This window comes from Oratosquilla oratoria, chromosome 9 (genome assembly GCF_046742065.1).
Source record: "Oratosquilla oratoria isolate Oo_2021 chromosome 9, ASM4674206v1, whole genome shotgun sequence".
NCBI classification, from domain to species: Eukaryota; Metazoa; Arthropoda; class Malacostraca; order Stomatopoda; family Squillidae; genus Oratosquilla; species Oratosquilla oratoria.
In genome coordinates, this window is record NC_134785.1 from 71,124,783 (window position 1) to 71,196,871 (window position 72,089).

The 72,089-nt window shown below is 39.4% G+C and overlaps 2 protein-coding genes across 11 annotated transcripts in view; one reads left to right on the plus strand and one right to left on the minus strand.

The window, feature by feature from the left end:
* Positions 1 to 18,569, plus strand: part of LOC143028107 (uncharacterized) — a 68,596-nt gene extending 50,027 nt beyond the window's left edge. The window contains exons 12-13 of the mRNA XM_076189745.1: positions 1,988 to 2,246; positions 11,830 to 18,569. Of these exons, the coding sequence (XP_076045860.1) occupies positions 1,988 to 2,246; positions 11,830 to 12,333 (763 nt within the window). The 3' untranslated portion in view covers positions 12,334 to 18,569. The remainder of the gene's footprint in view (positions 1 to 1,987; positions 2,247 to 11,829) is intronic.
* Positions 18,570 to 22,312: 3,743 nt separating this feature from the next.
* LOC143028557 (LITAF domain-containing protein) lies at positions 22,313 to 57,863 on the minus strand. 10 transcript variants are annotated; one of them, XM_076190838.1, is made up of 6 exons: positions 57,719 to 57,863; positions 53,116 to 53,237; positions 39,247 to 39,336; positions 35,956 to 36,014; positions 28,929 to 29,082; positions 22,313 to 26,212 (listed from the first exon to the last, which is right to left on the minus strand). In XM_076190838.1, the coding sequence occupies exons 2-6, from the start codon at positions 53,184 to 53,186 to the stop codon at positions 26,104 to 26,106; spliced, it is 483 nt and encodes a 160-aa protein (XP_076046953.1). In that variant the 5' UTR covers positions 53,187 to 53,237; positions 57,719 to 57,863; the 3' UTR covers positions 22,313 to 26,103. The 10 variants fall into 10 exon arrangements, with proteins under 10 accessions (XP_076046953.1, XP_076046952.1, XP_076046958.1 ...); XM_076190837.1 differs by having other exon boundaries at positions 39,247 to 39,339; XM_076190843.1 differs by lacking the exon at positions 39,247 to 39,336.
* Between the last annotated feature and the right edge of the window lie 14,226 nt (positions 57,864 to 72,089).

The window sequence follows — 72,089 nt, forward strand, 5'->3', positions numbered from 1 at the left end:
AACAAAACTTGAAAGAATACAAAGAGAATTACAAAATTGGCACCAACACTCAAAACTTTCATATGAAGAGAGACTAGCAAAACTTGAGCTACAGACATTAGAGCAAAGAAGAGAGAGAGGAGATTTGATAACTATTTACAGAATCATGAAAGGAATAGAAACTATTGATAGAGAGGATATAATAAAATGGGATGATAGAAATACAAGAGGCCACGGAAAGAAAATCAAGAAAGGCAGCTATAGAAAAGATCTGAAAAAGAACAGCTTTCCGCACAGAGTAATAGACATTTGGAACAAGTTAGATGAGAAAGTAGTGTGTGCAAAAACAATACATGAATTCAAAAACAGTTTAGATAAAATGAGATATGAAGACGGGACACCACGAGCATAGCTCCCCTTCCCGTAAAATACAACTAGGTAAATACACACATACATGTGAACGTGTACACATATAAGCACACGCGACGATATCTCCCCTTCCCGTAAAATACAAGTATATAAATACACACACACCTCAATGCACAGAAGAGTCGGTGGCGCGATTAGTAAAGACTCAGACTTGAAATTCTGAGGTATCGGCAGTACCTGGTTCGAATCCTACCCAGTGTTGGATTTTTTTTAGTATCGCTGCGCTTCGAGTCGTTACTCCAACTCTCGTGGGCGGGGAGTTGGAGATGTGTGTGCGTGTAAGTTCATAGATCGGACATACGAGCTCTGAGCTCTCTTCCGGGAGGGAAATAGCTGTCGATCACGAGTCCAACACGTGATCCAAAAGACCAAGATGAATCACACACACACACACATGTGAACATGTACACATATAAGCACACACGACGATATCTCCCCTTCCCGTAAAATACAAGTATATAAATACACACACACGCACACACACACATATGTGAACGTGTACACATAAAAGCACACAGGACGATATCTCCCCTTCCCGTAAAATACAAGTATATAAATACACACACACACACACACACACACACACACACACGTGAACGTGTACACATATACTGTAAGTACACACGACGATATTTCCCCTTCCCGTAAAATACAAGTATGTAAACACACACATACACACACACACGCACACACACATACACACACACATGTGAACATGTACACATATAAGCACACACGACAATATTTCCCCTTCCCGTAAAATACAAGTATATAGATACACACACACTTACACACACACACACACACACACAACTGATAATAGCAATGAGCTAGAGAGAGAGATAACGGGGGGGGGAATATAATAGTTCCAGTCTTCCTTAGCGTTTCACAGTTTTCTTCAGTGTTTCACAAAGAGAAAACGGAAGCAGCCAGATGACGTCAGAAGCCGCGCAGAACGGCTCAAACGGTTAGACCTGGTGTATATAGATCTTGCTGTCATCGTCACCCCATAAGATTGGTACGTCTTGCTTTGATGCCAGCCAGAAAAGACCCACATCCTGATGTCTGTGATTTGTAGTCAGTTCAGGTGTGATTAGGCAACGACTGGGCGAGCAACCAAATGCTCATATATGTGTATATATATATATATATATATATATATATATATATATATATATATATATTGTATGTATTTTTTTTTTGGGGGGGGGGAGGGTTGCCACTATCAACGTCAAACTGTTTCATGCAGTTCAAGGAACCCATTAAAAGGAGAAATCGGAACACGTTCAGCCAGTCTTGATAATATATGCCATGACCAGCTGGTATCTATCTCAGCTGAAACGCTCTAGTCCGACGGTATAGGGCTATAGGCAGTATGAGTCGTTGGCCGACCATGGAACTGCATGAATACCTTCCTATTGTTGTGTACCTTTTCCTGCATGATCATATCCATTCTGTACACATTGTTTTAGTATTGTTTTCGCAATAAGGTATTTTCACTCTTTAAGAATGAATTAAAGTTGTGTTTACATTTTAGAATGAATTAAAGTTGTGTTTACATTTTACTCCCCTACAACAGCCGTTGTCGAATGTCTTTGCCTTCTATCCACTCCACGGCCGCGGACCGGCGAGAGCGTCAGACGCCATCGCCACAGATGGCCCCACCCGAAGTTCCCCTGTCCTCACCCCGCGCCTCCCATAGTGTATCCAACACCTCCTCAAACCTTAACCGAACGTCCTTTGAATTCCCCAACCCCCCACGGCATTCTTTGCCTCCATCTTCGTCGTCCAACCCTCCACTTGCTTCAAACCTAGCGGGGAGAATCACTGAGACCAAGGTAAGCGAATTTCGATTCACTTTGAAGATGCGAATATGACATTGAGGTACTATCACTATGTAGTTGTGTTTGAATTGCTGTCAGATAAATTCCGCATGTTTCAGTCTTGTGTTTTGGTGCACGTTGAGCAGTGTTGTACTTTGGGAACAGTAATTTGTGATTCAGTAGAGTTGTTGCCCATTTCGTAATATTTTATATCCGGTTTCACATCCGGCAAAGGTAAATACATTTACCAAGTATATTTACTAGCAGAAATGAAAGTTAAAATCGAATGGGTGGAACACAAAATGTTGTGTGATTGTGAAGGAAAGCAAATATATCATTCATTAGCAATCCGCGCAGTTCCTAAAAATAGAAACAAACATTGCCATGACGTCACTTGTTATTGTGCGGTGAAATCACTTGCGGACAAACGTCTCGGTACACTATTCATTTTCTTGGGAAAAATATCCACAATTATAGTCCATTTTGACGTGATCCGAATTAATTAACTTTTCAAAACGCCAATCACTAGATATGTGATGAGGATAGACTAAAACTGTCAGCGATGTGTTAGAGCGTTTGGGAGGATTTCGCCGAGAATGTGGAAAAGACATCAATGTATCATATGTTTTTTGGTGGAAATTAATAAGAAAAAACATGCTATAAGCAAAAACACTACCGAGTGGAGCTGCGATGAGCTTCCAGACTCCATGTTTGTGTCGTCTGTCCAGGCTCGTCTATATCAGTTTGACAATGGCGATGGCTACCTTGTGCACACCTAAGTGATATATCAACATAATATATATATATAATTAAAATACATCAATCTTGGCGGAAATTAAACAAAAAATTGCTAAAAGCGAGCAATATTTCCGGTGCCGCGTGTCGTCTCTGTCAGTGTACTTGTCAATGCAGTCTGATGTCAGTTTGAACTTTGACGATGGCGATAGCTATGTTGTGTACCTGATGTTCTCCCACACCGCCAGTACCTCGCACACCACATTATTTTAAATAGTGCTCCTGAGCTGAGCTTAATGCTTTTCTTGAAGCAATGAAACTCGTCTACCAAAACCAGCCGTCAACATCGCTTGACGACGACGCCCCTTATGACCTGTACCGCATCACTAAAAGCAGGTTAGAACAGAACAATTTATCATACTTTAATTCCTTCGCCTTCCGCATCAATCAAATCAAATATGGCGCCTGCAAGCACACGTCAGTAGTTTATCGCTTTTAGCAAGATTTTGTTATTGATTTCCGCCAAGAATATTTCTTTGTCGCGGCTCGTGCCGCTTAAATTCTTCTTATCGGCTTAAGAAACCTGCACAGCGAAGCTATAGCGATAATCCCATACCACACTCCTGGTCATATGGCCATTTCCCGAAGGTTGAGTGTGGTTTGAATTTTCCGCCAAAATCATCGGAAATTTAAAATTCCCGGCTCTGTGCAGGCATGCGCATTGTCGACCCCACCTCCCCCTCCCTATCCCCTCCCTTCTTACCCGGCTAGCTCGAGCCGGACGTCGCGTCACTTCAATGAGAAATGAAGGCTTCGCCTGTGGGAGGAGGGAGGGACCCTAAATCTGTGCAGGTTTCTTAAGCCGATAAGAAGAATTTAAGCGGCACGAGCCGCGACAAAGAAATATTATCGGCTGAAAGAAACCTGCACAGCGAAGCTATGCATGAGACGAGGACAGGTGGGAGGAGAGGTGAAGCCTGAATCAAACCGTTATTACGTGTGTCTTTCCTATGGGAGACTTATTCATTTTATCACTCAGTAGAGGGGAGACAGAAACGTCAAGTACCCACGCCGAAGAATGTGACATGCACAACATTGCACTGTTCACACAATGCGTAAATTATACGAAATTTGTATCCTGTTCAACGGTTCCTGGCCCCTCCCCACTCCTCGGTCGCCCTTTGCCCCCTCCACTTTTTTGAGATGAGAGGGGTGGAGCCGTTTCCATGGCGACACATGGGACAGGGGCGACCGAGTGGTAGAGACACCGTGTCCCCAAGGGAGTCGTCGATGTCCAGTCCCTAGGTCCCGCACCCGCTCCACAGAGTGGGTGCGGAGAAACTCCAGCGACCGGCGTAGGGCCCCCGACCGAAGCCAGGGACGCAACAACCTGTGGAGTGCTGAGGGTATCGGCCCGGGCAGGTCACGCGGGAGAAGCAGTATGCTCCTGTCGACCTCCCGTACCAGCCGTCGGCGCCCCAAGCGGCTCAGTGGAAGGGCCGGGGTCGCGAAGTTGAGGCCCCCCCCGCCACCGAAGGAGGGAGGACGTGTGAGAGAAGCACGCTCTTTTGGCGCAGGGGAGCACCCGAAGGACGCTGACTGTGTCCCACTCAATCCCGAGCCAATAAAGTCTCTGTGTGGGAGCAAGGGCAGACCCGTCCCAGTCCACCCCGAACTCCACGTCCGCCAACACACTCAGAGCCACTGAGATGTCGGCCGATGCACCCTCCCCGGTGGGCAAATGCATCAACTAGCCGTCTAGGAACATGAGTGTGGAGACGCTTGCTTCCGTCCAACGTACGCCTACCACTCTCACTAGTTTCGTGAAGATCCTCGGGGTAAGCGAGAAACCGAAAGGGAGTATGCGAGGCCAAGTTCGTTTCCGAGCGACCTCGTCCGTGGGCGTTAGTCAAGAGACTTCGTCCTGGGTGAAGACGTTCCCTGAGCGTCTCCCACGAAGACGGGCCTGGACCCTCGGTATGTATCCAACTCACCCCAAGTCTTCCCGCGGGAAGTTCTCGAAGCCCGTGGCGAGCGTCTTCATCCAATAGTGTGCTATGGCAATTTGTGACGTCTCATCACCCACAAGCGGACTTCTATATGTTTAATACCTAGTGACATCATGTGATTATACTGTGACGTCACCGGATTGATCATGGCGCCATAGGATCGTCTCGTGACGTCACAGGGACACAAATTGACTACATGGTGACGTCAATTTATCACAATGACGTCATCTTATCATACCGTGACATCACTGAGTCACAGTGAGCGTTGAAATAAATTTTGACATGGTAAAATTCTGGACCATCATGACTGTAGATTAAATTAAGTTGAATAGGAAAAGTCATGTTCATTTCGACCTAAGTCACAGTGAGCGTCGAAATTAATTTTAACATGGTAAAATTCTCGACCATCATGACTGTAGATTAAATTAAGTTGAATAGGAAAAGTCATGTTCATGTTGACCTGAGTCACAGTGGGCGTTGAATTAGTTTAACATGGTAAAATTCTTGACCATCATGACTACAGATTAGCTTAAGTTGAATAGGAAAAGTCATGGTCATTTCGACCTAAGTCACAGTGAGCGTCGAAATTAATTTTAACATGGTAAAATTCTCGACCATCATGACTGTAGATTAAATTAAGTTGAATAGGAAAAGTCATGTTCATGTCGACCTGAGTCACAGTGGGCGTTGAATTAGTTTAACATGGTAAAATTCTTGACCATCATGACTACAGATTAGCTTAAGTTGAATAGGAAAAGTCATGGTCATTTCGACCTAAGTCACAGTGAGCGTCGAAATCAATTTTAACATGGTAAAATTCTCGACCATCATGACTGTAGATTAGCTCAAGTTGAATAGGAAAAGTCATGTCCATTTCCACCTGAGTCACGGTGAGCGTCGAAATTAATTTTAACATGGTAAAATTCTCGACCATCATGACTGTAGATTAGCTCAAGTTGAATAGGAAAAGTCATGGTCATTTCGACCTGAGTCACAGTGAGCGTTGAAATTAATTTCAACATGGTAAAGTTCTTGACCATCATGACTATAGATTAGCTTAAGTTGAATAGGAGAAGTCATGTCCATTTCGACCTGTTTTTTTTTTTTTTTTCCAAGGTCAAGGCATTTTATTTATGTAATACGTAGCACATTGCGCCAACTTAAACTGTACTATTTAAAACTGATTTTCCTCTTCTCATTACACTAAATGATTGTAGTTTCTTTGAACTAATTTATACTCATTTTAACTAACACTAGACTCCCTAAGTCTAAAGTTCTTTTGTGTTTTACTTGGGGGTGGAACATCAGGTAAGTCATCTTTAAACTCAAGCCAAGTGAAGTTGATAAGAGGTTGGCTGTGGCTCATGAGAAGGGCTGGGTGTTTTTTTTTTTTTTTTTTTTTTTTTTTTTTTTAAGAAACCTGGAAGGAGGGTGGTGCCGTGAGGCGTTAGAAGACCATTGAAGCTCGGAGGTATGGGGCTGCCGAGGCCTGATGATCCTCGGGGAGCCACCCTCCGTATCATAAGACACGTCCCCTTGTCCTCCAAGAGGCTCGGGTTCTTACCACGGACGACTTGAGGACGTATGGGGAACGGAGTACGAGTGGAAAAGGTCAAAGTCTACGCCTAGGGCCTGACAAAGAAAGTTATAAGGCGTTAAAGGACCATTATTGGTCGAAGGTATGGGGCTGCCGAGGCCTGATGACCCTCGGGGCGTCACCCTCCGTATCATAGGACACGTCCCCTTGTCCTCCGAGAGGCCCGGATTCTTACCACGTACGACTCGAAGACGTATGGGGAACGGATTACGAGTGGAAAAGGTCAAAGTCTACGCCTAGGGCCTCACAAAGGGAGCCATTAAGGCGTTAGAGGACCATTATTGGTCGGATGTATGGGGCTGCCGAGAGGCCTGATGACCCTCGGGGGCACCCCCTCCGTACCATAGGACACGTCCCCCTGTCTTCCGAGAGGCCCGGGTTCTTACCGCGGACGACCCGAAGACGTATGGGGAACGGATTACGATCGTATAAGGTCAAAGTCTACGCCTAGGGCCTGACGAAGCAAGCTATGAGGCTGTTAGAGGACCATTGATGACCGGAGGTTTGGGGCTGCCGAGAGGCCTGATGACCCTGGGGGGCGCCACACTCCGTACCATAAGACACGTCCCCCTGTCTTCAAAGAGGCCCGGGTTCTTACCACGGACGGCCTGGAGACGGGGACGTATTGCGATCGTATATGGTCAAAGTCTACGCCTAGGGCCTGATACAAACCGTGAGGCAATAGAGGACCGATGATGGTCAGAGGTATGGCGCTGCCGAGAGGCCTGATGACCCTGGGGGGCGCCACACTCCGTACCATAAGACACGTCCCCCCCGTCTTCAAAGAGGCCCGGGTTCTTACCACGGACGGCCTGGAAACGGGGACGTATTGCGATCGTATATGGTCAAAGTCTACGCCTAGGGCCTGAAACAAACCGTGAGGCAATAGAGGACCGATGATGGTCGGAGGTATGGCGCTGCCGAGAGGCCTGATGACCCTGGGGGGCGCCACCCTCCGTACCATAAGACACGTCCCCCTGTCTTCCGAGAGGCCCGGGTTCTTACCACGGACGGCCTGAAGACGGGGACGGATTGCGATCGTATATGGTCAAAGTCTACGCCTAGGGCCTGATACAAACCGTGAGGCAATAGAGGACCGATGATGGTCAGAGGTATGGCGCTGCCGAGAGGCCTGATGACCCTGGGGGGCGCCACCCTCCGTACCATAAGACACGTCCCCTGTCCTCCGAGAGGACCCGGGTTGTTTACCAGGGACGGCTCGAAGACGGGGACGGATTGTGCTCGTATAAAATCAAAGTCGAAGAATGAGACAAACCAGCAGCCAAGCGGAAAGCGATAAAACTAACAGACGATTAACCAGCAGGAAACGGGACCGCCTGCTCCCATGTGGGCAGCGAGTTAACCACTCGGTCCCGTTTCCGCGATCTAAGTGACGCGACGTCCGGCTCGAGCTAGCCGGGTAAGAAGGGAGGGGATAGGGAGGGGGAGGTGGGGTCGACAATGCGCATGCCTGCACAGAGCCGGGAATTTTAAATTTCCGATGATTTTGGCGGAAAATTCAAACCACACTCAACCTTCGGGAAATGGCCATATGACCAGGAGTGTGGTATGGGATTATCGCTATAGCTTCGCTGTGCAGGTTTCTTTCAGCCGATAAAAACGTATTTTACGTTAATGTATTATAAATGACATTTTTTTTTTCTAATGCTATATCGTTTAGGTGTGCACTTCCTTAAATTTACCAATCCAAATATTGTTTATTCATTCATTGTCAACTAAAGAGCTTCATAGGCTAGCCGGGTCCACACCAGTGTTGCCGTTCGTAGAATTTTTTATGCGGAATGAAGCTTAATGACGACATCTGGCAACTGCCTGTAGCATTTTTTTTCCTCATTCGCCACTTGGCAAAAGATCGACATAATAACTACCTATATAGTGTGTAAATGTTATTAATACGGATGTTATAAGAAGCAATTAACAAATTGTATTCATTTGATTGATGAATGGCTTACTACAAATATATTTAGCAGACATAATAGGGTAATTTCAAATTCCTCTTTCCGTAGAATAAAATTCCTCATAGAAAATTCAGCTTTTTACGTTGGATACATCTTTTCTTACTTTGTTTACACATATTTCTGAACATAACTGTGCAGTGCACTGGCAAATTATTGTTGAAAATATGCCAACCGAGGCAAAATGCATTCGAACTATGTTACTATGAAGCAGAACTAGTCAGTTTTGTGGTTGCCTTCCTACTCGTAATAGCCGCACTTCAAGGATCACTCCGAGATGAGCCCTGCCTATTTGCTAGTGTGTTCAACTGATTTAATTTTCTCTAATACTACTGCGTGCATAACACGCACGAAATAATAGTCCTCTAAACAGTCAAAGTATCACAAGTAAGTAATCTTTCATGAGTGTACCGAATCTGACAAAGTTACCCCTTTATTATAGTAAATTCATCTGAATGGGGGGCACTCCAAAGAAAATGGAATGCATATCTTGAACTTATGTATTTTAAAGTTCATGGTCTACTTCAGATTATATATCATGGCTGATAAACGGAAGCTGAGAGATGCATGGCTGGAGATGGAGGAATTCAAGCCATGGTTGGCAAAGGTAGATGGAGATCCAACAAAAGCTTATTGTCTTACGTGTCAGAAAACCATTGCAAGTAATTTGACGACGGTAAGAAGACACATATGTTCCGTTTAACAACTCTTAACCTTACGTATTTGCTACATTTTAGGCATACATGTTTGAGGCACGTTACTCGTTGACGCACGATCTTTTACTCTCCCCAAGACATTATATGGTTAATTAGTATTATTTATATCCGTTTTCTTTCTCACCTAATGGTTAGAAAATGGTAGCTGCAGTGAAACTACAGACTGCTACAGACTTTCCTATGTTTGTACACGTTTAATTAAAGGCTAACTGGTAACCGTTCATCCACACAAGCGAGGAATCAGCGGCACCCCAGGTCCACACTGCCTCATGCAGATCTGCATGTAGTGTTGCAAGCCGAGGTGAATGTCCACACTGACACTGATGTCCTCACTGAAATGACATGAAACAAGAATGCCAGTCACACAGATGCAAATCTTATCTATATCATTGGATAGCTCCTGTCATTCTGAGTATTTTGAACCCATAAATAAATATTGTGAATTAATAGTAACGTCAGTAGCGATTTATTTTATTTTGTATTTTTAATTATTTATTTGTTTATTTTTTAGTTTATTTTATAAATATATTATATATATATATATATATATTTATATATATATATATATATTTATATATATATATATATATTTATATATATATATACTTTATATTATATATATATATATATATATATGTATATATATATACTGTATATTATATATATATATATATATATATATATTTATATATATATATATATATATTTGTTTATTTTATTTTATTTTATTTTGTGGGAGGCGGGATCTTCGATGTAGAATAAACACACCTAAACTAAAAACTCTTGCACAAGTGTTGCCAAATGCTGGGAGCAGGGAAAGCATAAAAATATCTGCAGGTGCCCACAATATTTCCATACTGACCCATTATTATTAAGGAAAAATCAGTCAATATAATGTTGTTTGCCAGTCTCCCAGATTCTTATGTACATCATTGGATAGCATCTGTTATTTTAAGCATTTTGAATCCCATAAATAACACAAATTAATAGTAACATCAGAAACCATCTTTAAAATCTTAGGATGTTTTTGACGGGAGCTGCAGTGGAAAATCACGTGTACCTAACTCACTTTTAATGTCATGAATTTAATGTCATTGAATTTGTCCATAATTTGGTAGATTACTCAACTGCCGATAGATATCATGCTGTGACGTCAACTATTAAATGCTATTTAATTATTTTTATTCTTAATAGTAAGTAAAGACTATTTGTCACTCAAGAATAGTGATGGTATAACTCTGAAACAATAGTTTTAGCCCATATAGATGAGGCTGGTGATTGATAGGTGAGCTATTCCAGAATGACACCTCATAATAAAGATACGGGGCAACAGCTGTACAGACGTACAAATTATGGACTTTCAGGCATTGCTGTGTATATTGTGTTTAGTTCATTGTTCAAAATAACTATCTTAACCCTGACCTGACACAGGGGTCAAGATTCATTTGAACAGGTTGCACTTCATCAAAATTCTCCATTGTTTCCATGTGCATTGCTACAAAAGTTTGCAGTGTGAAAATCCAAAAGGAAATGAAAAGAAATCTGACAATTGTGCAGTTGTCATGTAATACTGTGTACCAACTAAATGCATGATTTGTGTAAAGGCACCAGAAACCAATAATGTTGGCACTACGAAACTAATGTCGGAAAGAATCCTTTCCCTGTTGGAGGTCTTGAGTGAAAGGGGAATGTCTGTTGAGCAGGGAATGGAGAGGGCAAGAGGTAGGTGTGGGTAGAGAGTGGTTATAAATGGATGCTGCAATGGTATGGGCCCAAAGGGATTTCGTCTTGTCTACTCTGTATTTTCATGAGTGGATGAGGGGTATGGTCACATGGCAGCTGTATCCCCCATCCACACAATAAAGCAGCGGAGGCAAACCAGCTTCGAATGTGAGGCCCTGTTGGAGAGGTGGTGCATCTCACTGTATTGCCTCTGACCCTAGCAGTGGATGGATGAGTTCCCTTCATCTGCAAGGAACTAAGGTTAAAGAGAAAACAAACGGGTGAAGTGTTGATGCATGCTTTAGCTACCCACCTCCCATATAAGGGAGAAAGGTCCTTTTGGTGCATGCATGTATTTGATTTCAGTCAAGAATGATGTGTAGTACTTTTTTTGTATGAAAAATGATTGTTTCACTGTTGTGCTGATTTTTGTGTTCCAGTTTATTAGATATGAAAATTAAGTTTGTGTGAAAATGGAATGGCTTTTGAAATTCACCACATGTGATACAATATGTGCTGCAAATTTATATAATTGTAAGTAACCATATACATATCGTATGTATATATATATATATATATATATATATATATATATATATATATATATATATATAAAATACAGATCTTCCACATTACAATGCATAAGCATACAATATTACCCTTATTCTGCTATATATATGACCAGTTTCATTTTCACAATCAAATGGGTCCTGTTTTTTTCATTTAGGTTTATAAGCTTGCTATATGATCAATGGCTACACCATTGGGTTTTCAGGAGCATAACCCAATTGTGTAGTGAGGAAAACCTGTAAGCATATTGGTCTTAACTATTTTCCCCCTCAGGATATAATTCTTGATGCCCAGTCCATCGAGCTCTGTGAGGCCATTCATACAACACAGCCAGGGACAAAGACTCCAACAACAACCAACTTCAGTAAAACGGGCAGCACGGAGGTCCTCAATCTACCTGAGAGAGAGGGCAACTCGAAAACAGACAAAGTGCTGACGGATTCTGGGCATAGCTGTTTGAGCACCAACACTTCCCAGGAGGAGGCGACCTCACTGTCTTTGGTGCTCCAGAATGGTCACATGGTCACTGGGAACCCGAAGAGGGAAGGTTTCTTTTCCTCAGATTCTGCAGAGAAACTTCTGCAAATTAAAGGTAAAACTGAAGGCAATTTAACCGTCAAGGTATCGGATGACCATGACGAACACAACATGGGTGTGGACGTGAACCCCATGAGTCTTGCCACAACTCAGGGACCCATGGAAGTGAAGGCCCATGTACTTGAGTGGGAAGGTGGAGGCAGAGGAAGAGCAGAAACTGAAAATGAGACAATGCTATGAAACTAGATGGTTAACCTAGTAGCAGAAAAATATCATGTTATTTTTTATTTGGGATCTCATCATATATGCACTGTTCATCTGTTCACTGCAGTAAGGATAAAACTTGTCCAAGTATAGTCATGTCCATTGATGAAATAGTGTAACACTTGTCCTCAGAGATTTACTTTTACATACATAGTCAACTTAGTGAGAAGAAAAGCAAGACAGAAGAAAGATAAGATTGTCCTTCAGCAAAAATACGAAAGAATTATTCAGTATATAGTTAGCACTGAAGCCGCTGGTCGGTATCCTGAGTGATAAATGATGAATCGAAAAACAGAACCCAAAACTGACCGTGCTCAACACAATTGTGTGAACTGTGAAGCCACAAGCACCATTTCCAGATTTCATACAGTTACACATGAGGTAAAAGTGTCCATAAACAGGGTCCAGCAGAATGTGTCTAATAGGTCTGGTCTAGTTTTCCAAAAGTGTTTACAGAATTCTTGTTTGATAAGGGGGTTTATACAGTTATGAACAAGGTTATGGCAAAATAGCTCTGTCAAAGAGAATGTGTATTTTCATCATCATCTCCACCTCCACTACCTCCTCTACTATCTATCCACATGACTTTACCACTTAACATTCAATTTCCATGTGGAACATGAAGTGCACTACAGCTTGTATAGTAAAGAGAGCCTTTCACCATTTTGAAAGCCATTCTACCTAAGAAAATTGCTTTTCAAAAACAAGCACAGGCTCATGTCCACCAAGTGATGTGCTTAGCATGCCAGTCTTCTTGGCAACCCAACATATCAGTCACTTCTCAGACTCCCATCTATAAAGTATGGAAAAGAATCTGGAAAATGACAAATATTGTTTATACTTTTCTCCCATCCTCAGAAACCAACCCATCTCTACTCTACAAGTGGTACACACACTAGCAAAAACATCATCATCAACCTCTAACTGTACAAATAGCAAATGATTACTGTCTCAAGATAACATGAATCCACCACTTGACTTTACACCCCTCATGCCTCTAGACTCAATTTTGTTCACAGGAGCAGAATTTCACTCTTCATTCTCCAACTGTACATCTGAATTTCTTCCTGCTTCAAATCTGTTCTTTTTGCTGGCTACCACCCCATGTTGGCATTCCCAGCAATGAATGAGCCAACAAGGCAGCTTGGGATGCAGCATCAACCTCTTGATGTTCCACCCTTCTACATGCATCAGATTTCTACTCCATTCTCAGGTCTGTGCTGAAAAAACATTTGGCAAAAGTGGTGGGAAGAATACCCAATAAACCATGACATTCCCATCAACATGACTGACAATTTGAGACAGGCTGAGAACTGGTTCCCTTATCCTTCAGCTCTTTTCCTAATAAACTTCACTTGACCTATATATCTTGTTCTCATCTCGCAACCATATTATTCTCTTATCAATACACACATTAATGTATTACGTATCTATATGCACTGTGAGCTTATATGGATAAATACACAGATTGGTTATATCATCCGAGCAATGGCAGATCCAGGGGGGCTAAATCCATCCCAAATTTGTTCTTTCATTACCTCATTGTAGAGGTCAAGAAACCTGCCACACATACACCAGTACATGGCAGAAAGCAGTATTACAGTGGCAGAAGTATATTCAGTACATCATTGAGGGTAAATCTTTAAAATGTAAGATTAATTAATACGTTTGCCCAATATTCTGAAAAAAAAAACTAAAGTGAGAACATATACCTCAGTTTATATTCAAAATCATCATATTTGTGCTACAGAGTACATCTTTTTAAAAGTGTCATCTATATTTACAAAATTCTGGCTAGCCCCCCCCTCCCACAAGTGTCATCTACATTTACAAAATTCAAGTTAGCCATCTACATTTACAAAATTCAAGTGTCATCTACATTTACAAAATTCAAGTGTCATCTACATTTACAAAATTCAAGTTAGCCATCTACATTTACAAAATTCAAGTTAGCCATCTACATTTAAAAAATTCAGGCTAGCCCTCCTCCCAAAGTATCATCTACATTTACAAAATTTAGATTAGCCCTCCCACATTTGATCCTGGATCCGCCACAGCATCTGAGTATCTCATAGTCCAAAGGGAGGCACTATTTTCATCTCACATTACCCCCTTTGATGCAAAATCTACCAAGAAAATAATCATTACTATGGTAGAATTTTTGTGGACAAAGAGCTTGATTTTTACATAACAGAAAGTTACCCACCCACAAACCAGAGTCATAGAAGGGTGCATCATGGTTAGAAAATATTCATCCCAAAATCATACTGAAAGTTTGACAACAAAAAGTGTAATGATAATCAGGTGAAATTGGGGAAATTGGTATTACAGATATGAATAATACACATCTGTTACTTAATGCAGGTAACAGATCTAAAAAGTCACACATTTAGGGGACAAAGAACAAGTGCCTATGGTCACCATATCCTTTGTTTAATTTACTGGGTAATATTAGTGTAGGTGCTCTGTATCAATATCTACCCATGATATAGTGCTGTCTTGAGAAAATGACTCTATAGTTTTTTTGTGGAGTGTATTAAGTCGAATTGTTTCTAGAGCTGGACAGCAAGATGTGCATTGGCCTTTCGAAGTTTGTATTCACATGAGAGGTTAACTACCTTAGTAAACGGGCCAAAAATTTAGATCCTTCAGACTTTGGGAATGGTGCTAATTGTTTGAATGCCTGGACTCAATGTGACAAATGTTCCCATTTTATAAATGGGTATCCTCCAGGCACCTTCCATTGGCATTTACGTCATTGTGATACTGTGTATAAAATGTGATCACCGGTTTTTAAAAAAGAGCCTGTGACGAAGAAAACCATAACTGCATCGTAAAATAAGTGGTTTTAGTTAGTTGTGACAATATATATGAATCATAGGTTTAATTCAGGGCTGAGAAGTGAGTGAATGAATGCATATTTTGGTGTTGGTGCCAGCCATTCCTTTTAAAAGGGAAGAAGGCTATATATAACATGTATAGGAACATGCATGCAGTTAAGTCTTGATAATGCAGAGAAATTATAAAATGTTGATGAACTAAGGAGAAAGGAGACAAAATTACCATAGTGTAAGAATAACAGTTGTGTACATACTTATAATTTCTAAGATGTTCTACAAAGGCTTTAGCTGGTCCAGAGGGGCACAGACAGCCCTGGGGGTGCTGTCATGTGCCCATACTGTACAGGGCTTGGTCATTTATTCAGTCCATTATCTCCCCAAACAAACTTTTAGGACTGCTATAGTGAAATCATATTTAATTATAGGACATAGAAGCAACCATTTAGACTATTTTTCTGAACATATTTACAGGCTATTATTCCATTGTATATTAATATCAAGATATTCATCCAAGAAATACCATGTACATTGTGTGCATGTTCATGTACAAGTTTTTGTGTGGTGTGTGCTTGAGGAGAATACATATATTCCATCTCCATAGAGGTAGATATTAGCAAATCTAACTGGGAACCAAAGATGGTAAGATATATATTTTGCTTCTAAACCTGAACATCGACCTTCATTTTTTTTTTTCTACTTCTTGCATCATCCATCTTTTGCATGAATCTATATACTAGTCCCTCATTGTGTAGAAGGGGCAAATGCAATATTAGCAAATGTAAAAAGATTTGAAAAAAGTAGTCTTGTTTTTCATGTCCAAATTCAAGGTAGAAACTAATGACAACCCCACAGTGATGTACCCTTCACTGCTTCAACCATGCCTGTTTGTATTTGTCAGTGTTTCATTGCAAGGGTTGCCTTTTTTCCAGTATTATTCATCCTACAAATATATCCTTTCATCAGAACCCTGAGTAGGTACACAAGCCCAAAATAGTACCTGTTCTCTGCCATCTTGTGTCTGTATACACTGACTTTGTGTCCATTTGAAGAAATTGAAATATATTTTTAATGTGAACGTTGGATTTATTTTTTTTCCTCAAGTTTAGTTTTATAACATGATGAGGAACACAAACAGGAAAAATCTACTGATGGTACAGAGGAGCCTTAGCTTCTTCCCTTTACAGAGGAGGAGCTAACTGTTGTCTCCTTATCTCCTAGTGCCCTCATAATTAACTCCCACCAGGGAACTCTGTGCAGAGTGGAGTAGCAACTAGCAACGGTCATCAGTGGTAACCTAGGTGGTCTTTTAATCCAACACTCGACAACTGCCACTTGTGTGGACATTTGGACCCAGGACATAAAACCACTTAGGGAATCGATGGTGTTTTATGTCCTGGGCTTACTAAAGTGGGTTTATGTACTGGGGTCAAATGTCCACACAAGTGGCAGCTGGCAAGTGTTGGATAAAGAGACCTAAGTGTAACTGGTTTTGATTTACTATATTTTATGGCATATAAGACAACCTATGTCACCAAGCTGTAAAAAAGTCTAAGCAATTTGTAGTGCATTACAAAGCATTACAAAACCACTTCAGCTTTGGTAGAAATACAGTAAATACCCACTTTTCTCACAACATTTTCACTTTCAATTCAAGGGTGCATCTTATACACAGGTTTAGATCTGTGGCCATTTTTGGGGCCATTACAAAAATGTGAGATTTGGTGATGACAGCACCAACATGAGCAATAATAAATGGCCAATTTATTAACTTTTTTCACCTTGCCAGAGACCCATGACACCAATGGGTTTAGGTTGTATAACAATTATATTTAGTAAATAAATAAACTTCAATAATTTTAAAAACAATAATTATTCAAAACTACTCATTTAATACTGTATATTCCATAATACTATGCAGTGGTATGAGTGATGACCATATAATCCCATATATATTTATATATCTTTGAATGATGGTGGAGAAAGAAACGAAATATTAGGAGAATTTATTGCTGACATTTCGACCTCACAGTGTCTTTATCAAAGCTTACAACATTTGGTCCCAATCAGGCAAAATATACATGCACTGCCTTCATCTCACAGGCCACTTGGGAGAGCTTATTGTTGGAGTTTTATTATTTTCTGAAATTATTACACGACTGGTAGGTTTTGCCAGGCATACAAAGCCTTCTTTATTATGTTTTCATTGATATTAATATAAGCAGCTTCAATTGTTTTTTGCAGCCTTTTTGTATATCCTTTATTAAGAACAACTGCATTATTTCAGTTAGGGAGATGATCTTGTTCTTCAATGTGCTTTAAAATAGAATTAGTTGTCCAGTGTGCTTTTACATCATTTTTATGTTCAATTAACCTTTTTATAAATCCTTGACCTTATTCTCCATAGTATGCTGAAGGGCAACTTTTACATGGAATTTTATATACAACACTATTTTCATTTGTTGCATTAGTATATTTATGTTTAATGATCTGGCTGATCTTGTGACCTGCTGTCCTTGCTATCCTTATGCCCGCTTTCAAAAGGAATGTGTCAAGGATTGGACTTATGTCAGTGTTTGGCACAGCTGTAAAGCATGTTTTTCTCTCAACAACTTCTTTATTTCTATTTTTACTTTTGTCACTTATTAACTTCACTTTCTTTTTTTTAGTTTACACAAGCACCCGGACCTGGCTTCGCGCCCTGCCCTACGGGCAGTTTTAATGTACCAAAATGGGAAAATAAAGGAGTAACAATAAATTCCATTATTTTATTTAGACCTACTATGATTTTGTACATGAAAAATACATTAAACACATAAGTGGAAATTCAAATCTTCCTTCTCTTTCTAACGATGTCCCTCAGTGAAAGGTCTTTAGAATAATCCACTGTGTAAATTTCTTCGGGCATAATCATGGCTACGGCTTCTTCTTCTGTCTTACTGAAAATTGATCTTGGAATGCACACGATGGATTGATCAGGTTCTTCCCCTATTTGCGAAGGAGTCTTCAGTCTCCAAAAGGAGTCGTCAAAGTCTACCGACGTCGTCAAATTCTCCCCTCGTCTCTCTCTGTTTCTCTTTCTCGTTAGGTCAATCATAAAGGCAATAAAATTTCGGAAGGTGGTCATAAAAACGCCAGGAAATTTTCAAAACTGAAAAACTTTATTTATGTATATAGATTCTCTTGGCAATATTTCGTAAAGATTCTCTTAGCAATATTTCGTAAAGATTCTCTTGGTAATATTTTGTAAAGATTCTCTTGTTAACATTTGGTAAAGATTCTCTTGGCAATATTTCGTAAATATTTTCTCATTAATATTTCATAAAGATTCTTTTGTCAGAATTCCGTAAAGATTCTCTTTTTCTTGTTAGCACCACTTTCTTTTTCCATGGTAATATTAGTGTTTCCGGTGATGACTCATTTCCGGGTTGGGCCTTGCGTAGGAGGTTGGAAGGTTTAGATAGAAATATTTTTTTATGTTAGTGGAGTGGAGATTCTCTTGGCAATATTTTGTAAAGATTCTCTTAGCAATATTTTGTAGAGATTCTCCTGGTAATATTTCGTAAAGATTCTCTTGTTAACATTTGGTTAAGATTCTCTTGGCAATATTTCGTAAATATTTTCTCATTAATATTTTGTAAAGATTCTTTTGTCAGAATTCCGTAAAGATTCTCTTTTTCTTGTTAGCACCACTTTCTTTTTCCATGGTAATATTATTAACGTATTAGATTAACACACGGAGAGCAGCTTAAAGACACGTCTACCCTCTATGAATGCTTACAGGCGTCTGAGTCAGATGTGTCCCTGGGAGTTAGTGTTTCCGGTGATGACTCATTTCCGTAGTAGGAGGTTGGAAGGTTTAGAGAGAAATATTTTTTTATGTATATATAGATGATAGCCCTTCAGGATATTTAAGTTATGTGAATGTTTTCATATGTTCCCATTCTTCTGCCAGGAATTCTTCATCACAAATTCTAAAAGCTCTTAAAAAGAAACCTATTACTGCACCTACATTTGTTCTCTCACTATGACCTGAATAATAGTGAATATAATCTTTATTTGTGGGCTTTCTATATACTGAGAATTTGACATTTTTTCCTTTTCTGTGTATGATGGTATCTAAAAAAGGTAATTTGTTATCTTGTTCAATTTCAACTGTGAATTGTATGTTTTTCTTTATGCTGTTTAATCTTTTTAACTTGTCGGTATTTGTCTCTTTAGGTATTACTACTATAATGTCATCCACATATCCATTTCTGTTCCTACCCATAATTGATATGTAATTTTTTTATTCTAGCATCTCCATATATAAGTGCTAATACTGCAGAAATCAGGCTCCCCATTGTTTAACCAGAATACTGGGAATATTCAACATCATTAAAAGTAAATGCTCCAAAACCTACACAGAGTTCTATGTAGTTTGACCTGGGTAAAGGCAAATCTTCATTACTTAAGTTATTCACTGCTTTTTTCATGGCTATTAATGCATCGTCTATTGCAACACATGAATACAACAATGTTACATCAAAGCTGGCTAATTTCTTGTTGCTGAAGGAAGTCAAAAGTAAAATGGAAATAATGAAGTTGAGAGAAAAACATGCTACATAGCTGTACCAAACACTGACACAAGTCCAATCCTTGACACATTCCTTTTGAAAGTGGGCATAAGGATAGCAAGGACAGCAGATCACAAGACCAGCCAGATCATTAAACATAAAAATACTAATGCAATGAATGAAAATAGTGTTGTATACAAAAATCCGTGTAAAAGTTGCCCTTCAGCATACTATGGAGAATCTGGTAAAGGACTTATAAAAAGGTTAATTGAACATAAAAATTATGTAAAAACAGACTAGACAACTAATTCTATTGTTAAATACATTGAATAATAAGATCATCTCCCTGACTGGAATAATGTGGTTGTTTTTAATAAAGGATGTACAAAAACAATTTAATCATAAATAATAGAGAAGGCTTCATATACCTGCCAAAACCTACCATGTAATAATTTCAGAAAACAATAAAAAACTAGCAATAATCTCTCCCAGGTGGCCTCTGAGATGAAGGAAGTGTGTGTATATTTTGTCTGTGACCAAATGTTGTAAGCTTTGATATAGACACCGAGTTTGAAAAGTCAGCAATAAATTTTCCTACTATTTCCTCGTTTCTTTCTCCAGCATCATTCAAAACTGTCAGTATTCTATTTAATACATATATATATATTTGCATGCATGTTATCACATAATGAAAACGATAAATATAAAATTTCTAGTTTCATTATTGAAATTTGACTTTGTTATAGAGCCAATTTAAAGGACAATCTAGCTACTTTTGGAAGACAATCTAGTTACTCTCAATCTCACTGGGTGGGTATGTGCACCTGTTATCTATCCTAGTCAGCAGACCGAACATTATTTGCCACAAGTGTCTGTATATATTATACAGAGATAAGGGCTTTAGGGGTGGTTTAGCCTGAAAAGGGGTTATGTATTATACACTGTAGTGTACTATCTATATAAAAAAAAATTCCCTTACAAGGGAGGTGGTCAAGTGAAAAGGTACATACCCACTCCCATCCACCACCCTTTCCCCCCTCCCATCTTAGCTCCTCATGGATGACAGATCATCTCTGTATTCCGCCCACTCCATTGGGTTTTAGGCAGTGTAACAAGACAGTACATCCACAGCAAGCCTGCTTCAATTAAATGGTGACATTCCCCCATCTGTCCCCTCATGCAGAAAAAAGAAAAAAAGATGGGGAGAAATCCATTTGGGCCGAGTCAAAAAATTTTTGACACACAACCATTCCCTGCCCCCTCCCATCATTGCATCACAGTATCAACTATACATAGCCATTCTCCACTCCCTTCTCTTGCCTTCTTCCTTCCCTGCTCAACACCCTTTTGCCCTATCCTTCCATCTCATCCCAGGTCATCTCCTCAGGCTCACTTTATCCACCTCTGCCTTTCACACCTCTTTTACTAATATTTTTTTGACTTGTTCTTTCCTTGTATCCAAACCATCTCAATGGTCTTTCATCAGCCCTATTTATCATCTCCTTTTCCACCCACCTTATTTCTTATTCTATCCAACTCTGTAATTCCTACCATATTTCTCGGACATTTCATCTCAAACATGTTTAAACTTTTCCTCTATGCCTCTCTTAAATTCCAAGTATCGAGCCCAAATGGGTTAGGGAGTTTTAGATGTATTTGAGATATTTGAACCTCCGGCATGCATTTGTTTCAATTTCAGTATTGCTCCTTCTGCATAGTTGTTAAAGGGGGATCTATGTCTAGTTTGATTTTCTCTGTGGCTAGTTATTTTCTTATCGAGTTATGGACTTAAACTTGGTCATTTTTTTTTTTTTTATGATATACACCTGTTTAGAAGGTATTTTCCCATGGTCTGTTCGTTGAGTTGTGGGTGTTTTTCTATATATATGTATATAGTTTTTGATACTTCAAATTTGTGTATCCCCAACTTTTTTTCATTGTTTTCATTCTTGTTTGTGATTTTTTAGTTGTAATTTATATTCTTACCCCTTCCTTCTCATTACCATCACAAAGAAGAGAGAGGAGACTTGATAACTATTTACAGAATCATGAAAGGCATAGAAACATTTGATTGAGAGGATCTAATAAAATGGGATAGTAGAAATACAAGAGGACACTGAAAGAAAATCAAGAAACAGTTATAGAAGAGATCTGAAAAAGAACAGCTTACCCCACAGAGTAATAGACATTTGGAACAAGTTAGATGAGAAAGTGGTGTGTGCAAAAACAATACTGTACATGAATTTAAAAAGTCTAGATAAAATGAGATATGAAGACAGGACACCATGAGCATAGCTCCCCTTCCCGTAAAATACAACTAGGTAAATACACTTTGACCCTTCCCCACTTAATCATGCGACAATCACTCCTAATAATTTTCCAGCAATACTGCCAGTTGATCCTTGTCCCCTAACACTTGTGAATGCTGGGTGTACAATCTTTTCCATCTTTATCAATCACATATTTATGTTTGTTCAGTAGCTTCATTCACAGCATCCTCACTTTTTAAGTAATTTGCTCTTGCTCCCGGAGCCATGTATTCATGCATAATAAAAGACATGATAGAAAAAAAATTTATTCATACATGTAAGTTATACACAACTTCATTTATTCATTCTACTGATGGCTAGTGTGAAAAAAATTATTCTAAGCACCAAAATGAAACCAGTTCAAGCATTTTTTCTTTTCAATAATCCTAATACAAGCTCAGCTATTACATTGTCATCTGGGACTTACACTAAAATGTATTACAAATGAACAAACTATTTGATCAGCTGGCCATTAATGATTTTTTTTTTTTCATTACCAATTTAATTTTGACAAATGGAAATATGTTTACGAAGTTATTAAAACCACTCTAGTAGATGTCATATACTGTAATACTAAAGGCCTTACATTATGAATACTCAGTAAAATGTATCATTTTAGCAACTTTAGTTCTATACTTAAGTTGCACCTTCGTGATGACTACCAATTATGTGACGCTCTATGCAGAGGAAATGGATATCGGTGATCTTTAAAAATGTGATGCTAATGAAAGGTTACTTGAACTTTAAAGAATATATAAAGAAATGAGAGCCACACAATTTTACCAGGGCTGTATTCCATAAGGTTGTTAAAGAAAAAGAGGGGGAAAAAAAAAATGTACTAGCTTTCTCATTGCATATTCCAATGCTGCAAATGCATGGCACCATAGTGTGTATGTCAGCTATACAGCTCGAGTAGTGGTAAAGGAAATGCAACATGAGTACAAACCTCTCAATCGTAGTACAATGTACACTCATTACAGCTTTCTAAAATACTACTAATAATGGTTTGTTCCCAGATGGTGTTTCCTCTGCCACATTTTTGGTCAGCAGTTCCTGTTTTCAAAGAGCTTAAGTAGTCTTCCAAACATGCCAATACTGTGACTATACAAGTTACTTTAATTTCTCTGGTATGTCATCTAAAAATGGCTTAAAATCATCTCCCTACCTATTTGTGTATCACACGATGGATCCACCAAGAAGATTCTTCTTTAAACAGGATGTTCACTCAAGTATTATAAGTTTTGGTCACACAACTATCTAACAAGGTTGCATGTCAACTCCCAAGGAAAAAGATGACTAGGTTAGGTAACAGTGCATTGGATTGGTTGTAATCCTTGGCATGCACTAACCACACTACCCAGTATAGATGCATAAATGTCATCAACACCACAGTGAAAATACACAAGCATGTTACTGCAAACCTACAAACCCAGTGCATTGCCTAGACAAAATTAACAGTGCAACTGGGTGAGATAGTCTTCTAAAACACATGGAGAAAGACCTATGCACCTCTGGAGTACACAGGGGTGGTTCAAAGTGACAAATCGTGGCAATAAGTATGCACCAGAGCCATCCCATACAAAGGGAATTAGTTCTGTACACAAAGAAAAGCCCTATCCATCCAGGAACAGCTCTGTGGATACAAACAGCTTTAATGCAAACACTGTTCACACATGACAATCTACAGAATACACAGAGGCAAATATATAGATAAAATACAGCCCCTTAATACACATGTCGGGCAACCCTGTCTATACTTGTACAACTTTCATTGGTATGCATGGGCTGTACAAAATTAAACCACACTTGAAAGTATTCATTTTATCTCTGTTACATCTGCTACCATCTAACAGAAACTCTGATCATATTGCATAACACTTGCATACACCATGAAAGCAATGCAAGTTTCATCATACAAAACAGCTGCAATTCTTTCAATGTAAAACTAATAAAGTCTAGACTGTACATGCTTACATGTACAAGCAATTCAGCTTGTACAGGAAGAAAAAAAAAAGGGGGGGAGGGATGCAAAAGTGTTTGCCTTAAATTTGTCCTTTTAATGTTTTTCATTTTTGTTTTTGACCTAATAGTGCTATTTTTCACTTTCAATTTGAAACATACTAGCTTCTATTTCATATTTCAATACAATGTGCTAATTCTGATATTTGGCCACTGTAAACGAAAGTCAAATGCACAGAAACCTATTTCAAAATTGAAATATGATCAAAGATTGGCTAAACTGGAAATACCAACCCTGAAACAAAGAAGAGAAAGAGGCAATCTATTGGCCATTTACAGAATCATGAAAGGCATGGAAGTTCTTGACAGAGAAGACTTATTAAAGTGGGATAAAAGAAAAACAAGGGGACATGAAAAGAAACTCAAAAAGGATAGTCATAGAAGAGATCTGGAAGAGAAAGAAAAAAAAAAAAAATCCACAGAGTGGTGGATGTCTGGAACAAATTGGACAAAACAACAGTGTGCAAACACCATACAAGAATTTAAGAACGAACTAAATGTCGTGAGATACAAAGAAGGGTCACTACGAGCATAGCTCCCCTTCCCATATAACACAACTAGGTAAATATAACTGGTTTTCTTAAAAAAAAAAAAAAAAAATAGTGGTAATAAGGAAAAAAAAAAAATAAAATAAATAATAATAATAATGCATACCACTCCTGTGCCCAAGTTCAGAATCCTACACACAGAAAAAGATAAGGTAGTGCATGAAGATGTCATTAATACTCCCTACAATGTCCTAAATATAAGAAGCAACAAATGCGTAATGCTGTCCACAAAGTTAAGTCATTCCTCCTAATAAACCAGACAAAACAATAGTTATAGATGCTAGAGGTAACAAATACTTGCACAACATATATATTCCTTGATTGTGTATCTCACATCAGCTTGGTCTATTTTAACATATCCCCCCCGGGCTACTATTAGCTTATAAAATGTTCTAGATTCTAGGAGTCAATTTCAAGTTAAAAGGTACTGATGCATCAACAATTTGCCACTGGCGATGAAGGTGTCTATACATCTTTACCAGTTCTGATTCAGCAAAAAAGAACAGCTGTGGTCACAAAACAAAAGAGGGGATTCGTGCATTTAATAGTATTACTGCTGTCTTTATGATACTGTGGATGTCATGGTATGGTGTTGGTTGTGATACTACTAGAGGTAGTGTTCATGATAGCACTGAGTGGTTGTGTTGGTGATGATGATGGTGGTGGTGGGTGGTGGTGGTGGTGGTGCTCATGGTGATGGTGGCAAGAGTATTGTTGATGGCAATGGCTCCTGGCCTGTACCCTATCAAAGCCAACACACCAAAAACACACTGTTGTCCATGCGAGATGTCTCTGTACAACTGCTGAGCTTAAAGCAAAATATGCATAGGCACTTCATTTTATAGAGGCAACATCCATGTAAAATTATTTTGGACATAAACTTAAATGAAAATGGATCAACAGAGAATATTACTATCATGGAGCTGCTTCTACTTAACACAGACATCATCTTCTGGGAACTACCAGAACAAACGAATGCAAGAAACTTTGTGCAAATGAAATCTAAATGTTTTCAAGGGTTTTATGCTGCAAATAAATAGACCAGTACGTACTTTATAATAGAACCAAATCTGTAATTTGTAAAGTGACCTTAGCCAACATTTGCAACATGAAACGATTTTAGACCCATTAAAATACAGAATACAGCAATTTCACATTTCCCTAATTGGTATTAAAGTCATTTCCTGGGTTATTTTATGTTTACAATGGAAAAAGACTGAGGCATATGCAGAAAAATTAACATACAATGCAGGACACGTACACATGCCTGACTAACATGAGAACAGCAACTTTCAACCATACGGCCATGATGTTATCAGCATCAATCTGGTTATACTTAACACACCCAGTTTGGTTAAAAGATGAAAAAAAAAATTTAAACAAGATATATATTGAATATATTTGTTTGAGTAAGTGTCCATCTATTCAAATGCTTTCGTGTTACTGTTGTACAAACTGCTGCCATGAAGACATGGTTCTAGCCTCTCTTGTATTTGCCCAGAAAAGCTCTACAGTTGGGGCACGTGTGTTGGACATTCATGCACTCAGGTATGCAGCATGGCAGCAAACAGCAGCCCATCCAGCATCTGTAACAAGAAGTATGGCACAAACAAATAAAAGAATATTCACTTGCACCAATGAATCTAGATACTATAAATTTTTCTTGTACACACAAGTCTCTATATACCAAGGGCTTCTTTCCCCTTATATGAGAGGTAGCCAAGTCAAAGGCATGCACCCACTCCTACCTATTTCACTCCCATGCACCACCCTTGTTCCCCTCTCGTCTTAGCTCCTCATGGATGAAGGGTCATTCTTGTCTCCTGCCCACTGCCTGTATCAGAAGCAATGCAGCAAGACACAGCACATCCATAGCAAGACCACTTCACCTAATCAGCAACCACTCCTCCCCCCCTCTTTGTACTCTCATGCATCAATGTGTCATCCATACACAGCCATTCTCCACTTACCCCTATCCCCTGCCTTCTCCCTTCCTTGTTCAACAGTCATTCCCTCTTGTTCAAAGTCCTTGGTTGTCCCAAAGTTCATTCCATCCACCTCTGCCTTCCACACCTTTTGCTATTCTCTCTTAATTCAATATTTCCACGTGTCCAAACCATCCCAATACTCTGTCATCAGCCCTATCTACCACCTCCTTTCTCACCCCCACTCCTCACCTCATTTCTCAATCTATCCAACCTAGTAACCACTATCATATTTCTGCACACAATTATAAACTATTTATTAATTCATACACATACCAATTGCTATTTCCCCCTTATAAGGGAGGTAGCCAAGAGGAGAGAGAGAGAGAGAGAGAGAGAGAAAAAAAAGGGCATAAAATCCACTCCCACCCATTCCCTCCACATTACTCCACTCCCATTCATCCCCCTCCCTTCCTCTTTTTTTGGTTCCTTCTAGCTGACGGGTCATTCCTGCATCTTACCCACTGCCCTGGGTCAGAAGCAGTGTAGCAAGACATCACATCCAGAGTAAAGTTGCTTCATTTAATTGGCAACCCCACTCTCTGCCCCCTCATGCAGAAAAAAGATAAAACAGGGAGAAATCCCTTTGGGCTATGTCAAAATATCATTCACACATACTCCCTCAACCCCCATCCCCTACCTACTCCTTTTCATGTCAAAATATCATTCACACATACTCCCTCAACCCCCATCCCCTACCTACTCCTTTTCATGCATCACAGCATCATCCATACACAACCATTCTCCACTCACCCCTATCTTCTCCCTTCCTCAACAGACATTCCCCTCTTTCTCTATTTATTCATATATATGAGAAATGTGATTGGCACAAAAGTGATGATCATACATGTAATAATTCCACTGCTTTTTTCTCTCTCCATGCAGCTCTGAACTTGGGGGGGGGGGGTGATCACCCGAATTCTTACATGCCACTCTCCTTACATTTCCCATTGCCACAATCAAATTCTCCTTGTCCTATGTATTCAGCAACTCACTGAAATACTCTGATCATCTCTCACAGCCTTCTCTTCCATTAATTGTCATCTACTTTCTTTATCCACACTTTTTTCACTTGTTTCCAATTTTTTTTTCTGTTCAAAATTCTCAAATAAACACTCCATCTCAAATTGCCTCTTCTCCTAGCCTCCCTCACCTTGCTCCACATCCACACACATTCAGACCCATTTAGGGTTTTGGTGGAGTCTCTCTTCCAGACACTCTTTTGCCTTGACTTTTCGTAAAAGAAACAGAAAGGGGTATTCCTAGTCCTTTGACTCCATCTCATTTAGTCACCTTCCATGACACACTTCTGTCCAGTGTTAGCATTCTTCCAACACCCCCACCCCACCACCATGAAAGCACTGGAAAATGAGAAGATTTAGAAATGGTAAAGGATAAGATGCAGTGGAGAGTAAAGATGGGGTAGGGGGTACTCCCTATTTCAGAGAATATTTCTCTCTTACACTGGAGAATCCTGTATGATTCTGGTACACAGGGACAAGTCAATATTGACTGCATAATATGCTGTCAATCAATCATCAATCCACCCCTGGTTTCTCTTGCAGAGGTCCCATAGCCTTTAGTCAATGCAGTCAGTTCCCTAGTGCTAATTACATAACCCCTAGCAATACTTTCTTGGCCATGTAAATATAAAGAGAACCACAATTACAAGAAAATGAAGGAAGAGTCTATACATAAAATACATACATATACCAAAGGCTTTTTCCCCCTTACAAGGGAGATAGCCAAAAAAACAAAGGCATAAAACCACTCCCACCCATTCTATCCCCACATATTCTACTCCCATCCACCCCCCTCCTTCCCTCCCTCTTGGCTCCTCCTGCCATGAAGATGGGGGTTCTAGCCTCTCTTGTATTTGCCCAGAAAAGCTCTACATCTATGAGGAACTAAGATGAGAGGGAAACAAGGGTGGAGTAATTAAAAGAGTGGAGGACACTTTTGACACTGGCCTTCTTCAAAGGGAAAGTGGATCATGCATGACAGTGACCAAATACAAGACAAAGGGATGGGAAGTACAGTTACTGTGTATCTGAGGAAAGGAAGATCAATACAAACAACAATGAACACAAGTAGGGGTATGTTAGACCAGGCATGAAAGAGACCTAGTGTAAAGGAAAATGTACACGTAAATAAAGGGCAAAATTGAAGAAGTACAAGAAGCAGGAACAAAAATAGGCAATTGTGGGAGTTTTGGTACAATATATAGGAAAGGAAAATCTACTTTCTGAACAACTGAGAAAGAAGTCGCAAAAGCATTAATGTAAAACCTGAATGTGGCTAGACTCTCTGGGCTTACCCTAGAAGTGCGATGACAAAGCCAGAAAGGTAGGCAATCAGTGAAGGTTCAGACTTAGTAGCAGTATCCACCTCTGCGTGGCAGTGTGGACATATCATGTGAGTTGACTGAGGACCTAGAGGAACTACTGTTGTAACAATAGCAGTGGGAACACCTGCAATTATAAAAATAGGAAAATTCTTTTAATCATCTTTCTTATAAAGTGGTTGAAAATCATGACAAGACAAACGAATAATATCAATATCCATTCACAAGACTTCTGCCAAAAAAGTATCCAATAAATCTGGAAAAATGAACCATACACTACATACAGTAAACATCAATTACCAACATATAAACAATATAATGCGTAATGCACATGCAAGAATTCCTTATAACACCATCCCTCCCAGTGATAAAGTATTCATCATTGGAGACTAATCCCCATTCAATAAAAAATGCAGATCACAAACAAACATCCTTCCTTTCTACTGCCCTCCATAAACCTATCCTTTACCACCTCTGACTGCCTCTTCAGTATAATACTGTCCCCAAGGACAAGTATTGGCTATCAGCAATAAAATACAATTACCATTCTTGCCCATGAGGGAAAACCCTGGTGCTCCATAAAATGACCCCCACCCATTGGTTCAACTTATAACCCACACAGGATACAAATTTGTATTGCTGTCTAGAAAAAGCGAGGAGGGTCAGTATCATACTGCACCAGGAGCCGAGTCTTCTGTATGATGATTGCATCTAAAGTAATTGGTGTCTATTGTCAGGTTGATTCTGTGCTGGTGCCACTTTAGTCCAGAATACCTGAATGTCAGCATGTCTTCCCAATTTCTGCTTGTCTTGGGAGTGATTCTGCTGGATTACTTCTGGGGAGTCTGAAGAAATGCCGATTTTGAAAGATTGTTAAGGAGTACTTGTTTTGTGATCTGAATGGGTTTTTGCATGGACAATCTTGGGATATGGGTTAAGACAGTATAGATTTTTGAGTGGAACCGAAATGTCTAGCGAGTGTCATTTGTAGTTTGCATTTAAATGCAGGGTTTGTCTTGAGTGGAGACTGCAAGCATGAAGTTGGTCATCAGTCTTGATATTTTGTTTCCTCTTTGGTCTGTTATGTGTGGCCATATGGGGTATGTACACTCAAGTTTCTGCCTAGTATATGGTTGAAATAAAGCAGTTAGAATTGGGTTGCATAGCCTTGAGGTGCTGATGTACAAATGTTTATGATATTTTCTTTTTGTGTATGGTGATTATTTTTAATGTAGTGTCTGCGAGTGGGTTTATGTTGAAGAATGGCATGCTTTCATACATACGAGTTCTTTGTGTTGTACTTTCTCTTTTTTGATTATGTTGTAGTCTGTATAAGCTGGTAGTGTGATCTGTTATATTCCCAACCTACCTCAACACCTCCCCAGGGATCGGTGCCACCTGTGTAGAGCTGGTGGATGGGGCTTTTTTAAGGCTGGTTCACTACAGATGCACTCAAAATAGCCCCAACCAAATCTACAGTCACACTTCTCACCAACTAGGCAGCAGAACACAAATACATACCATGCCATGTAGAAGAATGGCATGCTTTCATATGTTGTATTTTGTCTTTTCTGATAATGTTGTAGTCAGTATAGGCTGGTAGTGTGGTCTGATGAGGATGGGGGTAGTTAATCTGGATATTGGTAAAGTTGATGGTTCCTCTCTGGAAGCATTGTGGCTTGAAAGACTAACCTCCTTCCTACCTCTTAAGGACATAACTCGCTGACACCTAGCAGTTTTCTTTCCCCAAAACAAAAAGGGAAAATGTGGGATAATTTTCTTCCTCCCCCTCCTCAAAACAGCTAAAACAATCTCCATTCATCCACTTTCACTTTTATACATGAATCTTTCTTTATAAAGGGCATGCAACTTCCTCCTTATGATTTCTCTACCTCATCCCCCAACTCCATCAGTCCTTCCTCACCTCATGTTCCTCCATCACTTTTCCTCTCTATACCCTGACTTGACAAGTCTCTTTCCTAATGTACAACAAATCAATTCCTCTTAAGTTCATCAATTAACACAACCCTATCTAATTTCCCCATATTTTTTCATCACTCATATCTACATACTTTAATTTCCTTGTCATTTATGTTCTCCCATGATAAATTCCTAAACGAAAATCTAATTGCTATATTTCACCTCTGAAGGCCACACTGAATGTAACAAGAAATGTATGGAAAATAACATTACTGTGGGAGCAGTATCCCTTCCAAAAACAAAGCCCCCAGCTACATTCCCACCCTATCCCTTATCATCTCATCCAAGGATCAGTACCACCTGTGTAGAGCTGGTGACAGGGGATTTTTAAGGTTGGCTGGTTGGTTTACTACAGATAGACTCAAAATAGCCCAAACCAAATCTACAGCCACACTTTTCACCAAATGAACAACAGAACACAAATACATACCATGCCTCTATATCAACAATACTCTCATATCACTCACACACACACAATTCTTGGCATAAAATACAACACATCCTCATCATTCAAATGACACATAAACAAAGACTAAATGCACATCTATATTTAACACACTGAAATCAATTACAAGTACAACAATGGGACAAAACTAAAACTAATACTAAAAGTACAAACAATGCATATGGTCAGTGATGAATTATGCGAGCCCAACATAGGCCCTTAATCTCAAGACACACTTCAACACCCTTCAGTCCATACAAAAAACCCTAAAGACAATTACAGGCTACAAAAATACAACACCTACAGACCATCAACACTATGAAATTGAAGTCCTCAAGGTCAAGGACCACCTTGATATGAAAGGCACAAAAATTGCTGCAGCCTCCACAAACACAGCACAACCACTACACTATATCGCAGAACACCCACACACTCCAAGAAACATCAAAACATCATCCAAATACCTATATCACACACAAATATTCTTTTCTCTTCCACAACCACCAGACACCAGCCTCTGAAAACATATCCATAATCATATCATTCACTGCTCCATCAACAAACTGAAAGACAACACAATGCTGTATACCAGACCCCCTGATATTCATCCTTCTGAATCCTCTCTCCTACAAAAGGACAGAGTTCACCTGGCCAGACTGAGATGCAGCCACCATCCTGCCTTTCTATGCTACCAGAAAAGACTGGATGACTCCAATGCAACACTTCACCACATATTACACAACACATGCAAGACTGCATTGTACATAATCATGCACACCAACAACACCATATACACCATATAAAAGATTTGTGAAAAAAACCCTGTTTTAGCCATGGCACTTATGGGAATGCTTTGTTAGTCTATGGAACAACAACACCACTTCCCAATGGAAAGAACAAAAAGGCCTCCTACAAACTCATGAATGATCTGTGACTACACAGTGACAACTGCCTGGCCCCAACCACTTCATTACACGGTGATCCCTTCCACCTCCTAATTCACTTAAAAAATCAGAGAGGAGCATGCTCTACAACGGACCTCCAAATTCTATACTCAACCAAAATCACCCAGATATCAACCCGACTGTAGAACCACTCCAAAACAATTATGAACCCCACTGGCTTGCACTCAGGGCACCACCCCACATTATAACAGTACCAACACAAGTTTAGCAATGCAATATATTCCAGTTACTAGTCTCTCCTCATTCACTCTTTCAATATTGTTATAAATCACTTCAGCAACCTATGATCTACCTAGCCAACACCCTTCCCATCCCTGTTCTCAGGCTCCCCTTCACATTTTGCACTATTCTTGTAACACCCATCACATTTCTCACACTTCGTCTAAAAATTCTAGATGTCTCTTTTTTCTAAAACCTAATTTTTATTATTATTATAAAAAAAAAATCTTACCACTAAAAAAGGAAAAACGTAGACTGCCATATTCAAACAAAATTACTGTGTACAATATTGTTTTGAACAATAGTATTATCCTTATTCAACCTTGCTAAACTTAAAAAAAATTATAATAATACTACTACTACTAATAATAATATACCATAATTATTTAGACACTCGTGTGGAGGGAAAAAAAAAGAGGGGGAGCAGTCTACACATTAGAAATACAGACAATGAAATGCCGGTTCCATACCAGAAAGGTTGCACAAATGACAGGAAACTCAGTTTCTGCCAACAGCCTGTTTAGCAGTGGGTGAACACTTATAGGAATATATTGGCACCAATGGTGAAACTTTCTCCAAAGATGCAAACCTTTAACAAGAGTGCTTTAGTGATTCTTCTGAAGACATGCAAACATATAATCATTCAATGTGAAACTAAAAAATTCTTAAGAATTTAGAGCTTAAAATAAATTCTGGTGGCAATTTGTGCAAACACCGAATCCACATTAAGTACTTTTTATGACATGCAAAAGAATTACAGTATTTAAATTTTGACAAAAATTTGCTTAATATAAAAATAAAACAGACCTCATGACTACCTGTCCTATAGCTCACAAGAATACATACAAAAGAAAATCCCAACTAACTTTTAGTCTTACCTTAAACCAAATGAAATACGGTCTTACAACATAAAGGTAAAAGGTATACCTATCTTATCCAAATAAGATATATGACAAGAAGGAACACACGAGGATTTCAATCAAATAAGAGATACAAATCCACGCAAGTTAAAACAACGGGTATCCTCTTCTACTTTAATGTAAAATAATTTTTGCCTACCTAGGATATACTGCACATCTCCACAATGAAGTGTAATATGGGAGGGAGAATGAGACTGTAAGGGACAGGGAAGGGGATGTGGGATGGGGAAGAAGTGGGACAGCAGTAGGGACAGGAAAGTGTTGGGAAAAAGGCGAGGGGGAATGGAAGGGAAGATGAGGGGCTAGGGAAGGGGGGGGAGATGAGGAAGGGTAAAACGTTAATGAGGAGGAGGGGAAGAAGGAGAAAAGAATAGAGAGAAAAGGGAGTAAAAGTTGGGCAGGAGAGAAGAGGGCAAGGGGGAATTGCATTTTGTGTTTAATCATTAATAATGTGCTATCTTTAGGACATTATTGTGCAAGACATGAAGGCATAGTGGTGGTAATGAAGATGTTTAAGAATGGTAGCAGAAAGGAAACAAATTAAATGTTCGACATTCTTGAGATAAGAATAGTCTCCAATCACAACGGAATGCTGCATGACTGGTCCATAGAATTGTCAAAAGTCTCCAAAATAATGACTGCAATTAACTCGTGCAGTCAGTAAAGGGATGAGGAGAAAATGGATGGGGGGAAAGGGAAGAGGAAAGAATATATGAAGGATTGAATGTTTGCCAGAAACCAGTGCATCTACCCTTGACGACTAATGTACTGAAGACGTGGAGAAGGAGAGATTAAGGGATAGTAGGAAAGTGGGACTGTTGATGTTAAAAGTGATAAGCTTTCTTATCTGAAATGTGCATGATTTCAGTCCTTAGAAGTGTTATTAAAACCACTAAAGAATTGACTAAAAAAAAACTGCAATCAATACACACACATGGAGGAAGGTGAGCTGAAAATAAAGTTGCATAGGATATGGAAGACATAAGGGGCAATGCAATAAACGAGCTGAGAATGTACTGGAGGACAAGACAAGGTAGGCATTATCACTAACAGGCACAAGGTAATAGTATTACTATTCCCACATCATGCAACAGTTTAGCACTTCCTTCCACTTCTTTCCTTTCAGGACAAAATCATAATGAGGCACAGCCCACTTAGATATGATAATGTATTGCAGAGTCTATAACTAAAGTTAGGGGAGCAAAGAGCTTCATCCCCTCTTTAATCAGGCAGAGGTCCCAAGGTTGTGAAAAGTAAATATGACTGCTTCATATAGCAGTTACTTAGCAGAACCTCCAGGCAAGCCACACCTTATGACTTCCCAATCTTAATAGGACCTTAAGCAGGAGTGAAGGTTTCAAAGTCTAACCACAGGTGTGTGGAGCAGGGTTCGCCATATATCTTCATGGAGTTCTTCAACAATATTAGGAGCATTTGTAAATTTTGACCATAAAGAAAATTTCTCACTGAAGCACCCTGTATTTGCCTAATTGTAACATACAGGCTGCACCACAACCACCCGTACAGGATACCTACATTCAGAAACCAAATCCCCCAATAAAACATACGAAAACAAGAGAAACAATTCCATGCCAGAACCCTAAACAACACACACCCTTCACACTACATCTCACAAGCACCACCAATAGAGTGCAACAAAGAAGCTACACCAGCAACTCACTATTCAAACATCTACCACAACTTACCTTCCAAACCACACAAAATGTATTCTCACTCAGACAACTAAACAAGCCCTTAAAGAATGAGCTCCAAAATCAATATTTAAACAACCCCAGATGCAAGGCCCACAGAGGGAACCCTCCCACACCAGACAAGAACCATACTAGCATGCCTGTGGTTTGGACACCATCAGTCATTAAGACCGGGCCAACACAGAATAAGCCTGGCCAAAGATTTAAACTACCCCAGATACAACCACCAGAGATGACATAACATTGTACTTTTGACCCACACTAACAATCCCTAGACAACAAATTATCTCTTTTCTAAGCAACAAAGTTCCTACCCAGGGTATGTTGCCAGTTTCCTGGATGCCGTAGGGGAACACACTGATAATATACAGGAGAGGAGCTACACTCGTAAAGTCCTGTCTCTTTCTGCAACTGAAGTTTTAATTCTAATATGCACAACAAGTTAATGTATTCATCATAGATACCAATTTTGTATTGTGTTAATAAAGCATGTCAGATCCCAAATTTGTATAAATACAATGCTTCAAATTTGTATATATTCAATGCTTCAAATTTGTATTTTATCCTATATTAATAAAGCTCATCATAGACCCCACTTTTGTATCAATTCAAAGCTTAAGATTTGCATTTTATTATAATGTTAATAAAGCAACGTATGGAAAAAAAAAAGCAGACAGAAGGTAACCAACATGCACAAATTTTAAATATTACCAAAACAATCAAGGATGGGGTGTGGGACTACAAAATATTTTGCCATACCTGAGGTAACGACTACATGATTACACGCAGTCAATATTTTAAATGGTTTTGGGTCATCCCTGCAAACAATAGCCACACATCATTCATCTACAATAAAATCTCTACTCACGAGGTAATGGAGACATACTTGTTTACTATTCCTATCCCTCCTCACTGCTGCCCCTTTAACACTTCTTAGGTTCACCTATTCTTTGATGGAGAGGTGAATATATGAGGAATGGTTGTCAAGAAAAAACAAGGAGGCATATGAATAGTATAAAGAGGGTGGGAGCAAGACACAAAGTGAGGGAGGCCAAGAGGACAGTGGATGTGGGGTGGGGTAAGTGATATAGCGAACTTGGGGGGGGGAGCCTCCGTGGGGACCGAAAAAGCTGTCCGACAGTGGATAAAAGTGCCACAATGGTTTGGATGTAAAGGTATAGACAAGCAAAAGTAATGTGGAAGGCAGAAGTAGATGGAGTGAAATTGAGAGGAAAAACATGGAGAGGGTGGATAGAGGGGATGAAGGGGCAATTTATACAAAAGGAATGTCAAGCAAGGAAGATAGTTCAAAAGATAGGTATGAATGGAGTGTGATTGTATAAGGATGAATAAATAATGCATCTCAAAGGGATTTCTTGTTTGCTACATAATTTTTGGGGGAGTGGATGGAGGATGAGGGTTTTCATTGCAGGATGAGGCAGCAGGGGTAAACTAGCTCCTGGCTATGGAAGTGCTATGTCTCACTGCATTTCCTTTGACCTGAACTGTGAGGCAGGGGACAGGGATGACTAAATCCATAATGTTGATAGGAGAGGCAACAAATGAGTTTTGAATGGATACGGTATTGGTGTAGGGTGAGTGTATGATTTAACTCGGCGACCCACTGAAAAGTACTTTCGGTATGTATGCTGTAGGTGAATAAATTTACTTTCCAACAATACATAATTTTTCCCATTTTCATCAATAATTAACAATGCCATAAAAATATTTTTTTTCCATGCAAACTACCACAAAATAGTATGGCTGCCTCCTGTATCCCAACCATGGCAGGCTTGGCTAACCCACTGTTGGGCAAGCTGCATATCTGCCAGTCATTCAATACATGACAATTCCTTCAAGAGTTTTTAATCTTTTTTTTTATATATATTTCTTTAAATTGCATAAAAAATTAATCATGTGTGCCAGTGGCGGCTCTAGTAAGAGCTGGGGACACTGGAATCATACATGTTAATACAGAGTATTTCCCATGTAGTGTCTCTAGACAGAATGCCTGTAACTCTGGAATGCTGACTTTGTGTTATATATATTTGTAATTCCCCATTTCACACCACCGTGAATTCTCAATGATACCAACATCTGAGCATTAGATGGGAGGGTGTGGTGGGAATGGGAGTCCATAATTAGTTGCTACTTGTTACACTTGTGGTGTATATTGACAAGGTTGTGTGAGTGAGACTGTTGGAGCGGGTTATGGGTCAGGATGGAGAATAAGTGCTTCTGCTATGTGGTTCTATGTTTAGTCATTAGGGGCTTTGCTCAGTTTTCAGCTTCTGGTATGTTCCAAATCAAGGCAAAGGATTTCTCATTCGTAGCACTATATTGTTCACTGAAGAGGGTACTGGGTGGTTTTGTTCCACATCTGGACATTTAACTGGGTCCAAAAATGGGGAACTAGTTATGGTGACATCATTGCTACATGATTAGAGTATCCAAAGCACTGGCAGTTGAAGAACTGGGGTGGACAAAGGTAACATTTTAGGTACCCTAGGTATACAAGTTAAAAGTTGGAATTTGGTCAAAACTCAACTAGTGTGGGGGGTTGGCATCTTAACACAATTCACTGTTTCTTAATACCAGATTTTTTTTTCTAAAAGTTGTGCATCTGTACTTCTATAGTCACATTATGATCACTACCATGCTATTGTTGAACACTATCTGACTTTGTTTGAAGTCGAGCACTAGCAAAGGTTGAGATGACAGGATGCTCTTGATTCCAATTCCACAATCAAGGATTAGTTTCCTTGAGGCCATCTTTGGCAGGGTTTTCCATATATACTGATGAAGTCAAAAGAGCACCTTGTAGCAAGAAATTGTCTACTGGTGGTATGTGGAGCCAAATTTTTTGTGATCCAATATAGGTTGAGATGCTAGTAGGGTGGGTTAAGTTCAGGAGTGCAATTTCACTTATTGGGATTGAAGTGGTGGTCAGTGGATGGGATTCAGATATCATTCAGTTTCATCAGCAGCACTAAATATTTCCCCTTGTGAAGTGGGCGAGCAAATGCCACTGCATTGTCACAGCAGATAGTTCCTGGGTCTGGGTGGGAGGCCTCAGGACTCCCTTTACAGAAGGTGTCATGAAACAGGGAAGGGATACAGCAGAGAGGTTTTGGATCTGGGAGGACAGTTGCCACCTCCTTATTTTCTTGTTTTCTTTATTGCAGTTCTTGTTATAGGTGACAGCATCAGCCAGGTGAGGGTATTGGGAATTAATAGTAAAGCACCTTCCTTTTCAGCCTTCTACCATTGTGAGGCAAGCAGAGCAAATCCTAAACATAGGTGCTCAGTTATACAGGCCAATGCTGAGCTGTGCTGCCCTCTTGGTCCCTGTATGATGGCAACCACTATACCTGCACCACCTGCCACTTGGAATGTTATGAGGGACTTCCACCGTCATGCCCCCACCATCATGCACCATCATCATAGGACTAGGTTGTTAATGGGAAGAACGAAGTAAAAGATATTAGAAGGAAACTTTTGATACTAACATTATGCTGTCAGTCACTGCCTCACATATAACAGCAACTCAGATGAGAGTTGGAACCCAAGGAGTTCCACAAGGTAGTGGTGGGACAGCAGGTGGTAATAAGAAGTCTGGAGGAAGTCCTAGCCTTACAAAGAAGAAAGTAGAGAAAAAAAAGATCAAGAGAGTAAAAAGTAAAAGAGAATTATAGAGTGAGAGACATAGAGAGAGACAGACACAGAGGTAATTAAACTACTGTGTAACGGAGTTGAGGGAGAGAACCAGGAGGCTAAAGGTACAAAGGGTAAAAGAGACTAAGAAAAACAACTGTGCCACAAAAATAAACTTGACATGATGCACAGCATCAGAGCAGTGCCGACATCTAGGGTATTCTTCTTTTATATCTGCCTACAGTTCTGCTCTACTCTTGCAGGTGCAATCGACTACCAACAGGTTTTTTTTTCTTTCCCAAGTAAAATATAAAGTGATTTCTATATTTCAAAACAATGGCAAGCTAGAGACAAGCACATGAAGACAGGCAGTCAGGAGGGGCTTAAACAACGCACTCTGGTATACTGTAGAAGTCTGTGGATGGACGGCTGCCTGCTGAACTGCGATCCCCTCGGGAATATAAACAGGTGGGGCTGGCACATATCCTGCTGTGAATCATAATATATTGTACTCCTTTTTGTCATATATAAAAAGTAATGGTTTAAAATGATGCCTAGGAACTCACTCAAACAAGTCTGTTTCCTATAGCCTTAAAAGCGTTACAATTTTGATCATGAAATTTTAGCAACAAATTTACTGGCAAGTAAACAAAAAAGAAAAACACACTGCAAATCACTTCAAGCTGATGAAAAAAAAAAAAACTAAAAGCCTTTGTTCAAATGTTGTACACCACATGTACATATAGCAACAATCTCATGCATGGTTTGCAACCCTTTATAAGCAACTTGTCACATGTAACACTAAAACATTCCAAGTGTTTCAACTTAGTGAAGTTTCAAAAGTTGAGATGCAGTGTCTGAACATACTATTAAAAATGCGATGTCTGATGGCTTCCTGTATAGAGGTGTCTCCTGGCGTTGGAGTTGGGGCATTGGGAGCAGTGAGTGGGGCTGTGATAGACCCAGCCTTACCTGCCCCACTTGCACACTTGCTGAGTGGATCAGCATACCAAGCCCAAAGTGGTATAGTGTTCTGGTGATCATCTTCCAAGCTGTTCTTCTTTACATACTTGGGCACAATGATGGGCGGGGACCCAAGCCCTGCTGGTTCCAACGTGTTAGGAGCCGTGTGCTCTGGTGATGGAAGGGGGGGAGGAGGACCCTTCGGGGTCTCGCTTGCCCCAGGGGCAACCATCACATTGCAATGGGCATGTGCTACATTCCATTGTTACATTTTCCTGGCACTTGTCTTTCTCACATTTCAACGAAAAATAATACTGTAGCAGCTACATCTGCTGGTTACGAAAAACCTGAATTTTAAAGAAAATATTTGGACATTGTAAATATGCTATTTGTAAAGCTCAAATAAAGATTGTATTGTATCATGTCCTGATAAAAAAAAAATCAATAAATAAAAATGTGCAGCTACAAAGTCTCTTTTTAAATTAATAAGAATAACATACACCAAATATCCTCAGATTATTGAAAAAACCTTTGGACAACAGGTGAGAGGATTACCTTCCCTTTTGCAAAATATATAATGAAATAGGAAAAAAAAAACTTGAACCTTCAAAATCAAATTGCAGTAATGAAGTAAGCAAATTTACAGAATGTTAGAAATACTTATAACAATATACAATATAACTCACAAAATAACCATCTCAGACTGACCAACATTAAGATCAATACTTCACAAAGCAGTTTCTGTATGTTGTTTACAATACAAACAATGGCATGTTCTCACAATTTCCATAAAAAGTTCATCTCAATGAATAAACTGTGCAACACTAATATATTTACTATATATTAAAATGTTTTAACACTATTTGAACAGCAATGTGCACTTCATGTTCACTACTTAGTGCAAGAAACCCAAACAGCATGTGAAGTAGGACTAAGGTGTGTTGTTACTGTTCCCATGGCAACACAGGCCAGGTATGCACCACACAAACAATGTGTAAGCAATCCACATTCTTCTTCCTCCTATGCATGTATACATATAAATATTAAGTAAAATTAAAGTAAATAATGAGTGCAAGTGAATGAATAAATAAGTTGAGTTGGTGGGTGAGAGGGTGATTTTGTGTGTGTGTGTGTTTGTGTGTGTGTGTGTGTTTGTGTGTGTGTGTGTGTGTGTGTGTGTTTGTGTGTGTTTGTGTGTGTGTTTGTGTGTGTGTGTGTGTGTGTGCACTGTGTATTCACATTGTATGTGTATGCATGTGTATATTGTACATGTGTGCATGTGCACATGGTACATGTGTGCAAGTGCACACTGTACATGTGTGTACAGGTGCACATTGTACATAAGTGCATATTGTATGTGTGCACAAGTGCACATTGTACATATGTGCACAAGTGCATATTGTACATGTGTGCACAAGTGGACATTGTACATGTGTGCACAAGTGTATATTGTACATGTGTGCACAAATGCACATTGTACATGTGTGCACATTGCACATATGTGCACAAGTGCATGTTGTACATTTGTTCACAAGTGCATATTGCACATGTGCACATTGTATATATGTGCACAAGTGCATATTGTACATGTGTGCACAAGTGCATATTGTACATGTGTGCACACATGCACACTGTACATGTGTGCACATTGTACATGTGTACACATTGTACATGTGTGCACATGTGCATATTGTACATGTGTGCACAAGTGCACACTGTATGTGTGCGTATTGCAAATGTGTGCACAAGTGTATATTGTACATATGCACCTGTGCACATGTGTGCACAAGTGCACACTGTATGTGTGCGCATTGCAAATGTGTGCACAAGTGTATATTGTTCATGTGTGCACATGTGCACATTGTACATGTGTGCACAAATGCACATTGTATGTGCACAAGTGCACATTGTACATGTATGCACAAGCGCATATTGCACATGTGTGCGTAAGTGCACAATTCACATGTGTGCACAAGGGCACATTGCACATGTGTGCACAAGGGCACATTGCACATGTGTGCACAAGGGCACATTGCACATGTGTGCACAAGGGCACATTGCACATGTGTGCACAAGGGCACATTGCACATGTGTGCACAAGGGCACATTGCACATGTGTGCACAAGGGCACATTGCACATGTGTGCACAAGGGCACATTGCACATGTGTGCACAAGGGCACATTGCACATGTGTGCACAAGGGCACATTGCACATGTCCAAGTGCACAAGGGCAAATTGTACATGTCCACCTGCACACTGAATGTACATGTCCAAGTGCACATTGTATATACATGTGTGCAAGTGAACATTGCACATGTGTGTACAAGTGAACATTGCACATGTGTGTACAAGTGTACATTGTACACATGTGCACAAGTACCCATTGTACATGTGTGCCCAATGTACACATGTGCACCTTGTACACATGTGCACATTGTATGTGTGTGCAAGTGTATATTGGACATGTGCGCAAGTGTACATTGGACATGTGCGCAAGTGTACATTGGACACGTGCGCAAGTGTACATTGGACACGTGCGCAAGTGTACATTGGACACGTGCGCAAGTGTACATTGGACACGTGTGCAAGTGTACATTGGACACGTGTGCAAGTGTACATTGGACACGTGTGCAAGTGTACATTGGACACGTGTGCAAGTGTACATTGGACACGTGTGCAAGTGTACATTGGACACGTGTGCAAGTGTACATTGGACACGTGTGCAAGTGTACATTGGACACGTGTGCAAGTGTACATTGGACACGTGTGCAAGTGTACATTGGACACGTGTGCAAGTGTACATTGGACACGTGTGCAAGTGTACATTGGACACGTGTGCAAGTGTACATTGGACACGTGTGCAAGTGTACATTGGACACGTGTGCAAGTGTACATTGGACACGTGTGCAAGTGTACATTGGACACGTGTGCAAGTGTACATTGGACACGTGTGCAAGTGTACATTGGACACGTGTGCAAGTGTACATTGGACATGTGCAAATGTACATTGGACATGTTTTCAAATGTACATTGGATATGTTTTCAAGTGTACATTGGACATGTTTTCAAGTGTACATTGGACATGTGTGCAAGTGTACAATAACATCTGTGCAAGTGTACAATGTACATGTGTGCAAGTGTACAATGTACATGTGTGCAAGTGTACAATGTACATGTGTGCAAGTGTACAATGTACATGTGTGCAAGTGTACAATGTACATGTGTGCAAGTGTACAATGTACATGTGTGCAAGTGTACAATGTACATGTGCAAGTGTACAATGTACATGTGTGTAAGTGTACAATGTACATGAGTGCAAGTGTACATCATGTGTGCAATTGTACATTGCATGTGTACAAATGTACATTGCATGTGTACAAATGTACATTGTACTAGTGTGTAAATATATGTTGTACTAGTGTGTACAAATATACATTGTACAAGTGTGTACAAACGTACATTGTACACGTGTACAAATATACATTGTACATATTTACAAATATATTGTGCCTGTGTACAAATATACATTGTACATGTGTACAAATGTACATTGTATACATGTACAAGTGCACATTGTACATGTGTGTAAGTGTACATTTTCCATGTGTGCAAGTGTACATTGTATGTGTACAAATGCACATTGTACATGTGTGCAAATATACACTGTACATATATGTTACAATCAAGACAGAGAGGGACATCACAGCACGTTACTCTGCCAGAGACAAGGTTAACATTAGCTCCAGCACCATGCACGCGAATGTGCACACACATTTTAGGAGTTGTATGGTACTGGATCACCAGCAAGACCTGACCCATTCCCACGACAATAAGGGAGAGAGACCTCACAACCAGGTCAAATGCCCAACGGACAGGTCAAATGCCCAACGGACAGCTCTGCACTCAACTTCCACAAGGGCGACCGTTAATACTACAATACGAACGACATTTCCTCTGTACAATCTTTTCCTTTCTTGTTCTATTTCATTTGTTATCTTTTTTCTATTGTTCTAGGTTTTAGATATATTATTTGTAAATAGCAAAATATTGAGTGCATCACTCAATTAGTTTCATGCCTATTTTGGCCTCTTGTGTATAAATGCTATCTGTAAATTGATATAGCATCAATTGACACCAAACCCTTCTCTACCATGACTTAATGTCCAATGGACAGAATCACACTGGGCTTGAACTGGCTACACTGTCTCCTCTCTACTTCCATGCAGTATAAAGTCTTAAAACTCATCGCTGTTTACATTCGAAAACCCGTTACTCATTGGTCGCCTGATGACCCAATTCTCTACCTCTAGCCTCCGAGAACTTAGCAACAGTGTGGATAGGAACAAATCCTGCCAAATGTGCAAGTGTACATTGCACACATGTGCAAGTGTACATGTGTATGCATATGTACATTGTGTTTGTGTATGTGTGGACAAAGGTCTGTTTACCCAATTGCTATAAAGGAAAGGAGTTAAAACACATGGGATCCTGTATATTTTTCTACAACTATCACATCTACTTTTCAATTCACTTATGGGTTTTACTTGGGCTATTTCAATGTCTAACCTACTCCTGAGGTGTGATTGGCTGTGTGTGATTAAGCTTGTGTTTACACAATTGTAGTATACAATAAAAGAGCCATGCTCGCAAGGTTCCAACCTTTTCTCCTTCTATTATACCTACTTTTAAACATTTATTATTTTGGTTTGGGTCATTACCTTCTGGATTATTCCAGAAGTTAAAGCGTGTTCATGGAAAATTATGTTACTTGATATTGTTGTTGTCTAAAGTTTTACTGACTGGAAACCTGCAGCCCCACATCACCTGACAACAGTCCTTAGACCATAGATCTCTCTGGGAAGAGAGATCAATGGTATGGGCCCCATTTCTATGTTACTGGCTTACAGTAGCTGGAGGGGGGGGGGGCAATCACTAGTTATTAGCTCTCCTTACGTGAAGGAAATATAGTTGAAGTTGATGGATATCTTGGGTCCAAAGACAAAGTGTAAGCCCCTTCATGTTTCACCTCCAAAGAATGGTGGTGTTGAGGGGTTTCAAAGACAGGTGGCATGAAGATTATTCTCTTTGCTGTTCAATTTGCAGGACCATGACAAGCAGGAGGTCATCACTGGTCCCTCTGTTGATATGGCTTCAGACATGTGGCCTTCCCATGACCTGCCCCAGTATTCTAAACCAAGCACTCTTCTGCCAGTTTTGCCCCCTTTAATAACCTGTGAATTGTAATCTCTTTCTCCATTTTCTTTCAATGATGGCAGGTCTGTCTAGTCTCTCCTTGTGTGGGTTATTTGCATGGCTGGGAATTTATTTGGTTGCTGTCTTTTGTATTCTCTCAATCATGTTTATATCCTTCACTTTGTGCAGAATGTACTACAAACTATGGTGGATATGGTATTCTATGACTTTTTTTTGTCATCATATCCTCACCTATGTAGTAAAAAGTCACTCGTGTTAATCTATACATGTTTTGTTCACAATCTTGTTAATGTTTGCCAGGTGACAAGTTGTCTTACCAATACTACAAGATCCTCTTCTTTTGCCTTTGTAACTAACTTCCCACTGAGTAATCCATTAATGGTTCCAACACTTTCCATTCTTTTGGCATTGAAAGTTATTTCCACTTTTGACTTCAGGCATACTGTCTAGATCTTTTATTAACCACTTCGATACAATGATGCCTGCATAGGCGCCACGAGGTTTGAGTGGGTACATGAGGATGCCAGTGTTGGCATCTTGATTATATACATTTTTTGTTGTTGTACACAAGTTACAACCGGATTTTGTGAACTGGTTTGATCAGATTTAGTGTGTTTATTATTACTCAGAGTAAAAGAGAACAAGTAATACATCAGTGACTTTATATTGTTCTTGATCCAGGTAAATGACACAATGGACAGAACAAGATACACCATGTTTGCAGATGATGCAAAGATCATGAGCAGTATAAAAAAATTAGAAGACAAGTTGTTTCAAAAAGAGCTACACAAAATCTAATTACTCAATGGGACATTTACAATGGCAAAAGATGAGAGGAAGATCTAAGGCTGGTCATGGACAACTTGTCATCTGACAAAACATATTAGGAAGATTGGACAACCTATATGGATTGCCAACAAACAAGTGGCTTTTCATTACATAGATATGCCAAGATGAAAAAAATCACAGAATGCCACATCTATCCTCAACTAAAATATGCAGCAATGATGTGGTATGTACACAAAATGAAAGACAAACAAGACTGAGAGAAAACAAAAGGCATCAACCAAACTGGTCTCTAAGCATGCAAACAATGCATACAAGGAGACACCAGAATCCTTGGACGTGCCACCACAGAAAGAAAGAACAGACAAGAGATGAAGTGCTTGCAATATTCAGATTATTCAAGGGAGTGGTCCAAACTGACATCTCCGGGTTTGGGATGGTACAGCACTGCAAGGTCATGGAAATAAGCCAAAGAGGACCATATGTGTGAATGGCAGCAGAGAAAAATCTCTTAATGCCACCTATCAATACCATCACCACAATGTGGAGGATCAATATCTATCAACTTCTGTATTTCTTCCACCAGTTTGCATATGGAGAGCTAACAACTGGTGACTGCTACCAGAAGAGGCTGGATGACCGCGTTGTGAACAGCTGCCCAGGATGTAACACTTCACCCCATACCATACAACACATAATGGAAGACTGCATTATACACAATCATGCACGCAAACAACACAACATACACTCTATAAAGGATTTGTGGGAAAACCCAGTTTCGGCTATGGCATTCCTTGGGGAGACGGGACTGCTCGGACAGACAGTCTAGGGAACGACAACAACAACAACAACTGGTGACTGCTCCAATCGTGCTTCTACCAGTGACACAGATCACTCACCAATACAACACAGATGAGTCTCAAGTTTCTTCCCAGGGAGATCTATGGTCATAAAACTGTTGTCAGCCACTGTGGGGTTGCAGGTTTCCAGTTAATAAAACCTGAAGCAACATCAAGAAACAGTGGTCTATAAAGATGCACCCACTCGTGGAATATTCTAGATGCCCAAGTTAAAACCATAAACATACATACATATACCAAAAGCTTTTTCCCCCTTACAAGGGAGGTAGCCAAAGTCAAAGGCATAAATTTACTCCCACCCATTTCATCCCCACATACTCCACTCCCATTCCTAACCCCTTCCATAAACAAATTTAAAAAAAGGTATAATAGATGGAAAAAGGGTTGCAACTTCACAAGCATAACTCTTTTCCATTAGGAAATTACTGACATGTTTAATCACACAGACACACAATCACAATCCTGGAGTAGCTTAGTTGATATAGCACAAGTTAAAACCAAAAGATTTCTCAAAAAGGAAAGATAATGGGACCCCACAAGCTTAAATCCTTCCCAAGGAATTACAATTGGGTAAATAAGTTACATATATACTTGCTCATACATACACACACACACACTTCAGAACAGATCTGAGGCAAATGACTGTCTAATTGCTCCCCTCTAATACTCATTACAAGAGACAAGTTTTCCATAACCAACACTCCCAGGTTCTATTCTTCCCTTTTATTTCTTTTCTGTAAAAGTTTCATTCCCCATTCTGAAGTTTTGTGATGGCCTTTTCTTATCTACATCCCTTTCATAGCTCCTTTCTGTTGACTCTTATTGCTCTTGCTACTCCTCTGATTCGCACATATTGTGCTGCATCATCGTAATCAGGCAACCTGATGTGCGCATGAATACTTGATTTGTATTGAAGAGGTAAAGACTGCTTTGATGAGCACAGATATATTACAATGATGACATTTAATTTCAGTGTCTAAATTTCTTCATGCACTTCCAGAAGTCTATACAACTTAGAAGATATTTCTATCCTTCATAATTTCCTTTTCCGAGCTGAATGGCATTCTTCTCTTTGGAGACAAATTTCAACTTATACAGGAGTGATGAGCCACTTTTTATCTTTCAGTATCACTCATTGCTATTCTTATATTTCTCCTGTACCTCTCCTAGTACACCACCTCTTCTTTTCTCATGTTCCTGTGGGAGGGTGAGATCACCACCACCACTATCTTCCTATATGTATTATGTAAGGCAACCAAACAGGATAAACTGAGGACACAGAATTCCCCCTTTCTGTATTTATCTCCAGCATAGTCAAAGTATGCTTCAATTCACCCCCACCCACTACAATGAAAGAAATTATCATTGATGGTTTTATTTTTCATTAATTTTCAAGACAATAGAAATGCCATACACCTGAGGTAATGGCATATCTACAACCAGAATCTTGACCAAAATTCAGAGAAAGCCAAATCATATGACAAGAAGGAACACACGCAGATTTCAATCAAATAAGAGAAATAAACCCATATAAGTGAAAACAAAAGAGATCTTCCTCTACTTCGGTGTAAAATAATTTTTGCCTACCTAGGATATACTGCACATCTCCACAATGAAGTAAAATACAGGAAAAAGAATGAGAAGGCAGGGGATAGGGAAGGGGAAAGAGAAATGCGACAGCGGTGGGGACAGGACAGTGCTAGGAAAAAGGTGAGAGGGAAGGGAGGAGAGATGAGGAAGGGGAAGACATAAAATGAGAAGGAGGAGAAAGGAATAAAGATAAATGTTGAGTAAAAGTAGGGCAGGGCAGAAGAGGGCAGGGGGGAATTGTATTTTACATTTAACCATTGATAACATGCTTCTATCCTTGGGACAATATTGTGAAAGAGATAGAAAGAAGGCATAGTGGTGGTAATGGAGATGTTTAAGAAAGGTAGCAGAGAGGAAACATAGAAATTAAATGTTCAACATTCTTGAGATGAGAATAATCTCCAATCATAACGGAATGCTGCACAACTGGCCTATGGAACTGTCTAAAGTCCCAAAAATAATGACTGCAATTAAATTGTGCACCCATATGGGGAGGGAGAGGAAAAGGGATGAGGGGAAAATGGATGGGAGGAAAGGGAAATGTGAAGGACTGCATGTTTGCCAGTAACCAGTGCATCTACCCTTCAAGACTAATGTACAGAAGAGGTGGAGAAGGAGAGATTAAAGGAGGATAGTAGGAAAGTGAGACTGTTGATGTTAAAAGTGATAAGCTTTCTTATTTGAGTGAAGATGAGTCTCCAATCATAAAAGAAACCTGCATGATTTCAGTCCTTAGAAGTGTTATTAAAATCCCTAAAAAATTCACTACACGAGATCTGCAATCAATACACACGTGGAGGAAGGCGAGCTTAAAACAAAATTGCACTGGATATGGAAGACGTGATGGGCAATGCAATAAGTGAGCCAAGAATGTAAAGGAGGACAAGACAAGGTAGGCATTATCACCAACAGGTACAAGGGAAAAGTCTTAATATTCCCACAACATGCAACAATGGTTTGGATATAAAAAAAAATTGAAAAAGTATAGACAAGCAAAGGCAATGAAGTGTTCAAAAGACAGGCATGAATGGAGTGTGACTATACAAGGAAGAGGAAATAATGCAGCACAATGGGATGTCTTGTTTGCTACATAATTTGTTTGGGAGTGGATGGGGGAGGGGGGGGGCAGTGGGCGAGATGCAGGGATGACCCATCATCCAGGAGGAGCCAAGATAAGAGGGAGGGAGGGGGGCGAATGGGAGTGGAGTATGTGAGGATGGAATGGGTGGGAGTGGATTTTATGCCTTCATTTCTTGGCTACCTCCCTTGTATGGGCAAAATAGCCACTGGTATGTATGTATGTATGTATGTATGTATGTATGGATGTATGTATATATATATATATATATATATTTACACCCACACACGTGTAAGTAAAATATAAAATTATTTCTATATTTCAAAAGAATGCCAAGCTAGAGACAAGCCATGAAGACAGGCAGTCAGATGGGGCTCAAGCAACGCACTTTGGTGTACTGGAGAAGTCTGTGGTTGGTTGGTTGCCTGCTGAACTGTGAGCCCCTCAGGAATATAAACAGGTGAGGCTGGCACATAACCTGCTGTGAATCATAATATATTGTACTCCTCCTTGTAATATATAAAAAGTAATGGGGGGGGGTGCAGTGGGCGAGATGCAGGGATGACCAGTCATCCAGGAGGAGCCAAGATAAGAGGGAGGGAGGGAGGGAGGTGAATGGGAGTGGATTTTATGCCTTCGTTTCTTGGCTACCTCCTTTGTAAGGGGGAAATAGCCATTGGTGTATACAAGTAAAATATAGTGATTTCTATATTTCAAAAGAATGCCAAGCTAGAGACAAGCCATGAAGACAGGCAGTCGGAAGGATCTTATGCAACGCACTTTGGTGTACTGGAGAGGTCTGTGGTTGGTTGGTTTCTTGCTGAACTGCAAGCCCCTCAGGGTTATAAACAGGTGGGGCTGGCATATTTCCTGCTGTGAATCATAATATATTGTACTCCTCTTTGTCATACATAAAAAAGTAATGGGTTAAAATGATGCCTAGGAACTCACTTAAATCCGTTTCCTATAGCCTTAAATGTGTTACAGTTTTGATCATGAAAATTTAGCAACAAATATATTGGCAGGTAAACAAAAAAGAAAAACACTGCTAGTCACTTTTGGCTGATGAAAAAATTATGAAAACAAATTTAAAAATTGGTATAATAGATGGAGAAAGTGTTGCAAATTCACAAGCATAACTCTTTTCCTTATACATTAGGTAATTATTAACATGTTTAATCACATAGACACACAATCACAATCCTGGAGTATAGTTGATATAGCACAAGTTAAAACCAAAAGGTTTCTTAAAAAAGGGAAGATAGCGGGACTCCACAAGCTTAAACCCTTTCCCAGGAGTTACAATTGGGTAAATAACAGTTAAATATATACTTGCTCATACATACCATTACAAACGCACACACTTCAGAACATACCTGAGGCAACAGATTGTCTAATTGGTCCTCTCAAATATTCATTACAAGAGACAAGTTTTCAATAACCAACATTCCCATGTTCTTTTATAGTTTAGTGATGGCCTTTTCTTATCCACACCTTTTTCATAGTTCCTTTCTTCTGACTCTTATTGCTCTTGCTACTCCTTCTCAGATTTGCACTTCTTCCACCTTCACTTTTTTTTTTTTTCAACATACACCCTTCACATCCTTTTACAAAGTATTGACCACATGTTTCATACCTAATATTGCTGGAATGGGCAAAATTTATTCATGGTATATTTCACAGCTTTCATGTTCTACTAGCCCTGGGTAAACATCATGGCATCTCTACCCAATATCATACTGATTACAAGAACTGTAGTATACAATTGCCTTGTTATTTTTATTTTATTTTTTTCTTGTGAATTGAGATCATAATATAAACTTCTTGATAGGACTGATAATCTGTTAGGTTGCAAGTCTTCACAATAGCTAGACCGTATTAAAAAACTTTGAACCTCTTGAATATGATGATGCCTATGCATGCATCATGAGCCACAAGTAGGATATATGAGGGTGCTGGTGTCAGCTTCCTAATTATATTTATTTTGTAGTTGTTGCTGACCCCTGTATTGCATGACATATTTATTCACAGTGAAAGAACAAGTATAACAGCAGTTTCTTAATATTTTGTAATGCACATATTGTGATGCATCTTCATAATCAGGCAACCTGATGTGCACATGAATATTTGACTTGTATTGAAGAGGTTTAGACTGCTTTGATGAGCACAGATATATTACACTTGAGACATTTGGTTTCTGTGTCTAAATTTCTTCATGCACTTCCAGAATTCCATACCACTTAGGTATTTCTATCCTTCACAATTTCCTTCTCTGATCATAGCTCTAAGTAATATTTAACCAAATAAATTACATTGACGTTCTGGCTGTTACTCATGAACAGCTCTCATACTGGGGTATTGACAATATAATTATGTGCAATTGACACTTTGCAACCTTATGGACAAGAGCTGCATGGCATTCTTCTGTTTGGAGACAAATTTCAACTCATGAAGGAGTGATGAGCCACTTTTTATCTTTCAGTATCGCTCACTGCTTTTCTTATACTTCTCCTGTACCTCTCCTAAGACATCACCTCTTCTTTACTCATGTTCCTGCAGCAAGTTGATAAGACCACCACCATTATGTTTCTTACTTCAGCTCCCAGTAGTAGGTGTTATGCCTGTCAGTGGTCCCAGCATATTCCTCATCTGGCTCTATCATGGAAGGCACCTTCCTCCTAAGAGTTTCAATGTTGGGCAAGTCATGCCTGTTGAGGGCTTCTTCAACATTTTCCTTCCATCTCTTTTTCGGTCTTCCTCTTGGCCTTCCTTCGTCCGGTACTCACTCCCAGCATCCCCTTGCTATTCTTTCTTCCTCTATTCTTTCTAAATGTCCTGACCATCTTAACAGGGCAGCATCTATTTTGCATAGCATGGAACAGACGCCAATGCTTTTCCTTGTATCTTCGTTTATAAGTTTATCTCTCCTCATCTTTCCAATTATGGCTCTCGATGGTCTCGTTTCTGCTGCCTGAATCCTGCTCATGTCTACCTTTGTCATTACCCAACTTTCTGAACCATATGTTAGGGTAGGCAACCAAACAAGATGAACTTAGGACACAGAGAATTTCTCCTTTCTGTATTTCTCTCAAGCACAGTCAAGGTATGCTTCAATTTGCCCTCACCTACTACAGTACAAGGAAAGAAATGACCACTGGTGGTTTTATTTTTCATTCATTTTCAAGACTATATAAATGCTATACTCTTGAGGCATATCTACAACCAGAATCTTGACCACAAGTCAGTGAAAGCCAAATCACATGGAAAAATAATGTGAGCAGAATTTACATTAACTTGCTCAATGAAATGTGAAGAACTATATATATATATATATTATATATACACATATATATATATTATATATACACATATACATATATTATATATACACATATACATATATATACATATACATATATATACATATATATACATATACATATATATACATATACATATATATACATATACATATATATACATATACATATATATACATATATATATACATATACATATATATATACATATACATATATATATACATATACATATATATATACATATACATATATATATACATATACATATATATATACATATATATATATATATACATATATATATATATATAAAACAGTGCTGATCATACATGAGAATGTTGTTTATGTTATTTCTTAGGTGTGAGTAAATCTTGCACAGTGAGGAAGCTATGAAAAAATAAATAAATAAAAAATATAAATAAATGATTGGTAATACTCTTAACTACTAACCAGAACTGGGTGTAAAGGGAGCTTGGGGAGGAACACCCCCCACAGCCTCTGAATAACTTGGAGGTGCACATGGTGGAGGTTCATTGTATGGAGGTGCAGTGGCCTTGGACATGTTTGCTACCCTGAAAAAGATTAAGAAACATGTAGGACATCAGTCAATCCAGTGCCCCATATTTCTCTTGCAGGATGTTCAACAATAGGTGCCTGCATGTTGTGGTCCTGCAATGCAGACAGTGAAGCTGCCAATTTCCAAAACCTATCAAACCCCTCACCTCTAATCATGAGGTGAAGCCTCAAGAAGCTGGCAATCAGTCTCCAGACTGGGCCGAAGACCTCTCTCTATCAACTTCAACTGTATTTCTTACATTTTCTCATAGATGGAGAGCTGACAACTACACTTCCCTCCCTAAACCTTTCATAAAATGACAAACATTCTCACACTGATACAACAGTCCAAGATTTTTTTCCTAATGACTGTGGGAGGTTCCAAGGGCTGTTGCTTGCCAATGTGGGGCTGTGTAAATTTGAGGCAAAGATTAATTAATTGATTCTCCAGACACTCAGCTTACAGATCAGCTCAAATCACCCGAGAGAGAAATATTGTGTTGTCTAGCAAAGGCTCAGGTGGGGCTGTAGGATGCATTCATTGCCTTCTGGATGATGGTTGCACCTGGAACAGTTTTTGTGACCAGGCCTAATATGTTGGTACTGTTTAGTGATGGATGGAGACCTGAATGTGGTTGTGCTAGTGTGGTTATTGCGAGACCAGGATTAGTTGAATGCATCTGTCAAGGATTTTCATGTAATTATGCACAGATGTTTTCAGTGGTCATTTGGCCTGGTTCCTCAACACACTTTCCTTTTTATTTTGGGGAGTACGGGAATGGTGAGACTTCAATGTCTAGCTTAATTTTTTTTTCTTCCTAATTTAGTGTTGTAGTTCTGAAGCTTTAGAGCAATTCTGTTCATGACATTATTTCTCTGGAGAGGGACCTATAATGTGGTGGTCCCACAAAATGGACAGTGAAGCTGCCCTCTTTCAAAATCCTTCAACTCCTTCACTGCCATCAGGAGGTGTAGCCCTGAGGGGCTGGTACACAGATTGGGCCTCCTGGCTAGTAAAGTGGTAGCACGCTGGCTTCGTATTCACAAGGTAAGCAGATCAAGCTCCGTCCAGGCCTGTGAGCTTAAGCTGCTTACTGGGGAGGTTACTGCCGCCGTGGATGGGCACCACAGTGGGGAGTTGAGATTTGCCTCGGCTGACATTCTGAGGAGTCTTTGAGAAGACTTATATTGGAACTGAAACCTGGCAACTGTAACTTTTAACTAAGATCTCTATCAACTTCAGCTGTATTTTTTACACTTTTTCACATATGGAGAGCTGACAGCCAATGACTGTTCTTCGCTCCCTATAACTTCGAGTCAGTAGAATAGAAACAGAACAGACTTACAATAATACAACAGTTCAATTTTTTTCCCATAGAGATCTGTGAGAGGTCCCATGGACTGGTGCCACCCATTGTGGTGCTGCAAATTTTCCACTTTGTGAAATTCAAAGGCAACAAATGAGTGATTGCTTTGGTGATATTTTGTTATGTTGCACCAATTGTTTTAATGTGGGTCGGGAATTACTTTTGTTTTTGTTTTTTTCTCATCTCATTGCACCCCATATTATTTTCTTTTCTTTTTAGGAATATAATGTATTCTCTCATTTTCTTCATAGTGTAAATGGGCAGGAGGTTTTCCCTCAAGCATACTTCATTAAAATGAATGGCAAGCTTGTTATGACAGAGCTTCTTGTCATATTTTTCTCTCTTTCTTAGAGTAATCTTGCCTTCTGTAGGCAGTAACCTTAATAAATCTCCGTATGTCATGTTGTAGAATAACATACATAATTTATATAAAAAAAAAAGCCAAAACGCGTTTTCACACCTCTTGGTGCTTCCTCAGTGGCAGGTACGAATCTAAGGACTGGGCTGGTGTGTGTGGGTATATATGGGACAGGCTGTGGGAATTTGTCTAGTCGTCGGTGCGGGATTTTGTCTGGTCGTCAATGTGGGAATTTGTCTGGTTGGCATCGCCCCCAATGAAAACAAGACAAAAAACACAGATACACGCCACCCTCCAACCTACAGGACGACACGGAGCTCCGGCGATGCCAACCAGACAAATTCCCACATTGACGACCAGACAAAATCCCGCACCGACGACTAGACAAATTCCCACAGCCTGTCCCGTATATACCCACACACACCAGCCCAGTCCTTAGATTCGTACCTGCCACTGAGGAAGCACCAAGAGGTGTGAAAATGCGTTTTTTTTTTTTTTTTTATAAATTATGTATGTTATTCTACAACATGACATACGGAGATTTATTAAGGTTACTGCCTACAGAAGGCAAGATTACTCTAAGAGAAAAATACGACAAGAAACTCTGTCATAACAAGCTTGCCATTCATTTTGATATATATATTATATATTTTTTTTAAACGTTCTCTTGTTCTGCTTGATCCTTCCCACTTTATATAATTTCTCTTCTTGAGGATGCTATCTTGGGTGAGAAATTTGGGTTCAATTTCTTTTTTTCTTCCATGCTCTTTCATGGGATGTGGTTCTGGCTTGCTTTTAGTTTAGTGTGCGATTCTTTCTATTCCTTTGTCTCTGGACAGATAATAGGCGAAGTCAAAGTTGGCTAGCTCATTTTAGTGGATTGTCTTTTAAAGTTTGAGCCTAATTTTGTTGGTTACTGCTAAAGTTACTTCTGTATGTAGTAGTAGTAAAGACGTGGTTTTTATTGCTTATGGATGCAAGTACATTTTGAGGTTTGGAGTAATCGTTTGTAAGTCATGTTTGGGGTTGTCTTGTATTCCAATTGCTGGAGTATAGCATGTGAGCTGGAGAGTTGGTTAGATATTTTGTTACGTCTCTAGACCTCTGGTTGTGTCTCCACATACTATGTTGTTTCCAAGGTTGATGCATGGAATTTGGGCATTTATCCTTAGGATGCGAATGATATTAAAAGTATGTAGATGTTTGTCATGTACATTATTTTCCTTATTAATGATTAAATAAGAATTTATTCTACTGTCGTATCTGAAAATATTTGCTTCTCATCTTGAAATCATGTGCAGGTCCTAAGATTGAGTTCTGGAACCTGCTGCAGGTTTCCTGCATTGGTTTCGGACAGCCCTGCCCACAGGAAGGCAACCCCACATCTGGCTAAAAACCACTGTACAGGATTGGGATGGTGAGATTTTGTTGAAAAATGAAATGCCATGGTGTATGTGTGTCAACCCAAACTGTATTTTGTGTTGTACAGAAATGTAGTTTGAATGAAGATCATCTTATCGTTTTGTGTTCTACATTAGTATGTAGTGAATGTTATGTTTTTAATGTTGGTGAACAGTAGAAAGTATTAATCATGGGTATCTGGCAGGAGTAGATGCCCACTCCTAGAAATCAAGGATGCATTTGAAACCTTGCTGGCCATCACTCATAGTTTCTTTAATTTTATAAGTTATTGAATATCAGTATAATTTTCAACTGCAAGTTTGCAATTTAAATACATAATGATACTATACTTGATAATAAATTATAAGGCCATATAAGTCACCATTTCTGAGGTGAAAGAATAACTTTTCTTTGACTGCCATGACTGATCTGATGTACAAATACATGAAGTGTGCATCTTGATATCTTCCCTATACCATAAACCATATATTTAACTGTGTCCTCCCCCTTCAAAATTTCCTGCAGATGCCCGATATTAAATGTTCAGTGTATCAAGAAATAGAAAAAAAGGAAAAAAATGTATCATGGTTCCTAAAGAAATACTATACATTCATACAGATTATTTGAATGACTTCGCTACTACAAGTGATTTATTCCATGATTGGTGCGATATATTATATTACACACACACATTATGTGTATATATATATATATATATATATATATACATACAGACTCATACACACTTAAAAGTTAATAAAACTGCATAATTAACTAAGAATAACCCCAAGGGAACTAATAATATTACTTATTTATAGGATTGTAAAAAAAAAAATCCCTATATTCTATAACAACAGATTACCATTCAAATCCAATTGAATTCCCATAAAATAAGCTTACATTATACTCTGTCATGTGATTTAAAATTAGTTACAAAATCATACAACTACTCTATAATTGTGTTTAACAAGAACGTTTTTGTTTTTTATGGCATTGGCATTGCTCAATACATACTTTACTATATTTAATATTGGATAAGTACTTTAATACAATACCGTAACCATACATATGGAGGTATTGCCATGTATCTTATCTATATATAAACACAACACGTCACTTTCCTTTAGATTTATATTAAAGCATATATATGTGTATGTTATGAGTAATGCCATATAATCATTTCTGAGAGAAGGGCTGGGCGCTTCCCATGATCTTTAAAAGTACACGTAACAAGGCTACCAGTGTGAAGTAGAACATTTTCTTCTCTCTTTCACCTTTTATCACCAATCATATATGCTATTGTGTTACCTTAAGCACTTCAATTACGAAATATACTTATGCAATACGATATCTAACTATGATAACACTATACCTTTCGATTTTAGGCTGCTACTCGAAACGTTAGTCACTTAAGCTCTGTGATGCCTCCACCTCTTCCGACGGTGTAGTAAACACTGTTCACTTATGGTCATGACGTCATAGTCAACTATAAGCACCAAAATGTTTTTGATATTTGACATCCCCCACAAAATACCATTATTTTTAAACAACACAATTAAAGTAAAATACGAAATATTTGTATTTAATCCCAATTATAAATGGGATGCAGCTGATGAGACGTTAGAAATCCCATTACGAAATGTGTCGTCATTATGAGAAAACATTTCAAGGAAGCTGTCATGCAGGAAATGACAAATACAGATATTACTCTTTACAAGGGTAACAATAATAATATTGTATATTCAAAGACTATTCCGACGAAAATATTCAGATAGCACGTATGAAGTTGATGCAGGCGATAAGAAATTGATAATTGTGGGTATGTAAGTACATTCGTTTGTTGAGGATTATCAGTTGCCCATGAACGACCAAAGGTAAGATAAATTGTTTTGTCATCAATAAGGAAACTATCTGGGTTGCTTCACCAGAGTGTACACTTGCTGTTTTGACCTGTCAAGTATCAATGACATGTTGCCAATATTTAGACACCTCAGAGGCTAAAATCCGACATAGATACTATCGAATTACCCAACCTAACCCTTATCGGAGGGTGGCAACCCTGCGAAAATGTCGCGATTTCCTTCCACCCACGCTTTACCAGAACTGGTACTGACCCCCAGTAACTCTCTCCTGACACCACATAGCCCAACCGCTGGTACTGGGAGACGAAATGACGCAAATAGTTGCTGGATAGGACTGGCATTCTAGTCTTCAATATTTATTTTCTGCCCTTTAACAAATACCAAAATATCCACCTGTAACTGGTTTTGCTCATGTATTACTACTTCTTCTTCTCCACAGACCATCTTCATAGTTTATCCTTCTTTCAGTATGTGCATTACATGCAAATTTCAGTGATCATAAATATCAAATATAATATATATTATTTGTATTGTATATTATTTTCTTTATTTCATTCAGATCAGCTGGGAACATGGTATTTAGTCACTAGGCAGTTTGTATTTTCTCAAATTGATTTATATAAACGTGAATCGAGTTTTTTATCCATGCCACTTTGTCGACTTAAAATGTGTATATTGATACTCCAAATTTGTCTAAAATATTATTATATAATAAACGCTGCATATGATTGTATTCAGTATTTTGTTCAATAACAGTTGTTCAGTCTTAATTGGAATGTAGAGTTGCAATAATCAAAATTTAATTTCATGCGATTATAAATAAAACATTTTGTTGTAAGATGTCATCTTCGGTCCAGTACGGAACAGTATATCTTACAGATGCTTCATGATGTGACTGGGCAGGAATTGAACCCAGAATGCCGACAAATTTCTCGGGGTCCTCTATTGATCTGCTGGAAAGCGAATACTCCTATCTAATATTAATCTGACAAGCTCGTGCAGTCCTTTTTTTAACATGGGGTATAACAGGAATAATGATATGCCTGGGAATTGATAAGTTTTTGGCGTGCGTATGTGGTGCATGGTGTGGCGTCTGCCATGATGGTTCTATTGTCGGTTGAACACAATAGAAAGTCAGTAGAGCAGTTGATAACGTGTGCGTTTTTTATGATTACTAGGATGGTCATATCTCGATTTCAGAAAAGGGCACAGTTGAGACAAAAATAAATAAATCAAGACGTCTGGCCACCCAAGTATACAGTATACACACACACACACACACGGGCAGCATGATTTGCGGGCGCTGAGTAGGGGAATTAAGGACTGTGAACAGGATTTAGACTAGGAATGGGATTAGGATAAAGGTTAAGGGTGGGATTAGAATTAGTGTCAGGACTGGGGTTTGGGTTGAGGAGTGATCGTATTGATAAAAGTATCAAGAGTGGGATTATTAATAACTACATAGAATGGGAGAAGATTCCATTCTTGGGTGCTGCGGGGGTGGGGGGAGGAATAAATACTTGAACATGTTGGTGCTTGTGTGGTATTTTAGGTTGTGACTGCCTCTAGTTATTCGTGTAGTTGTTGGGTGAAGTGTCTTTATTTGTGTCAACTAAATTGTTTGTGATTTTGTACATCATATGTTGTCTGTGTGTCTTCTTGTTTCACGTGGTTCAAGTTTAACGTCTGGTTTTCACCAAGTGACTGATGTAGTGTGTTTGTAAACGCGTCTGATCCATATTGCTGATTTATTTTGTGTGGACTAATTTGTTTGTCATTGTTAGTGTGTGGATCACAGACGGTTGCATCTCGAGGCTTCTCCTCTAATATTTTGATGACAGAAATATTGGATTAATACTGATGCACTGCCCACACATGCGTGTCCTCAATTAAAACACTGAAAAAGAACACTATTCTCCTTTTTGGAGTAAGATCAATACGGTTGGAGTTTTAGTAGACGATGATGATATTACAGGAACCCCCGTTTTTTACATTGTTTATGAGGCATATGTTCAGTAGTTGTGGTGTAGTAATCTCACACCTTTGCGTGTGCGTGTTTATCTCATTGAAGTATCGTATCATTTGTGTATCATATATTGTTTTAGATTATAATATGACGTCACATCGGGCTGTATTTTCCAAGCTATGCCACGAGTCTATATACCTGTATGGAAAAGTATTTCAGCATATCCCTCAGACACATGGAACTAGTTCCTAGAATTTCCTAACTGCCTTCCATCTCAAATCGATATCCCTATCACATTTATTTAATCCCTTCAGGGATAGAGCATAAGAATGGAAGATATTGCAAGAGACCATAAGGCCTACACTAGGCAGTTCCATGTCCCTTACCACTTGTCATCCCTGTCCATAAAGTTAACTTCTCTTATAACAACCAATAGTTTCAGCGCACACTACAAAGTTACTAAAGGCGTTACCACACGGATATTTTTCTTCCAACCTACGATTAGTCGGCGGTACCGACCACCTTCAGAATTTTTTCCGCCGTAGATCCACTATGGCAAACTTTTTTTTTTTTTTTTTTTTTAACAATTTACATAGAATGTCATTTGATATACTGGAGGAAAATAACTTTCCGCCAGCATATAATCAGATTCCTTTCCGAAAGTTGCGGGCTGCAAATTTGCTCCAACTGTTCTTTCCTATTTCCTTCTGTAACCTAAACGTGTCCACTGCAGTCGTATCACCCTTCTAGAATTTAATATTTTCATGTTCAGTGATACTGCCCTCGGTCGGCAACTATATCGGTTGCTGCATTTATTATTATCTCAATCTTGATTCTATATTCCACGTTGTGTTGGTAATATACCACTGATGCTTGTTTCTAGCAGGCACATAAGGGTCCTTTATCTCCATTTTCCATCAATATAATAAAAAGACATTTCATTATTTTCAACAGTTCTTCTTACTTCTTTACAATGTTTCTGATATGTTTGTTAGGTGTTATCATTTAGCAACACTCGTTGTTTCTCCCTCATTTACTTACTATTGAATAATTAAAGAATTTTCTTTGTTTCCAAGCTCTAATCATTTTCTGACACTGAAAATCATTCCACATTCTTGGCTCTAGTTAAGTATGTTATCTAAACTTTTTCGCAACAACCTACGTTCTTCCTCGTTTCTTATTCTTCTCGCGATCTTTGCATTATCTGCAGGAGCAAATACAAATCCCTATGCGAGAGCGGCGCGAGATTGTTGACGTAGATAGAAGCGCTGGTCAAATACAGTTCACAACAATAAGCGGGTCTTCGATAGTCACTGCACTATATCCTGGCATTTTATCTTTCACTACCGTTCACGTATACTCATCTTCCAGGAAATATTTCATCTAATAGAAAAAGAAATACCTGTTATTCCCCCAGTGAAATCCAGCTGCCATAGTGATCAACTATGAGGTACCTTGTCGATGGATCAAGGTACACATAATAAAGCCCTCACACAGCTGCAGTGCACCAGTCACTGTTGGGCTGAAGGCTTCAAAAGGTTAGACACACGTGATCTTACAGACCTGAAACTGAATCGATTGTTTGTCAAAATGTTAATATCAGGATCTTTACCCCCATCGGTCTTTCACGATTCTCTTGCACAATTTCACTATCGTGTTGGCCAGGAACACCGGTCTACATTTTAGGAACATCTCTTTATCTTCTCTTTTTATAGATTGGTACCACGTTTGCCTCTTCCCAGTCCTGTGTCACTACTCTTTTTTAATTAACACAACTGAATCTCGTATGATAATTGTTTCCTACATTCTCTTGGTATTCGGTTTTGAGATGCCATCGTGCCATGATGATCTTCTCATATCTAATGGTTCGAAGTTTTAGTTCTTCCTCCATTTTTACTTTTGTCCCCTCCTTAGGCCAGGCCGACTTCTAGAAATGTCACGTTCAGTTGGATTCTGCTCTTGTTCACGACTGTTTTTCATCACATTTAGACAAATAACAGTTCATGTGACTGACCTGAAAGCAGAATTCATCAAATAAAAAAGAGTTTTTAAATTCACCAGGAAACCACTTCATTGTAAAATAGTTAACATTTTGAACAAGGTCTAAGAAATGTTCGATGAGTTGAAGTTCAGCTCGTCTGAAGAAAAAATCAACAACTTAGATCTGGGTGCAGAAGAGGAAGGCCAGACAGGTGGAGAGATGGGCCAGAAAAAAAAAGCAGGAATGACGTAGCAGACGCATAATTCGACTCTGGAAGTGTTTATAAACGGTTGATTGGGTTGTTTTTGTGGAATCGAACAATCCACACTAAGATTATTCTCAAACACGTGATTATGATTCAATGTCATTTTGGAAGGCATTGATATGAGAAAGATGTTACATTTAGTGATGGGTCGAAAGTCGACAGAGCTGCAGTGGAGTTCGTAGGACAGTGGGACCAGACGCATCGCTGGCGCCTAGAAGGCGTCCTCACTCGCAGGTCAATACAAACTCTTGTCACAAAGTCGGTTGGGGTTTCCGTAGCGATAGTTTCCTTGCGATGACGTCACCATTCGTCATGTTTTTCTAGAATCGGTAATGTTATCTTAACAAATTTAGGGACAATGTCATGAAAATTTAGTCGGTTCTTAGTGTTTGAAGGTAATGTGACCACACAGTATAATTACGCTCCCCAACATAAATAAAATTGTTCCCCCCTATGTCATACAGTAACAAATGCATAATACTAACACAAATATTCTATAACAAACATAACCACACATTTACCTAATTTACGAAAATTGTACTTAAAGCCCTCCCGAACTACAAACTTGACCTTAGGTAATCTATAAAATGATCACAAATCAAGAAAAATGAAAATAACAATATCACTAAATAAATCCCACGACAAGATACACAAAACATTGCAAAAGGAAAATACAAATAGAATACAACGTGTAGACGTAGACCACAAATGACGTTAACTCAAGTAAAATTACCTGAGAAACCCCAGAACACACGACACAAATAACTTTGCTTACTAAACTTAACTGCACATACACACAAACCCCTCCCATATAGAAACAAATATTCTCGAACTATCCCAATTTAAGACAACCCAATAGACATAAAAAGGCACAATTTTCAGCCTTGAACATACCAGAAAGACATCACAGAACACAATGACAACGCCGGATGTACATACGCACCATGATGTCACAGGAATTAAGAACCCACACATATATTGACCAATCTAAATATATATTGTTGGATATGTACTTATTACATAAACATAATTAATCACACGAGTAAAAAATGCAACAAATGCCCTACAACAAGAATGTAATAAGTTATAATATTAAAAGAATATAATTGTAAAAATGGTGAACACAATATAACAAGCGAAACGCTAAATGAAACGAAAAACGGGAGAAATCCAACAATAAACAGCGCAAGCCATCCCAAAACGTAAATATAAGTACCGAAGTTACAAATGTACATTGTATTACACAGAAGATATGAAATTGTTGGTCACAAATACAAACTGGGAAATGATCAAGGAAATATCCAAATAAGCAAAACATACGTTTAAAGAAACCAGAGAAGCTGTACATATGGCAACACGAGTCGACACCAAGAATACTTATAACGGTCTTTGACGTAGTTTCTTGCGCCGATTTCCAAACCATAGACATACGGAAATCAGGAGCCAAGAAAACTACGCCACACTGCACAACAATTACAGGAGAATTGGGTGCTATAGAAATCACCCACACCTATCTATAATGAATAATAAACTACAGTAACAAACGAGGAAAAATATACACAACAATACAAACACCATACCTAAATTTACATTTTCTGGATTACACTGAGCAGTAACAAAAACAAGAACAACACTAAGTAGTGATAGAGTAATATGCCTTACGACAGAAATGCTCGGAAGTGATGCAAATGAGTTTAAATTGCGTTTAAGTAGAGGCACTTTGAGAAGGCAAATCTTCTCAATGAAGTTCATTTGCCCCACTATGTTTCTTACACACGTAGATACACACATACATGCGTACGCGCACACATACATGCGTACCCGCACACATACATGCGTACGCGCACACATACATGCGTACCCGCACACATACATGCGTACGCGCACACATACATACGTACGCGCACACATACATACGTACGCGCACACATACATGCGTACATGCATACGTGCGTACGCGCACACATACATGCGTACATGCATACGTGCGTACGCGCACACATACATGCGTACATATATACATGCATACATAAATACGTATAGTACGTACATAAATGTGTGCATACATACATACTCGTGCACATGTGCATGCATGTGTACATACATGATTCTGTTAGATATCTTTCCCTGTCATATCAAGTTTCTCCTGTGATCGGAGTTCATAATCTGATTAAGAAAGGACACCGCATATGACGTCACACCTGGGTCACATGTAACATCCATGACGTCACATGGCCGCATGGGACCTTGCTCAGGATATCGACCAAACTCGATCAGAGTTCAGCGCTTTTATTCGGATTTCCACGCTCACCGTCTCTTCATGAAGAGATCAGCGTTTTGTCGCCCGATATTTAATGTAGTCAGGAGCCTCACAAAGTAACGGCTGTGCAGGGTAGAAACGTTGTACGTGGTTGATTTGGTCTTTGTTCAGAGCAAACAAAGAGAGGTCAACACCGGATGTATGAGTAGTATGATAAGAAAAAGGCAACGACAAACATTTTTAATGTCAGCACTGCCTGGAGTCACAAAGCCTACATTTTTTTCTATGAGATAGGTAGGATAGTAGCAATGGCGGATCTAGGATCAAAATTTGGGGGAGGGGGGCTAACCTAAATTTTGTAAATAAAGGTGACGTTTTTAAACAAATGTACTCTACCACGAATACGACAATTTTAAATATAAATTGATATATGTTCTCACTTGATTTAGTTTCAATTTTCTGGGCAAAAGTAATACTCATACATTTTTATAATTTTGTCTTCAGTGATTCTACCACTGAATTACTGCTTTCTGCCACGTACTGGTGTACATGAGGCAGGTTTCTCGACCTCAGCAAAGAGATAACGAGAGAACAAATTTGGGTGGAGGGCTTCAGCTAGACCCACCACCGAATAGAAGTACTGGTAAACGTCTACGAAAACGCCAACAACACGCAAAAACATATGAAGATGTAAAGATAAAAGTAGAGTACACTATGATTATTATCTGTTCCAGTATTAGAATGCTCGCATTATCTCGTTAATTTGTGTATCTTAGTTAAATATATATACGAGAGGAAATGCTGGACGACATACAATTCACAACGTTTTAAGGTTCTTTGAAATAATGGGAAGGCATGAGACCCGTCAATGCCGTGCCTTGTTCTACAAGTAGAGAGCCTCTTAGGTTCCTGTATTTTTTACCTTTACCTTTGGTTCCTCTTCAGGTCCCGTACCGACGGACATACAGCCATCTCAGGATTTTTATTGAATTCTTAGACCAGTGGTTCGAGTATCTTTTCACTCCAAAATTTGTGTGGCTTCTCTTCACTTTTCTTCCAAATCACATCCCGCAAAAAATAAATAGAAAAATAAATAAAATAAGTAAATAAGATAAAATAAAGATAAATTAAAAAGCAATAGCAAAATGTGATAAAAATGAATGAATACATATTGAAATGTGGATGAAGAGAAACCCCTTTGCTTTAATGCAAATCAGGGACAGTGATGAATTTTTTCATACTCCTTGTATCAAGTATGAAATGTATATTTTTAACAAGCCATGGCCCCTCAAAATTCTGGTCATAGCCCAGGTTGAGAATCACTGGGCTAGACGTCATGAAATGCAGCGAACAAGTGCGTTTTCATTTCTTTTTTCTTGAAAATTTCTCGATTTCCACTATTCATAACATCTTCAGGCATCTTGAGGAGTCACGGTGCGCACTTTTCAAAAACTCGAAAGCCAAAATCGAAATTGGTTTTTGCCTTAAATATCTGGCAACTCTTGATAGCTTGGTTTCACAAAGACCAGAGCTTGATAAGTCATGACATATCCTGTATAGAATCCTTGCCGGGATTGGCAATCAGTGTGAACCTTTTATTAATCTGGCTGGACTGTTCACCATACCTTTATTTTCAACAATCAGATTTAACACACGGAATCAATAATCATACTACTCAGTTTCAAGATTCTCATAGATTTCCTTTACTTTGATCTTTTAAGTTGAACTTTGGTTTTACTCTAGTTCAACCCCAATATATTTTGAGTATTTCTTTGTTCAATTCACTATGTATCTTGCAAGTCATTTGTAGTCACTGAAACAGCTCAGGTTATTTAATTATTCTTCATTAATATTCAAACCTTTACCTTCGCATTAAAACTCAGAATTGCATAAAAGGAAAGTCCTATGTACAATTTTCGTAAATATAGAACGGCAACAGATATGTTGCATGAAATAGATGGTTGGGTGGACTGTGTGTACTTGGATCTGGAAAAGTTCCGATAAGATGCCTCACAAGATTCATGTAGAAGCTCCTCGAAATTAATTAATGGTTTCCTAAAAGATTCGCGAGAACAGTAATGAAGGGGAGAGATGTCGGACTGAAGAAAGGTGGCTAGTGGAATTCCCCAAGGTTTCTGGCACCTGTGATCTTTAATACAAGTCAGTGACATGATGAATTGAATCAACAGATGTCCTAACCTCGTTGACGGTGCCAACGTCATGAAAAGAGCGAAAAAACATTGTAAATTGTTGATCGAAACAATTTGCAAGTGGGACCAGAGGTGGGAGATTTAAATTAATGCGGAACAATTGAATGTGGGATGCATTCATGTGTATCAAAGTCCCTTACAAACTGCAAACTTTTGCAACACGAACTACAGACTTGTGATACTTTGAACCATGTAACAACCACTTCCTCATATCAGATTTAGTATTGTTACCCGTCATGATTGACTAATTTTACATTAATGACAACACTTCTGGTTTTTAAGAGAATTCTTGTCGCCAATATTCACTATAAAAATGCAATTTACCTTGCATGACTCAGTCCGTTCTACAGGGAAGCCCCGACAATCTTTTCCTCCCTTTAGGAACACTTCTATGAAGGGTGTTTCAAAACATCTCCCCTTCATAGGCTTTTACCTTCCAATTCTTCCTTCGAATAAGGTAATTGGATATATATATATCCTTTTACTACCGACATTAATGAAATAGCCAGGAGACAGCTAAAATAAAAGTAAAAAGTACCACAGCCTTTTAGCCCCTCCGGCACCGACGTTTTGAAGGAAGACATCTTCGGCTAGTTAGAATGTAAGGAGACATTCTGCGTTCGTGTTACTGTAGACGAAAGAAGTGGGGCTGTATCAATTATACCCTTATCTTGGCGTGCAGGTCGAACGCACCTGCTCTTCCCTTACCAAGCAGTCACGCAATGCACCCTGGAATCAGACACGCCCGTCTCCTCCATCCTCTCTCCCTCCCTCCACAAACTATCGCGAGAGGCCTGTTGCTTTGCCCGTGGATCGGTAAAAAATAAAATAAAAAAATGCATACATATATATACAAACACGTTAAGAGGTTAGTAAAGCATATTGTTTTTAATAATTGTTTAAGTGTTTTCGATATATTACTGCCAGCAAGCACTTGAATTGAACCATTACAATTTCATATCAAGGTCGTACAACTCAACCCTCTCACTCACTGCGACCTTCACCAACCGCCTTGCGTCTTCCCACAAAGCAAAGCGACGCGTCACAACTGACATTCCTTCAAGTACAGCTACACAGAAAACTATCGTTAGTAGGGGTGTCGAAACATTCGCGAATGAACATAACCTTATGATACCGAAGGGTTGGTATTTCTGGGGTTCGAATTGTTCGAATTCCTTCTGAATGAATATGAATCTAATAATAGTTCCTGAGTTCATATGGATTCACTATGACATGATAATCTTATTTCCGATGGAGACTTCAACTTGTCTCAAATTGTTTCGTTGTTTTGTGTCAAAATGATTAGCGTGATTTACTAACGATAGTTTTCTGTGCAGCTGTACACATGTGTTTAACCACTCCATTTGTGTCTTCGTCTAGAATGTTTATTCTTGTCAATGCCAGACTATTTTTATCAGCTTAGGGTAAACGTTCCCCTGCTTGATGGTTCGACACTTGTGTAACTTAACACACTGACCTACTCATCGATTTCGTTTCAGTTAAGATCGGCGACTTCCCATATCGCCAAAATACGCTTCGCTAAAATGCATGCCGCCAAGCTATGAACATCGACAAAATTTCCCTCGAGCGGTGGAATTAGCTTGCGCTGTATTTTGAAGTTGACTAACAGGGAGTGAGCATGGGGTGGGAGTGGAGTAGAAAGCGGATGTGGATGGGAGAGTGTGGACCGACTGAGCGAGGGTGGGAAGGTTGGATGCGGGAATTGTCTGTCGAGGAAAAGAGTATGCAAGGGTGGGAGTGAATGGAGTGTAGGCGGCTTGGTAAGGTCGTAGTGTGGCGGGGCGAGTTCTGGTTGTCGGATGTGGAGATTCAGTCCTGCTGCATTGCCTTTGACCTGAACAGTGGTGTGGGAAGGCGTTACCCTTCATACACGAAGTGTCGAGTCTTGAGAGAATGTTGTACGACTGGTCCGTAGGAGTTGTACGCTAGTCCCGTAAGTCGTGGGTGCATTAATGCAGTCTATACCCAATAAGGGTCTGATCCAAAACGGGCAAGACGTTAACCTGGGCGGACTGCTACATGCATCCGTAGCGCTTCGGGCTATGGCGACTGACCCGAGCCGTGTGATAAGGCATGGCGAATGGGTTTTGGGTAGCGTGGGGTAGCCGAGGATTGGCTACGCTTTTAGTATATTCGACAGTTTCACTTAATTTGCTGGACAGGTTTGTAGGCCGAATTGTTTCAACATGTATGAACATTGTACGTCTAGCCGGTAGTTCCTAATTGTACGAGTACTGTAGTAGTCCTAAGCTATCAGTTTCTACAAAGCAAGTGCTGTAGCGGCGGAGCGTGATTACGAGAAATTTAGCTAAGACCGGACGTGGGGGTAAGCAAGTTTAACGTGCACGCAAGTCTCGAGAGAAGGGGTTCCCCACGTCTTCCAATGCTGGATTTTAAGTGGTCCATGGTTACTGCTGGCTACCCCGCCTCTCCTAGGGAAAACACAGAAGACCGAACAATGTAGCGAAATGGTTCGTAGCGAACTAGCCATGTAGCGAAAATACCAGATACCACTGGCGTTAGGGTCTGGTAGGTTGCATTTTGAATGACTTGTGGGGGGGGGGGCATTCCCCATTCAGATTGGTTTAACCCTTCAGCCAGTCTTGGAAGACCTCATCGAAGCTAGTAGTGGTTTCAGACTTTGGTCAACGTTTATGCAGGGGCGTGGCACGCAAGCAAGGAGTGCAAGAATTGGAGAATTAAAACATGTCGGGTAGTTTCATACACGTTACAGATTTAACAATAGTTTATTAAACTTAAGTGTATACATTTTTAAAGTGTCCCTATTAACGAGGTAGTTCTTATTGGCTTGGCAACTGGGATATATCGATTTTAGTAGTTTTTTCGGTGGTTCAGGTCGCTCTTTTTTAAAGCAGTCTCAATGCCGTTTAATCGGACGATATCGTCAGTACGTCACTAACTTGTGCCAGTGACAATATACTCATTTCGATCGGTCTATTTAATCTGGTTTCCAGTTTCCGAATCCAAATGATTTACAAATGTACTCTGCTCCGAAAGATTCTAAAAATTTGTCTTTTCGTATTTTCAGTATCTTGCCCGGTACCCGTCTAGGCGCCTCTCGTTGCCTTTCGCAGATTTAAGAGCTTTCGATGAAAATATTTCTACGTTAGACATTCATCATCTGCCATGTTTCTTCAGCCTGGAAGACAATTGGAACTTCAATTTTCGGCAGTTTAAAGTAGGTTTAGTGTTAAACACGAGAACATTAGTGTAATTTATATTCGAGTAAGAAAAGCGATTGGTATGCAAGTTTCCAGGTGGTTAACACGAATAAGCAATACGTCACTAGAGTTGTACGTCTCGCGTAAACGTTTAATAACACGTATTAAATTAAACCAAGTGGTTCCTGGTAAAGGTTGTGTAACGTTAGCTTTTTCTACTAGACTAGATTCTCGTCTTTACTTTAAATTCACGCAACAAGCGCATCTAACCGATGCGAAAAGTTTACTTAGAACTTTGTTTACATAGTGAAACAGGTGGGGCAGAGTTTGCCAGGTGTGAGCATTGGAGTATCCAAGTCTAACGCAAACTAGTTTAAAAACTAGTAAATTGAACTGCTGATTTTCGCTAGTCATTTAGGGTATATTCACGTTTATTTAAGACTTATTTCGACATTTGTCCGTGGCATTACAAGTAGAAGCTAGCGTGCTAGAACTGGTCCCAGTCACTTAGGTTCACGAAAAGTAAACTTCGCACTGCAGTGGTGCACTTGTGTCACTACGTGGACAAAAACCTACGTTTATAATACAAGACTAACCCCTCATCTTTCACCCCCTAAATAAAAACCTGCGTCATTTCTCCCCTATTCTGGAGGGCGACTAGTCAACATATTCAAGTTCTAGGCCAATGCGGACGAGAATTTAGGCGAGCCGAGGCTACGCGGCTGAAATAGATCGCCGAGGCCATTCTGTGGCAACAAGCCTCTCGACACCGAATATAGCACAACCGTCTCCAGAGCAGCGTTTAATCTAATGCCCCCCCCCTCCCCCATCATCTCCCATAGGAACCTGAACTGCCCCTTGTAATCACGTAGGACCTGTGTAACCAGGGCTGGGGGGCAGGGTGGTCTAGCTGAACCCGATAACAGACGAGATCGAACGTACCCGGTCGATTTGGTTAGACTTGTACAGTCATGGCGTGACTATATCAGGACTCCGCACGCTACTGTGTGGCACGACTAACGTACCGCGGCCACCCATCCACGAGAAGGGTTGGGCGGGGGTGGGGGGGGGGGTGACTATTCTTAAGGGCCCCATTCACGACAACGATTTTCAACCCCAACCCAGATTTCGAACATGGTCGGGGTTGTAGTTGTGGTTGGCGGCTTCGCCACTCACTGCAACAACCAATTGTCCAATTTTTCGCAGTTGATCCGCAGTTCAAAAAATAAACAAGCCATCCCATAATCAATTATTAGAGGAACCGAGACTAGAGCCTAAAGACTATATGAATCCACATTTTTAGAACTTCTGTTCTTGGTAACACCAATCATAAAAAAAACAGGATACGATGATGAGGAAGGCTATTACACCTTAAATTTTTAAACTAGTATTTCATAAGCATTTTTTTTCATTATTTTATTCGAGTATTCTTTACTTTTAACTTTTCATAGGCATGGATGTTGACGGTATATCTCAATAATCCCTCTTACGAAATCTTTACTTCCATTTTTTTTAGTTAGCCAGCACAACTATAGCTACAAACGCACGGTACGAAATTTTGGGCACAAGTGATAGATTTGGTTGTCCGCACCCATCCACCACTCCAACCCCAACACAGACAAAGCTCCGCCCACAAAATATCAGGAAAATCTGAACGACTCCAACCCCAACCACGACCTGCAAATCGGGGTTGCGATGTAGGTTGTTGGAGCCCATCCACGAGAAAATTTGGTCTGGGTTGGGGTTGAAAATCGTTGTCGTGAATGGGGCCCTTTACGCAATACTTTGCGTGAGAAGCACCACCCTCCACTCCCCCTACTTCACATCTGGGGTTTAATTAAGAATTAACAATCTGCCTTACGATTTACTGTTGCAATTGAATAGTTAAACAATGCACAGATTTAAGTATGCAACTTTGAAACTGTCACCGTCCATGCAATTATGGTTGAATGGAGGCTTTGAAGGCGGGGGAAACATTATACCGCTATCTTTTCTC

What these genes read in the sequence shown, in the direction of transcription:
- LOC143028557 (XM_076190835.1), bottom strand. Translation starts at nt 40,045, where the DNA reads ATGGTTGCCCCTGGGGCAAGCGAGACCCCGAAGGGTCCTCCTCCCCCC. An exon ending in CAGACATCGCATTTTTAATA is followed by an intron (nt 39,340 to 39,717) that starts GTATGTTCAGAC and finishes TATGATTCACAG; the next exon opens with CAGGATATGTGCCAGCCCCA. An exon ending in TTTGTCATCGCACTTCTAGG is followed by an intron (nt 26,213 to 28,928) that starts GTAAGCCCAGAG and finishes TTCTTGTTACAG; the next exon opens with ATGCTGGATGGGCTGCTGTT.